The sequence below is a fragment of the Schistocerca serialis genome, chromosome 5 (genome assembly GCF_023864345.2).
Source record: "Schistocerca serialis cubense isolate TAMUIC-IGC-003099 chromosome 5, iqSchSeri2.2, whole genome shotgun sequence".
NCBI lineage: Eukaryota > Metazoa > Arthropoda > Insecta > Orthoptera > Acrididae > Schistocerca > Schistocerca serialis.
In genome coordinates, this window is record NC_064642.1 from 157,904,818 (window position 1) to 157,976,906 (window position 72,089).

The following is a 72,089-nucleotide window of genomic DNA, read 5'->3' on the forward strand; positions in this document are numbered from 1 at the left end:
GGACGTGCAGACCGCGTGAGACGACACTTCATCCAGTCCCAAACATGCTCAATGGGGAACAGATCCGGAGATCTTGCTGGCCAGGGTAGTTGACTTACACCTTCTAGAGCATGTTGGGTGGCACGCGATACATGCGGACGTGCATTGTCCTGTTGGAACAGCAAGTTCCCTTGCCGGTCTAGGAATGGTAGAACGATGGGTTCGATGACGGTTTGAATGTACCGTGCACTATTCAGTGTCCCCTCGACGATCACCAGTGGTGTACGGCCAGTGTAGGAGATCGCTCCCCACACCATGATGCCGGGTGTTGGCCCTGTGTGCCTCGGTCGTATGCAGTCCTGATTGTGGCGCTCACCTGCACTGCGCCAAACACGCATACGACCATCATTGGCACCAAGGCAGAAGCGACTCTCATCGCTGAAGACGACACGTCTCCATTCGTCCCTCCATTCACGCCTGTCGCGACACCACTGGAGGCGGGCTGCACGATGTTGGGGCGTGAGCGGAAGACGGCCTAATGGTGTGTGGGACCGTAGCCCAGCTTCATGGAGACGGTTGCGAATGGTCCTCGCCGATACCCCAGGAGCAACAGTGTCCCTAATTTGCTGAGAAGTGGCGGTGCGGTCCCCTACGGCACTGTGTAGGATCCTACAGTCTTGGCGTGCATCCGTGCGTCGCTGCGGTCCGGTCCCAGGTCGACGGGCACGTGCACCTTCCGCCGACCACTGGCGACAACATCGATGTGCTGTGGAGACCTCACGCCCCACGTGTTGAGCAATTCGGCGGTACGTCCACCCGGCCTCCCGCATGCCCACTATACGCCCTTGCTCAAAGTCCGTCAACTGCACATACGGTTCACGTCCACACTGTCGCGGCATGCTACCAGTGTTAAAGACTGCGATGTAGCTCCGTATGCCACGGCAAACTGGCTGACACTGACGGCGGCGGTGCACAAATGCTGTGCAGCTAGCGCCATTCGACGGCCAACACCGCGGTTCCTGGTGTGTCCGCTGTGCCGTGCATGTGATGATTGCTTGTACAGCCCTCTCGCAGTGTCCGGAGCAAGTATGGTGGGTCTGACACACCGGTGTCAATGTGTTCTTTTTTCCATTTCCAGGAGTGTATATGGTAAATGTTCAGGCAATTTCATTAAGCAAATGCGGAAGAGTTATGAGGGGCTGTATGGGTTTGAAAGATACTGATTCTTATTCAACATGTCTTCAAAATTTTTCATAAGACTGGAAAATTCAGATTGTTCAAAACGTTACATCATTATGATGCTATGTTTTACTCGGTCTTGTGTAGCTTGAGACCAATACGCTGAGAGGAAGGCATGATAAAATTCTTCTTCACTGTGACAATCGTGAATGACCGATCACATTCTTACAGTTGGTTCATTCTCCAAGTAGCCACACATAAATTCTAACCTGTGCTCCAATGACCAGTTGGGAGAAAAAAAAAAGAGAATTGATGTAGCCACGCTTGTGGATGAATATCGTTGGCAGGATTCTTCAATGTTTTGAATTTAAGTGTAGTAATGAACAGCTTATAGTCAAAATCATCATGTCGGCGAGTCGCATGTCGGTCATTGTTACGTCGTTTCGGCGGTTCCATCTCAAAATTCGGTGTACCTTGCCGGTTTCTTTCATAATTTCCGAAGTGCCTTGTGTTATTAATTGATGGCTCTTCCGTATTTCTATGTCCCTCTTCCCGTATTGGAGCGCGAGTGTCCTCTGAAATACGTAATTCTTGTATTACCTGTGTCAGCTGATCTGGTACTTCCCGGATTTCTCTTTTGTACTGTGTATTGATTTGATTTTGATTTTGTTTGAAATTTCTAATTTGTTCATACTCTTCAGTGTCAGTGAAGGCTACAGGTCTTGTGTCATTCAGCTCATCATCTACCTTTGTAGATAAATTATTTAGCTGATCTGAAAGTTCGACTACTTTCTCTGATAATGAACTAATTTCCTCCATGTGTCTTTCTGAACCAATTTTCAGAGTATGTACTGTGTCATTTAAGTTTTCATGAGTTTTTGCAAGTTGCGTAACCGAATCGGTAGATGCAACTGAGTCAATTTTAGCCCACATGGTATCATGACTTTCATGAACAATAGTTTGCAGTTCTTTTATGGCTGCTTCATGATTCTGTAATGCATTTTCATGCCGCGAAAAAATAGGTTGGAAATGCTCACAAATTTGTGTTTATACGTCATTACAGACTTTTTGACATTTCGATTCAATGTTATGTAACTCAGTAGTTGAATCTTCACGTGTTTGTTCAAGCGTGGTGTCTAACTTCCGAAGGTTTTCTTCCATTGTGTCTAACTTTTGAAGCTTTTGACCCATTTGCTGCATTAACTGTAATAACAATGCACTAGTGTCTGAAACATGTTCCTCAGTGCTATTCGGTAGTGCATTTGAACCGACAATATTCGCATTTTGAAAAGCAGAAAATGTGTCTTGACTTAATTGAGAAAACGGTGAGGACGCAAAACCTGAATCTACAGTATTTGCAAGATTGAGTCCTGTCATTTCGGATTCCTGAGGCGAGCTGTTGCCGACCGATCGATCGATAATGCTTCCCTGTTCACTAATTGTATCACTGCTACATAATTATTTGCTGCCTGCTCCATTTCCCTATGCACAATTACCAAATTACTACTTTGAACATTAGTTAATTCATTACCCGGCGGCGCTAACACACTGCTTTCGTCTTCGCTGTCATTTCTCAGTTTACTTTGGAGCCTAGTATTACGTTTTTCACACGCCATTATTGTCACAATATTTCACACGACAACACAGAAAAGCACAATCTGAAGAGCAAAAAAGAAAACACATTAACATCGCATTGAAAATGATATCGCTTTAATTGCTAGTGCAGCTGCGAAATACTTGCTGCAAATCTACCTACATGCCACAACTGTTTTACTGTACAACAGTGAAAGACTGCTACTACAAAGGAGATTCTATCTACAATTACGCACTAGCAGTAAACAGAAGCTACACTAATTACACAAACTACAAGAAAAAATCAGAAGATTCCAGTGAGGTATCTTCGCCTAAGGGTCGACATATGAAACGTCCCCTTTGAGCATTTATACATAACTGTCCTTAAACTGACACACAATATTTGTAGCGTAACGCAATCTGACTTTCAATAATCCCTACAAGAGAATGGCCCTGACTAAATTAACCTATACGTTTCACAAATCACTTACCTCGCAACAATCTTCGTTACTCGAACTACTGCAATACAGCGAGTGCCAATACTGCCAGCTAAATAAAAGATTCAAACTACTGAAGGCACAAACTACTGATAGGCATACTTAGCAAATGAAAGATTTTGATAGAGAACAAACAATGTATTTACCTTAATAGTGTTCAAAAGTCATAATATATATATCAGTCCATGATATCCAATATTACAAATTTACTCTTTCTCATGGACACACGTCCAGATCGGCCGCTCTCAAAATTCCGCCATCTCTCTCCCCACATCCACCACTGCTGGCGGCTCACCTCCAACTGCGCAACACTACGCGCTGTTCACATCCAGCTGCCGCTGCCCAACACTACAATGGTAGGCAACACTGCAAACTAGCCACAGACTGCACACAGCACAGCCAGTGATTTTCATACAGAGCGCTACGTAACGTTGCCAATAAGAAAACATAAACAGCTTACTTACAACACCACCGCCGCCGAAATTTACTGTTGGCACTATACATGCTGGCAGATGACGTTCACAGAGATTTCGCCGTACCCATATCCTGCCACCGGATCGGCACATTGTGTACCGTGATTCTTCACTCCACCCAACGTTTTTCCACTGTTCAATCGTCCAATGTTTACGCTCCTTACACCAAGCTAGGCGTCGTTTGGCATTTTCCGGCTCGACCATGAAATTCAAGTTTTCTGTACTCCCGCCTACCTGTCGTAGTACTCGTAGTGGGTCCTGATGCAATCTGGAATTCCTGTGTGATGGTCTGGATAGATGTGTGCCTATTACACAATATGACCCTCTTCAACTGTTGGCTGTCTTTCTCAGTTACCAGACAAGGTCATCCTGTACGCTTTTTTACTATACGAGTCCCTTCACGTTTCCTCTTCAGTATCACATCGGAAACAGTGGACCTAGGGATGTTTAGGAGTGTGGAAATCTCGCGTACAGACGTAAGATACAAGTGACGTCCAATCACGTGACCACGTTCGAAGACCGTGAGTTCCGCGGAGCGCCGCATTCTGCTCTCTCGCGATGTCTAATGACTACTGAGGTCGCTGATATATAGTAGCTGGCAGTACGTGGCAGCTCAATACACCTAATACGAAAAAATATATTTTTGGGGTCGTCCGGATGCTTTTGATCATATAGTGTAGTTCTCAGAGGGATGGGTCTAAAAAGGGAGCATAGATTACGACGCGCAAAGTGCAGTCTTTGAGAACAAGAGCACTTCGTGACCTTTACACTTAATTTCAAACCTTTACAAGACTTTCTCGTTGACATCACCACAAAATGATGAAACGAGAAATTTATCTGGATTACTACATTTTCTCTGTTCATACAGTAACACTGCCGCATCAGGCATGACCTTTAACATGATTACTTCTGTTGCTAACCTTTTGGGACACATTTTGTACATACTGTAGTATTCAGGTATATCATTAAATGCACCTACAAGAATTTATAACTACGATACGTAGTTCAGGAGATGTCAGACAGTGAGTTGCTCAAAAAAGAAAATGCAGCGTGAAATTCACTAGGGGTACTGCTGAAGTACGTCTGAAATATAATTACGTGTGCGATTGCGAGTAAAGCCACTTTTAAAATGATTCTCCTAAACTCTGGGTCTTGGTACACATCACTATCTGGAAAGAAATAGTGTAAGAGTATGGGCCAGCAACCTCCTATTGGGGTGGGGGTGATAACGTGGAGAGAGATGGAACACGAGGTAATGGGCGGAGAGTGGGAAGGACGAGATGGACAAAGAGGGAAAAGGATGAGATGGACAGAGTTATGACGGAGAGGATGAACTAATAAAAGATTTGAATAAACTCATTCTCTGTGAACCCGAAATACTCAGCTAATATCTCTACTCGAATTATAATAGACAGACATTGCATTAAGCCATTGTTTTGATGCCCTTTACTATCTTGAAATTTATCTACTGAAACATTAGCCACTTTCACGTAACTCGTGCGTCCATTATAAAAGAATCTAACCGCATTAATGTAGGGTTTGAAGTTAATTTGGTATCTTAATTGCGTAGGCTTCCGCGGCCAGTGTCAGTCAACATAAGAGTTTTTATGTTGACTAATTTGGTATCTGTTAATTATTGTACGGGGAAAAATTTAATTGGTTAAGTTACGAGCATCGAAATCATGCCTTTCCTATCCACTTACACTGTCTGTCTTTTACTATCTACAAAATATTTTCTTAACGAGAGCCCACACTCCTCTCTGCGCCACACTGGCTTCTGAAACTGCACAACGTCTGGAAAATATGTGTCGCACCGACAAGACATGGCCCGATGTCACTTTAGCTTCGTACTCGTGCACGACATCGTCGTGTGCGTACATAATTTGAGCCGCCATTCTGCATGTTATTGTTCAGTGGGATTACCATGTTTCTAGGATAAAATGGGGCGGGGGGGGGGGGGGGGGGGGAACAGCATTAAATGTTATCACTGAAGGAGAAAGATGCCACGTACTTACATGAGAGTGTTATCAGCAACTGAAAGGGGCCTCGTTTGGGATCTTCGTCTGGCAGGGTCGTCGAATCGTGCAAAGCAGTTTGTGGAGCATTCGGACATGACAGTGAATGTCCTGGTCGACTACGTCTGAGCACGACAAGTAAGGGTCGCCGTGTTACGGACAAAGCTCACCGTAGCCCCTTTACATCCGCGCCTGCCTTCCGACAAGTAAAGGATCCCTTGCAACATTCCGTTTTATCCCGGATCGTTGCTCCAAGACTAGCAGCAGCCGGTGTAGAAAATTACTCCCGTTACCACCACGCCGTACACTGTGTTTGCAGTGGGACCGTGACGGTTAAGGAGTGTACAACTGTTGAGTGACGTCCTACTGAGTTCAGTGATGAGTTGTGGCTGTGCACTGCTGCAGGTAGCCATCGCCGGCGACCTGGGGGAGAGATACCAGTGTTCCGACGTTTTCGAGAGTTACGGCTGTGTTACACATGACGTTATGGAGTGATGAGCTATCGGGTATGATAACGTCACTTTCGCTAGGGACTGACTGAACTGACGGCAAAACGGTATGTCTCAACATTCTGCGGGCTCATTTGTTACCTGTCATGCAACAGTTTTGTGTTTTATTGTTCAACAGGATGCTGATCGTCCACAAATGGCACGTGTCTAAATTAACTGTATATGTGATGTTGAGGCATTTCCGTGGCCTCCAGTGTCATATCTTTCGCCGGCAGAACACGTGTGGGACCAGCTCGGAAGTCTGCTTCGTCCTAGTGCGAGTATCCAAAATATCGTGGACCAGTTACAACGACTTGCCTCTGAAGAGGATGTAACGGCTCTATGACGTTCCTTTAAACATCATCTGTGAGTTCATCCAGGCCAGACACACTCGAAGGAGTTCGTTGTACATTTGTCTACTCCATAATCACTGTGATAACATCAAATACAGTCTCAACCGGTTTGGTCTGGTTTGGTTTGGTTTGGGCACTTCGGCCGAGTGATGAGCACTTCTGAGTGCCGCGCAAGGGGCCCGGGTTCGATTTCCAGCTGTGTAGAATATTTTATCTGCTCGGGGACTCCTTACGCCACTGTAATCGTTTCATCATCAGAATAATTGACTTGCAAGTCGCTCATTGTGGCGTCAACTGAAAAGACAACTTGGTGGCCCAACATTCATAGGTGGAACCTCCGAGCCATTAATGCCGTACTTTCCATTTCGTTTCATTGTCAGGCTGCGTATTTATGAACGTTACTGTTTTACTCTTCCAACTCGTCAGAAACGACAGTGACATCTATAAATGTAATACCATCGCGGCACAGGAAGAAGTGAAGTTTTCAGTCATAAAAAATGTTTGTCCATCTCTACAGTTACAGGAATATTGTAACAAAATAAAATTGCCATTAAACCTAACTCATATCTGATTGGTAACTGCTTCCACTTCATAGAAATTTCTGAATGTGGAATAATTCCCCAACGAACCATGGACTTTGCCGTTGGTGGGGACGCTTGATTGCCTCAGCGATACAGATAGGCGTACCGTAGGTGCCACCACAACGGAGGGGTATCTGTTGCGATTCCAGACAAATATGTGGTTCCTGAAGAGCGCAGCAGGCTTTTTAGTAGTTGCAGGGTCAACAATCTGGATGATTGACTAATCTGGCCTTGTGACATTAACCAAAACGGCCTTGCTGTGCTGGTACTGAGAACGGTTGAGAGCAAGGAGAAACTACAGCCGTAATTTTTCCCGAAGGCATGCAGCTTTACTGCATTGTTAAAGGAAGACGGCGTCCTCTTGGGTAAAATATTTCGGAGGTAAACTAGTCCTCCTTCGGATCTCCTTGCGGGACTACTCAGGACGACATCATCAGGATAAACGAAACTGGCGTTTTACAGATGAGAGCGTGAAATGTCAGACCCCTTAATCGGACAGGTAGGTTAGAAAATTTAGAAAGGGAAATGGATAGGTTAGAGTTGTAGTAGGAATTAGTGAAGTTCCGTGGCAGGGGGAATAAGGGTTTTGGACAGGTGAATACAGGATCGTAAATATAAAATTAAATAGGGGTAATGCAGGAGTTTATCCATAATGACTAAAAAAAAAAAAAAAAAAAAAAGAACTGCGATAAGCTAATATGAACAGCATTGAGAACCCATTGTTGTAGCCAAGACGGACACGAAGGCCACGCCTACCACAGTAGTATAAGTTTACATGCCAACTAGGTCCACAGATGAAGAAATTGAAATGTATGATCAAAGAAATTATACAGGTACGGAGGAGAGACGAAAATTTAATAGGCATGAGGGTACTGGAATTCGAAAGTAGCGAGAGGAAGAGAAGGAAAAGTAGTTGGTGAATACGGAATTGGGGTAAGAGGAAGACCCCTGGTAGAATTTTGCACAGAGCATCACTTAATCGAAGCTAACACGTTTAAGAATCATGAAAGAAGGTTGTATACATGGAAGAGGCCTGGAGACACTGGAAGCTTTCAGATTATGTAACGGTAAGACACAGCTTTAGGAATCAGGTTTTAAATTTTAAGGTATTTCCAGGGGCAGATGTGGATTGCCCACAATCTGTTGGTTATGAACTGTACATTAAAACTGAAGAAGTTGGAGAAAGGTGAGAATTTAAGGACACGGGACCTGGATAAACTGAAAGAACCAGAGTTTGTATATAGTTCCAGAGAGAACATCTGGGAACGATAGACAAGAACGGGGGAAAGAAAAACAGTAAAAAAATAATGGGTAGCTTTGAGTGATGAAAGAGCGACAGGAAGTGCAAAATGGCTAAGCAGGCATGGCTAGAGGACAAATGCAATATAGAGGTATTTATCAGGACGGTAAGTTAGATACTGCCTACAGGAAAATTAAAAGAGACCTTTGGAGAAAAAGAGTACCATCTGTATGAATATCAAGAGCTCAGATGGGGAAGTAGTCCTAAGCACAGAAGGGAAAGCAGAAAGGTGGAAGTAGTATACAGCGGGTCTATACAAGGGCGATGTACTTGAGGGCAATATTATGGAAACTGAGGAGGACGTATATGAAAATGAAATTTGAGATACGATAATGCGTCAAGAATGTGACAGCACTGAAAGACCTAAGTCGAAAAAAGGTTCTGGGAGTAGCGAACATTCCATTAGAACGGCTGATGGCCTTGGGAGAGCCACCCGGTGACAAAACTACCATCTGGTGAGCAAGATATATGAAACAGGTGAAATCCTCAAAATTCAAGAAAAATCTATTACTTCCAATCCCAAAGAAATCGAATGCTGATAGGTATGAAAGTTACCTATCAGTTTAGCAAGTCACGGCTGCAAAATAGTAACACTAATCCTTTACAGAAGAATGAAAAAACCGGTAAAGCCGACCTCGGGGAAAATCAGTTTGGATTCCCTAGAAATGTTGGAACACGTGAAGCAATACTGACCCTACGACTTACCTTAGAAGATAGGTTAAGGAAAGGCGAACCTGTGTTTCTATCATTTGTAGACTTAGAGAAAAACTTTTGACAATGTTGAAGGGAATACGCCCTTTCAGAGGGAAATTTCCTACAATATGTACGAAAACCAGATAGCAGTTACAAGTGTTGAGTGGCATGAAAGGGAAGCAGTAAAGGAAACTAAAGAAAAATTTGAAATAGGAATTACAAACCCATGGAGAAGAAATAAATACTTTGCTTTTTGCGGGTGACATTGTAATTCTGTCAGACAGGAAAGGTCCAGGAAGAGGAGTTTAACGGAATGGACGGTATCTTTCGAGGAGGGTACAAGATGAACCTCAACAAAAGCAAAACGAGTATAATGGAATGTAGTCGAACTACGTTGGGTGATGCTGATGCAATTAGATTAGGAAATGAGGGATAGTGGAGACGTTTTGCTATTTGGGGGAGGAAAGTAACTGATGATCGAAGTGTATATAAAATGTGGACTGGCTATGGCAAGGAAAGTGTTTCTGAAGAAGAGGAATTCGTTAACATCGAGTATAGATTGAAGTGTCAGGAAGTCGTTTCTGAAAGTATTTGCATGGAGTGTAGCCATGTATGAAAGTGAAACGTAGACCATAAATAGCTTAGACAAGAAGAGAAGCTTTTGAAATGATGTGCTACAGAAGAATGCTGAAGATTAGATGGGTAGATCACATGACTAATGAGGAGGTACTGAATAGAATTGGGGAGAAGAGAAATTTATGGCACAACTTTACTAGAAGAAGGGATGGCTTCGTGGGACATTCTGAGGCACCAAGAGATGAATATACTAAGCAGATTCAGAAGGATGTAGGTTGCAGTAGTTACTTTTAGATGAAGCTTGCACAGGATAGAGTAGCATGGAGAGCTGCATCAAACCAGTTTCTGGACTGAATATTAGAACGAAGGAGAGTAATTCTAAAAAATGCTTAACACATGCCAGTGGAATATTCTGTGATGTCATTTTCCCTGAGCGAGTATTGTAACCTTAAAACATTCCTTCCATACATCATACTGAGATACAGCAATTATGATATCGTGCAACCAAATAACTGATCCATTCAACACTGTGGCTAAAAAAGAACATCGTGACCATTTTAGCAATAATACAGTATTTATTTCAAATAATAGTAACATTTACAAAAGGAATAAATACATAGAACATTATGACTTATAAACATACAGTACGACTTAGGAATCAGCACACGTAGATGGTACGTGAATAGTACCAGTGGCTCGCAGCCACGAGCCCTGTGAGTGTATCGCAGCGTGGCCGGAGATGATTCAGCACGCAGCCCTCTCGGAGCGGAAATGGGTCCCCGCCCTCGACGTGACAGGCATAAACGAGACCGCAGGCTCGGTGCGGCCCGCCGTTACGCCATTGATTGGCCGATGTAGGCGTTACAGTTGGGGCAGAAGTGGTCGACTGCGTACGCACACTCGGCACAGTAGGGCACGCACACGCACGGCCACAGCCTGCAACACCCAAGTGAGGTCAACTGCTGTCGTACAGGCATTTACACAACAGAACACGGCGCAGGTTTCATTTCCCTGTTGTAGACGCTTAAACGGACAGGAGCTTCCAGTCAATGATGTTTGTACTGAAGGCAAGCAGACGCACAGTGAATTTGTAGAATCATCTAGTGTTCGATCCAATGAAACCCTGCCCTGCATGTCTTTGTGAATATTAAAATATTTAAATAGCGAGTGGTTTTGTCGGCATATTGTGTTTCATGCGAAAGTCACGCAAATATTCAATATCTCTCTATCTACAGGTAGTGTAAGAAAGAAAATGAATAGCGAATGAGGAAGTAGGGATTGTAGGCTTCTTCGACCAGCATCAGTTTCTCAGTGGCTGAGTTGTACGTGACAAATACCAATTTTTGGGTACTGAAATGACTGAAAATCTAAGAACTTTCAGCATTGCTGTTCGTCAGCAATTTTAAGTATAAAAGTAACTAAGAAAAATCCGCCTCGATTGCACAAACTACCTGGTGTTTACCTAGGTTTCAGCGTGGGTAACCACGCCTTCAGAACAATTATGAAACAGCTTGCCTAAATAGGCATAGCCAAAGGCTAAAATCAACACCTACAGCGGTAAGACCCCATTCAATTTTTTTTATAAATACACGTTACATACGTACCAAGTCAATAATATTACTTATCCCAACCCTGTGTGTGCTGCCTCGCCCCCCAGCTAATGTACGATGGTCACAGGCTCTCCACCGAACTAGGTAAACTAGGTAGCTTGTGCAATGGAGGCTGATTTTTCGTAATTATTTGACTGAAAATCGTTTCTTTCTTTTCCTGTTACATTGTGGGTGCTACGCAGGAAGAAAATGTGCCACTGATTTTCTGATTCACTAGTCATGATCACTATGATAGGTCGAAGACAGAGTGAGCAGTATTTCTGTTTGCTTGCAGTGGAAGGAGACTCATAACGTAAAAAATTCTCTCGGCAATGCCCAACACTTACTAATGAAAACTTTCTGAGCATCCTGTGACCCTGCCGCGCTAAATGAACAACCCAGCGTCCACACGTGGAGCTCTTCTGCAATTTCCTCCGATTCCTCCTTTATACAAACTTTGAGAGGGTCCCTGGCTGACGATTTGATAGATAGCTGCTTTTGTAAGCATTATCCTCTTTGGGTAAAGTATAATTCCTTCGGATTATTCTGATTAATCTGTCTTACTACGTAATTTCCCCGTGCTCTCTTTACGTTCATACTGGTCAAACTTAACCTGACGCTTTCAAAAAGGAGTCTGCTTACTGTAACAGAAAATGTTCGTGGACTGCCATATTTAGGATGATCGTGAGGAAAATTGACTAACTAGAAAAAAAGAAGAAAGATGGCGTAAGTTTCATATCGCATTAACGTTTAGGTAATCATAAATTGATGAAACAGAAAACTGGAAGAAACATGTGAAAATAACTATGCATACTGATCTGAGAACTTTTTTGACATGACATTGCTCCTCGGATATTGGAGTGAATTTCGTTACGATGGGTATACACTGACTACAATATGACGCTGCATATTTACAAACAAGTTCGTATGGACACTGTGTGCACCCCACCATTACTTGGTGAGAGCTTATTCGAGAAGTATAATTACAGGAGTAAGTGTTTTGAATATGAAGGAAATTAAAGAAAAACAAGCTACGCCGGACGGTAAGAAGATAAACATGTTATGGATAGTGAATCTAGTCCTGGTATTAACTTTAATTTCGGCAAGCGAGGTAAAGCAGAAATTTGAGCTCCAGAAATGAATTCAGTATACAGCAAAGAGTGGCTAACCATTAATTACGTACATCCTGTGTAAGGACAATCGCGAGGACTCTTTTAGTACTACAACGTGTGTGAGGATAAATGATTTCGTAACAGGGTAGCTTTCCACAGCTTCGAAACGTTTGAATGTAAGAATAATCCCTTAGTAAGAAGACTAATCACTGTTTCGTGTCTCATCTCTTACCATGTTACACTGCACACGTTGGTACGACGTACCAATAAATGTGCAGTGTCTGCAAACAATGAATTGTAAGACTGGTATTCACCAGCGTACGTGTTTAATCTTATTGGTAAGGTCGACATCACGGGCGTGTTACTGATCTAGGTGTGTGTGCCACAGAACGCTTGAAGATGTCCCAAGATAACCACAATTACTCACCCGAATATGCACAGCAGCAGCGCTAGCAAGTGCGTGTTTGTGGATGGCTTCGACGACGTCCTGGTCACTATGGTAGCTCGACACGCGGGACACTCAGTTGTACAAGGGTCTGTGCCCAGCATCAGAGGCGCCACCACTGCAGCGGTAAAGACAAGGCATCAGTTTCAGCCATAAGCCGAAATTTGAACAAAGAACTAGGTAACAATGTTTTAGTACTCTAAATTTAGCTAGGTAACCATATGTTTACGGTGGTTTTTGCACCTGCTTTGCGTCAGGCAATGTGTGGTTATACGAGTCACAGTTTCATTGCATTTTCTTATCATCCAAAAAATATTGTCTTTTGCAAGAACAAATATACCTGCATGTTTACTTCAGTCGTTTTGAAGCTAAGTCAATAAAAAGAATAGCAGTAGCAGTAATTCTCACTTCAGATAAGGGCTGTTCTTTATAGTCTGTTTTATGGTTTATAATTTTTAACTTTTCGCGTTTTAACAATGATAAATTTAGCCATGTAATGGATGCATTTAGTCATTTTAACCGATGGCTTACGGTGGGTATTGCTCGCTGCGGAGATATTGAGAATATTGGTGGCCTTGAGAGTTAATAATCGTAACGTAATTACTTACCGTACATTAAGTGTAAGTTTTTAGTACGGGCATTGATACTTCGTATTATTCTACGATGCGTTTTGTATTGAGGACCCATGGACGTCTTAAGGTGGATCAAATTTAGCCATGTATGTGGTGCGAAGGATCCCTTGTATGTGAAAAACTACTTCGTGATTTGACTGTATACTATCATAAAGAACCCTGATTAAAAGAACACTACATATTGTCGTTGCCAAAAGCAGGGAGGCGATTCTTGCTGCTGTAGCTCTCAGTGGCACTCTGGGATTCAGTCTGAGGCACCCTTTTGAATCTCTGAGTCGCAGTTCAGTTGTATACCTCGGCTCTGAGCTAAATGTCTCTCGTGCTGTGGGACTTAAATTCTTCCCTGCGACTCATTTACGCCCAAGGAAACGTCCAAAAGAATTTAATTTTCGTATATATTTTGTCGATGTACGATACTGATTTAAGAATACCGCAATCGATATCCTTTCCACATAAATACCGAGCAGCAGGCGCCAACTAGTTATCTGTATCTTCTAGAACTTTGTGTTCTCCTGCCTTTTTCCGGCAGAGTGGACATTGTCTTTAAAGTAACTTAAAAATTAGTACAATCGAAGTGAAAAGTGCGATAAACAGGCATGTTATTTCATCGTTTGAAGACGAATGGATCAGTATCAGATGTTACCTTTCATTGCAGGTGACAGCCTATTTCATGATTAGCTAGCTAGTAAAGAATTCGTTATGCCAAGTACAATGTGGCTGCAGTTTTGTTTTTTATGCTATCGTGGCTGCAATAAGCTTCTCTCTCCATAATCGCATGCCAACCATTAGGAACACGGTCAGAAAGCTTAAAATTACGGGCCAAGAGCTAACACTGTACTAATTGTGTGTTGTACTTAAAAAGGAGCCAGTTGGCTATGTTTCGTCAATGAATGTTCTTGATTTGTATCATAAGCAGTTTCCGAAAATTATGCCCATATCCAGATCACCGTATTCATGTTTATTACCGGGAGACATAAAAGCGAGTACATGAACAGACGAAATTTATTGACATTGTCAAGAACTGTCACCGTGTGTACAGCAAACTATGAAGCTCGTCGCAAAAAATGGAGATAAAAGGTTAAAAATACTTCCTTGTACAGTACGACAGCAGAAGACATGGTTTTCAGGCAGAACATAATGTAGGAATCCTTATTGCTCTTATGTGTATTAGCATGGATAATTGAAATCTGTTGTAGCATAAACATAGACCATACGAAAGAGGCCAGGGAGAGGTAAGGCTGTCTCCATCTTGAATGTTGGTTTGACCACTCAGTGCTTTACTACGGATGGTTCTATTAAAGGTGGCATGACGCTTTCCAGAAACGTCTGAACGGCCTTACCTAGAAATTTTTAGGCGGATCTACATTCCAGGTTGCAGTCTGAACCACGACCGAAGTTTTAATTTTTCATATTACCAACTTTTTACTACAGCGAAAGAAGCGGTAATTCACAAAAATCTTACGTTTTACTAAGAATGAGGTTCGCTCACTCATGTGTGACCATTAGCTTCATACAGTTTTCTCAAAAGGGAGAAATACGTAATTACACAGTGTGAACACAGTGTAACTATCGTAACTACTTGTTTAATTAATTTGGAATTTGTCCCAAGCACGGACGAAGGCGTGAAAGATTGACGTAGCGCACTATTACTATTACTATTTTTATTTTACACGGAGAAATTTCATTGGAACTAATATGTTATGCGCTTTCACCTTCAAAACTTTGGCAGGAATTGGACTCAAAAGTGCCGATTGCTTTGTATCTATTCTTTAGTTTCCTTTGCAAGCATGTATTTCTGCTTAATGTTCGAAGGAAGTGATCTTTTGTGACCATAAGAAAAGTTTCAGTCACGTATATGCTTTCTGCTTCCGTGCCATTCGGAACTATGCTTAATTATGCACTGTTCGCCCAATGTGTTGAGAGGCATCGAGAGCCTCGAGCATGCGAGAATGACAGTTGAGATCAGTCTCTTGCGACATTATGAAAAATACATTACTTCAGTTCCTGCAGTATTCATGCGACCCTCGTCCACATCTCGAGGAACTCTGCCTGTCAAGGACACGTCAGCATGCGCAGCGCGCTGTCTTACTTTACGTAACCAGAAAAATTACTGCTTCACGGGCTTCTAAGCGATTAGTTGCTCTAAGGACGGAGGAAAATTACCAGCAGCTTCGTTGTCGTAATCAGCACAGGGGTACACATGGAATATACGTCGCTAACCAGTCTCAGACGATGAAAAATGGGTCTGTAGTGATACATACCTGTGATGTGTTGTTGGACGTATCCAGGTTGTGGTGGGGGCGGGCCGTAAGGTTGCGCCTGAGGTGTCGGTGTGTACGGTGGTGGCTGCGTGGGCGGCGGCTGGAACCCATATGGGGGTGGTTGGCTCTTGTTTGGCTCCATATTCTGTTGGGAAAACAGCAGGAATTTGGAATTAACATCTTATGACCGGAGTTTACAACAAAAAAGGCAATGTAAAGTATTGCTTAAGGAAGGAGACTGCACGTCCTCTGGCAGACTATTTATTACATATTTCAGTTGTAATAATTATCTGGCTGTTTCACCTATCACCTCGTCCGATGTCTACAAGGAATGGTAGCACATGCATCGGCAGAAATGCTTGCACTGTATTTCTCAAATCTAAGCACATTACTAACTTAAAATTTAACCATAAGAACTGGAAACATACAGGATGAACCGTAACTCTACCGACAAACTTCCAGAGATTTCATAAAGAACTAAAATAAGAAAAATGAACATGAGATGTGGGCACTTTTCCAGTAGAATAAATGTGTTTCTTTAGCTGAAAATGACCAACTGCACATAGTTCTTTATGTATCCATTTTAGAGACCATGTTTAATTTACTTTTGTCTTGTTGTGGTCCATATTGCCACCTGTGAGCGTTTGGTCGGTTCGTCAGCAGAGTTCTCGTTCACCCCACATACGAACAACGTACTTAAAGGAAGAATAAATGTTAACTAGATAATCTTTATCTAAGCGTGTACTCCAGGACATAGGATTCAAACTAAACAAAATTTCTAAAAAGCATTAGTTAATATACTTTGTGCATGCACCTTCTGCATTTTATTTGAGCTCAATATTTTCCATTGATTGGGCAAGTTGTCAGATTCACTCCTAAAATTTGCTAAAGCAGTTCTTTTAATAGTGTCTTATGGCTGCGTTGAACATCTTCAGGTGCCTGTTGAGATCATCCCACAAATCTGTGAGCTTAATACCTGATGGTTGTACAGCAGCAACCGAAGATAGGTAGTTTCTACAGAACCCTTCAGATTGTCTCCTAGTAGGCATGCACTGTTTTTTTTTTTTTTTTTTGTTTGTGGTTTTAGGGCGCAAAACTTCTATGGTCATTAGCGCCCAGCCCGTGACATAGAAAACAGGAAAAAAACGAAATTTAAAATCAGCAGCAATGGAAACAAAGTCAGAAAATTTGAGAAACTAAAGGCAGAAGGAATGCTTAAAAGTCCACTATCGAAAGGGGTTGGTTGTCCCCCAAAAAAAAACTTCAAATGACTGACGTCATTTCACTGTCACTAATAAACTGTAGAACGCGGTCAGCTGAGCGCGTGTCATCTGCTAAAATCGACGATAGATCAGGCGATAGCTGTAGACGGGAGCGTAACGGATTAAAATAGGGGCATTCAATTAAAAGGTGTCTGACCGTCCACAGCTGAGAGCAGTGGGGACAGAGTGGGGGAGGATCACCGCTTAAAAGATGTCGATGACTAAAAAGACAGTGCCCTATCCGGAGTCGAGCTAAAATTACCTCCTCCCGACGACGTGTTCGGGAGGAAGAGGTCCAAGCGCAAGGAAGGGCTTTCACTTCCCGCAATTTATTGTGGGGAAGTGTTGACCAATGCGCATGCCATAAATGAGTGACTTGGCGACATAAACCGCTCCGTAGATCGGTAAACGGAAGAGACTGAAGAGCTGGCCGAGGAAGAGAGACTGCAGCCTTGGCCGCTATATCGGCCGCCTCATTTCCACAGATACCAGCGTGTCCTGGGAGCCAGAGGAACGCCACTGAGACGCCCCCCAGGTGGAGCAAGCGCAGACAGTCCTGAATCCGGTGGACCAGAGGGTGCACAGGGTAAAGAGCTTGGAGACTTAGGAGAGAGCTGAGAGAATCGGAGCAGATTACGTACTGTATCCGCTGATGGCGGCGGATGTAGTGGACAGCCTGGAGAACAGCGTAAAGCTCCGCAGTATAAACCGAACACTGGTCGGGAAGCCGAAAGTGATTTGGGGTGTCGCCAACAATATAGGCACTCCCTACACCTAACGATGTTTTCGAGCCATCGGTGTAAATAAATGTGGCTTCCGTCATTTGTGCACATAGAGCAGCAAATGCCCGACGGTAAACAAGTGTAGGGGTACCATCCTTGGGAAATTGACATAGGTCTCTGAGCAAGTCAATCTGGGGACGGTGCCAAGGCGGTGCTGTACCCCAAGTTGTCAAGAAGGTTTTAGGAAAGCGGAAGGAAAGAGAATGGAGCAGTTGACGGAAGCGGACTCCCGGGGGTAGTAGGGAGGAGGAGCGGCCTGAATACCAGACATCAAAGGAGGCGTCGAAAAAAAGGTTATGGGCTGGATTAGCAGGCATGGAAGACAGATGGCTAGCATAACGACTCAGAAGGACTGCCCGCCGATTGGACAGCGGAGGTTCAGCAGTCTCAGCATAAAGGCTTTCCACAGGGCTGGTGTAAAAAGCTCCAGACACTAAACGTAATCCACGGTGGTGGATAGAGTCGAGTCGCCGAAGAATAGACGGCCGAGCAGAGGAGTAGACTATGCTTCCATAATCCAATTTCGAGCGCACTAAGGCGCGATAGAGGCGGAGAAGGACCGCTCGGTCCGCTCCCCAAGAGGTACCATTCAGGACACGGAGGGTGTTAAGGGAACGCAGACAGCGAGCCGAAAGATAGGAAACGTGGGAGGACCAGCACAGTTTTCTGTCAAACATAAGACCCAAGAATTTAGCGACGTCGGAAAACGGAAGGTTGACAGGGCCTAGATGTAAGGAGGGCGGAAGAAACTCCTTACGTCGCCAAAAATTAACACAAACGGTCTTACTGGGTGAGAAACGGAAGCCGGTTTCGATGCTCCACGAGTGGAGGCGATCGAGACATCCTTGAAGACGTCTTTCAAGAAGGCTGGTCCGTTGAGAGCTGTAGTACATCGCAAAATCGTCCACAAAGAGGGAGCCCGAGACATCAGGAAGGAGACACTCCATAATTGGATTAATGGCGATGGCAAACAGTACAACACTCAGCACGGAGCCCTGGGGTACCCCGTTTTCTTGGGAGAAAGTACGGGAGAGAGTAGTGTTCACCCGCACCCTAAATGTGCGCTCTGCCATAAATTCGCGAAGAAAAAGGGGCAGCCGGCCTCTAAAGCCCCAAGAGAACAGTGTACGGAGGATGCCTGTCCTCCAACAGGTATCGTACGCTCTCTCCAGATCAAAAAATATTTCTACCGTTTGGCGTTTCCGGAGAAAATTGTTCATGATATAAGTGGAGAGAGCAACAAGATGGTCAACAGCAGAACGATGCTTTCGGAATCCGCATTGGGCAGGTGTTAAAAGACTGCGGGACTCCAGCCACCAAGCTAAACGGTAATTCACCATACGCTCCAAAACCTTACAGACACTACTCGTGAGAGAAATGGGGCGATAGCTAGAGGGGAGATGTTTGTCCTTTCCAGGTTTCGGAACGGGAACGACAATAGCTTCCCGCCATCGCCTGGGAAAGGTACTGTCGGTCCAAATTCGATTATAAAGGCGAAGGAGGTTACGCAGGCTATGGGTTGATAAATGCAGCAACATTTGGACATGGATACCATCCGGTCCTGGGGCGGAGGAGCGAGAAGAAGAGAGTGCATGTTGGAGTTCGCGCATGGAGAAAACAGTATTGTAGCTTTCGCGATTTTGAGAGGAGAAAGCAAGATGTCGCACTTCCGCTGCACGTTTCTTCGGGAGAAACGCCGGCGGGTAATTTGAAGAGCTCGAAATCTCAGCAAAGTGCTGACCCAATGAGTTAGAAATTGCGACGGGGTCCACTAAGGTATCATGCGCGACAGTGAGCCCAGAGACCGGGGAGAAACTAGGCGCGCCTGAGAACCGTCGAAGCCGACTCCAAACTTCCGAGGAGGGAGTGAAGTTGTTAAATGAGCTAGTAAAGAATTTCCAGCTTGCCTTCTTGCTATCGCGGATGACGCGACGGCATCGCGCACGGAGCTGCTTATATCGGATACAGTTGGACAAAGTTGGATGGTGACGGAAAATGCGAAGAGCACGTCGCCGCTCACGTATTGCGTCACGGCATGCCTCGTTCCACCAAGGGACTGGAGGGCGCCGGGGCAATTCGGAGGTGCGTGGTATTGAACGTTCCGCAGCTGTGAGAATAACGTCGGTAAAATGTGTGACCTCATCGTCGACGCTGGGAAAGCGACGGTCATCGAATGTCGCTAGAGACGAAAAAAGTGTCCAATCGGCTTGGGCAAACTTCCAGCGTCGCGAGCGCATATATGGCAGTTGAGGCTGCAGTCGAAGAACACATGGAAAGTGGTCACTCGAGTGTGTATCATCAAGGGCGAACCATTCGAAGCGCCGAGCTAGCGGAACAGTACCGACCGCAAGGTCCAAATGGGATAAATTTGCCGTGGAGGCAGACAAAAATGTGGGGACCCCAGTGTTGAGGCAGACTAAATCCGCTTGGTGGAAGACGTCTAGCAATAGTGAGCCACGTGGACAAGGATGTGGAGATCCCCAAAGCGGGTGGTGGGCATTGAAGTCCCCAACCAGCAAATAGGGGGGTGGAAGCTGATCAAGAAGATGAAGGAGATCAGCTCGTGTCATTGGTGTAGACGATGGAATGTATACCGTACAAAGAGAGAACGTGTATCCAGAAAGGGAAAGACGGACGGCGACAGCTTGGAAGGAAGTGTTTAAGGGGATTGGGTGATAATGGAGAGTATCATGGAGCAGAATCATGAGTCCTCCATGGGCTGGAGAGCCTTCAACAGAGGGGAGGTCATATCGGACGGACTGAAAATGAGGGAAAACAAAGCGGTCATGGGGACGCAGCTTTGTTTCCTGAAGACAGAAGATGACCGGCGAGTAGGATCGTAAGAGGATCGACAATTCCTCCCGATTGGCGCGAATTCCGCGGATATTCCAGTGGATAATGGACATAGGGTGAACAGAAAATGGAGGAACGTGACCAAGGGTGCTGTCAACTCAACGACTGCTCAGAGCTTGCGACCGACAGCATGGAATGGCATTCAGTCGAAGGCAGAAGATCCTGATCCATAGGTTGGTCAGGAGCAGCTCCTGCCACCAACGATCGGCCAGTTGACCGGCCACCAACAGTGCGCCTCGGCGACACAGAAGATGGCCGAGGGCGATTTCCGCCAGGTGGTGCTGTAGATGGGACACGCCTTGGCGGAGAAGGAGAGGAACTGTGTTTCTTCATAGCCTTCTTGGAGGTATGTTTAGATGATTGAGGAACCGATGGTTGTGAAGTTGCAGTACGTAAAAATTCTTCACGAGAATGTTCTTTTTTTGAAGACTTGGCTTCTGACTTTTGGGCTCGAGATTTAGCAGAACCCGACGAAGGGTGAGCCATAGAGTGGGCAGGCGAAAGAGGTGAGGTTGAACGGGCGATCTTTGCGCTGGCCGATCTGACGACCGTGGTACTAAATGTGAGGTCGCAAGTCTGCGTGGCCGCCTCCTTTGTTGGCCGAGGAGAAGCAAGGACAGTGCTGTATTTTCCTTTCTGAGGCACGGTGGGCTGTCGACTGGCGAGTAACTTTCGAGCAGCAAAGGTCGACACCTTTTCCTTCACTCTTATTTCCTGGATCAGCTTTTCGTCCTTAAAAACGGGGCAATCTCGAGAGGAAGCAGCGTGGTCACCCATACAGTTGATGCAGCGAGGGGATGGAGGTGGACAAGCACCCTCATGGGCATCCCTGCCACACGTAACACATTTGGCCTGATTGGAACAGGACTGGCTGGTGTGGTTGAACCGCTGACATCGATAGCAACGCGTAGGGTTTGGGACATAAGGGCGAACGGAAATTATCTCATAGCCTGCTTTGATTTTTGATGGGAGTTGAACTTTGTCAAATGTCAAGAAGACAGTGCGGGTTGGAATGATGTTCGAGTCAACCCTTTTCATAACCCGATGAACAGCCGTGACGCCTTGGTCAGACAGATAGTGCTGAATTTCTTCGTCAGACAATCCATCGAGGGAGCGCGTATAAACGACTCCACGCGAGGAATTTAAGGTACGGTGCGGTTCCACCCGGACAGGGAAGGTGTGGAGCAGAGAAGTACGCAGCAATTTTTGAGCCTGGAGGGCACTGTGTGTTTCTAACAACAGGGTGCCATTCCGTAATCTGGAACAAGACTTTACAGGACCCGCAATTGCGTCGACACCTTTCTGAATAATGAAAGGGTTGACCGTGGAAAAGTCGTGACCTTCGTCAGACCGAGAAACAACAAGAAACTGTGGCAACGATGGAAGAACCGTCTGTGGCTGAGACTCAGTGAACTTACGTTTGTGAGCAGACATAGTGGAAGGTGAGGAAACCATTGCGGAAGAATCCCCCATGATTACCGGCGTCTCCGATGGCGCGCTCCTCCCTTGTGGGGGCCCTCACCGAGGGCACACCCGCCTTAGGTGATTGTTCACACCTCAGGTCACACCTCCCGACAAACGGACGGAGGGACCAATCGGCACTTTCGGAAGGTATCAGCTCGGGTAATCACCCCTCCCTGGGCCTGGCCTTTACCAGGGGGTACGTACGTGTCCTACCTGTCTACCCGGGGCGGGGAATTACGCGTTACCCCGTCACCGGCTACGCATGGAAGTGCGTGGGTCGGCCTTCAGACACGCACAGGGAGGAAGAAAGAGACAGGGAAAGGAAAGAAGAGAGGTCTCAAACGCCGCAGCGGAGAAAAGGGTAAAGAGAAGAGGTAAAGAGAAGAGGTAAGGAATAGAGAAGGACGAAGAAAGATGAAGACATACAAGCAAGGAAGGCGAAGAGTGCGGTACATTTACAAGCGTCCGTCTCCGGACGTAGGCACAAACCATACTCCCCAGAGGGGGAGAAAGGGAAGGAAAGAGCCAGAGGTGAGGGGGGGGGCGAAGATGGGGGATGGGGAAGGATACGGAAAGGGAAGGTATGCAGCCCGGAAAGGAAGGAAGGCCACATTAGCTCGGGGTCCCGTGCTCGCTACACACGTATCCACAAAAGAGTTGTGGATCCCCTGGGGGGAGGCATGCACTGTATCATCGAAAGTAACTGAACACAGAATTACGAGGAACAGCCCCACAATACTATCTCCTCCGTACTTAGTTGTTTGCGTTGCGTTTGACAGAAGTTTAACTAATGAGGAGGCATTGAAAAGAATTGGGAAGAAGAGGAGTTTGTGGCACAACTTGACTCTAAGAAGGGATCGGTTGGTAGGACATGTTCTGAGGCATAAAGGGATCACCAATTTAGTACTGGAGGGCAGCGTGGAGGGTAAAAATCGTAGAGGGAGACCAAGATATGAGTACACTAAGATTCAGAAGGATGTAGGCTGCAGTAGGTACTGGAGATGAAGCTTGCACAGGATAGAGTAGCATGGAGAGCTGCATCAAACCAGTCTCAGGACTCAGGACTGAAGACTACAGCTACAGCTACAACCTTCTTCACACACTGGCAATGCTAAATACTGCCATCGGATTAACGCAGTGTATTTGCAATATTGATCACTCTAAATGAAGCATTCTCAGTCATCCATTGTCCGGTGGCGTCGCTCTTTACACTACCTGTAGCGTAGCTTACCACTAACTACAGAAGTATATAGCTGGTCATTATACCCAATTCTAAATCCCTACGCACAGTAAGTGTTAATTGGACTGATGACAGTACTTTGGAACCCTCTAACGGTTCTTTCCGCTGATTTCATGCGGTTTTTAGCTGTAGTTGTTCCTTCGTTTTTACACAATCACACCACCAACCTCCAATTTGGCTAGCTTTAGAAGGGTTGAAACATTTCTGATCGATGTATTATACAGGTGACGTCCAATGATTGGTCCATGTTTGTTTGTTTGTATGTTTGTTTGGGGGAGTGCAACAAACAGCAAGGTCATCAGTCCCATGACCCATGGTAGCAGAAATCAAGGGAGGGCAGCAAGCACAGTCCAGTCAAGGGGAGGGGGTTAAGCGCAGACAGAGAGGTTAAAATGGTCGTTAGGGCAGTAGGAAGAGGAAATAACAGGAGGGGTTGAGTGGAAATAGGGAGAGCAGGGGTGTCCCGGAACCGGTACTTGTTGTGGGGCACCAGATCGCCAGAGACCCGTCCCGACACCCACACCGTATATCGTGATCACGATACAACGGGTACACCGGGGAAATAAGACAAGCGAAGGGGAAACAAAACAGCGCAACAGACCAGACAAAATGTAGTGAAAGGCTGGGAGAACCTGGGCGGCGCGGAGGCCTACGCTACCTGAAGTATTCCTATTCGGAAGGAAAATTCAAGGACATACTGAGAATACAAGCCACTTTCATGACGAAAATCGAAGACAGACGTAACCATGCTACCGTCATCGTCCCGTCGTCCGCCAACACACAAGTAAGGTGGAAAGGCATTTAGTCCAACGACCCGGAAGATGGGGTAGTCCTTGTTCAGTGTCAAGGAACTCTCCTGATGGACTAATTGTACTGTTATTGCTTCTTTATACTGGCGGTAAGCCTCTCCTGACATCTAAACGTCATTTCCAATTTACATAGGAATGTCCGGATACTTTTGACCATACAGTGTACGTCTGAAATTTCTAGGTCTGCGACACTTTTTAGTGTCTGAGTATCTTCTAATACTGAAAATTCTTGGTTCAGATGGCTCTGAGCACTATGGGACTTAACATCTATGGTCATCAGTCCCCTAGAACTTAGAACTACTTAAACCTAACTAACCTAAGGACATCACACACATCCATGCCCGAGGCAGGATTCGAACCTGCGACCGTAGCGGTCACGCGGTTCCAGACTGAAGCGCCTAGAACCGCACGGCCACACCGGCCGGCTGAAAATTCTTCATTGCATCTACTACGAAGGCACGTGTTCAGTTACTTGCACCTACTTGATGCTTGGACCACCACATACTGTCCCTGTCCATATTTGAAAAAATTCATCTTGTTTGGAATGCTCATGATAGTCAACCCATTTTTGTTTTCTTCCCTCCCTCGTAAAACTGTTGTACTTAAAAACGCACTAGAAGGTCTTTAACTTGCTGCACACGTATCGGACAACGTGTCATACAAACTTGTGCCGTCATGGAATGCGTTGTTGCATTTTACTAGACTTAGCGAGTCTTCTTTGTTATTTAACTGAAAAAGTTATGATTTATGGTTCTACGTTTTATTTTGATTTGAAAATGGTATATTAGTGTCAGTCTGGAAGATCACTGGTGGGATCGACGTTTGAGAAAATCGCTATGGATGCAGAGCGGAGAAATTAAGTGCGTCATCACACTTTTTTTCCAACGCACCACGTAAACGAAATGAGCTACTAGACAGGCACAACTTTAAAGCATGCCATAGCTCGTCAAATGAGTGGTGTGCATAGAATGATCAAGGGAGTACTTTCTGACTAACGGCTACACTTTTTTTTAAAAGAGACAGGCTGAGGGAGATGCTGCCCGAAAAGAACGTAAAATGAAATAAATATTGTCAGAAACAAATTGTTTGATTTCCAAGACCTGTGTCAATGCGAACGAAATCATTTTGGGCATCAGGTCATTATCAAACAATGTAACAGAACTGTATGTTCCCTCAGACATTGCAGCGGTCTCTTCATAGAGTGGAGGACCGCTGTAGAGTCGTTCGAAACTTCGACAGTTTAGTTGTTCCGTCACATACTGGCGTCGCTAATATTCAAAATTATTTCATTAGAATATTGAGATGTTTTATGAGAGTCAATGGATGGAGTACAAGCGAATTGGGGCAGTTATGCTCCCTGTGAATCGAACCATCCCGGCATTTGCCTTGAGTGATTTAGGGTAACCAAAGGTAACTGAAAACTATGTCCGGAGCCTCCCTTCTGAGTCCCCAGTATCTTGACCTCGCTGAACTCCATGAACCGGAGTGATAACGACAAGAGCATTCAAATTACGCTGTTTGACAAAATAGAAGAAAATTAAGGCTTGGTTAATTTACAGCAACGGAAAGTGTAAGCGCACCGGATCAGAAGATCGCCTCACATTCCTCCCCTTGTCCTCCTCCTCCTCACCATCACTAATACCACGAAACGTCACCCATTGCCCTGATAATTACGTCAATTTGTATATGAAAAGAATCCATGAGTTTCTTCACGCATGCCACCTTCAGGAGAAGTCACTCATTAACAATTAGGTGCCGCACAACTACAAATCGGCTGTGATGCTGACAGTTACGCCTCACCGGCTGTTCTCATTGTTCCAGGTATTATGTATGGGTGTAAGATCTGATGATCTAGCAGTCCATTTGTGGTGCCCGATTGTCCATAAAACCTGGAACGTGAACGCTGCTGTCAGTTATGACCGGAATGTCCACCGCATACTAATTATGAAGGGCGCCGACAGCGGTCAAATAATCGCCGTACTTAATTTTCATGGTAACCTGAGTAGTACGAAAATCATCCACAAAACAGAAACAATGTTTGGCCCTGACCTGTACTACATCCACCACTGAAGAAAACGTCTTATGGAGCGGTAGGCGTTGTCGAAGCTTCTTATCATTTGGAAGGAAGCAAAAATCGCGACTCCTCAGACCACATTACAAACCTCCATTGCCTAGTTTCTGTGTTTGGCTCTTTGAAGACATGCTCTTTGATTTGCGGCCGTGAGCGGCGGCCTTTTGCAAAATGCCCTGCCCCTAATGGCAATTTCATGCAGTAACCTTCGCAATGTCCGCTCGGAAACCACCTGAGAGACAACTGCATTTCCTGAGAAGAGCGTTTCTCTTCTGGTTTGAAACAATTTATCACTGACAAGGTGCGGATTTGGTCAACGGTCCCCGTCAGAAGCATTCTATGACTATTTTTCTTACGTAGTATATGGCTGCGAGTGGTTATAGTGTTGTCGTAAGCATGGTGGATGCTTCGCGTTGATACATTCATGTTTAGGGCAGCTTTATCGATGATACAGTCATGGACTCTTCGGAACGTAATAGCATTAGGTCTCGTCTCCACATCGACCTACCGTAATGCGCATACACTATACAACTGTCTGGCTACTATAGAACACTTGACATATGAGCTGTATAATCACTAACAGTTTGACACCATTTACAGGCCTCCAAAACAGCAGGGCGCACTTTCAACAGAGTGATGTTTTGTGCAGTTATGTTACTATAAATGAACATTGCTTGAGGAGTTATGACGGTCACTTTATCCAAGGAAAATGTTGGCTACTAATAATTCGATATCGCTTCATCGTACAACGACCTACACTTACTGCTGTTCAGTGTGAAAGTGTTTCTTACGCACTGTAATTCAAAGAATTAGGGAAGTCTGACAGGGACCAGCAGAGTCGTCTCCAGGCTGACTGAAGACATTGTGGAAGGTTCAGGAGAGCGACGCAGTGCGGTGGCGGGCGCCGTTCGATACCAACACCGCCCACAGACACTTGTTGCTACACGACACCCGCCAACATCCTTGCGCAGGCGTCCTCAGAATCACTGAGATTAAGCTTCAGTGGAAACCGGTATCAGGCGGTTGGACGAGCACGTCATCGTCTCGTTTTTTCCTGCGGAGACCTTTCTCCGATTCCTTGATATTTCACCACGACGCAGACGGCCACAGAAGTCATCAGGAAGGTGGGGGAGTGTGGGAATCTACTTGTGCTATTTAGACGCACACTGATATAGTTGTGTAGCCAACTTATACTGACAAAAAAGCGATGATAAGCAGTTTTTCACTACTTTAATTCGAGACAATACGTTCGATTGCCAATTTTGCAATTTTTAAATGATACCTACACAGACCTTTTTGGAGTTCGGCTTTATAAATTGTAGCCACGTAATCTGATTTTCTAGAAGTTACTGTACTGACTTCGCTAATTCTCTGGGAGTTTTGGGTAAGAAAAATGTTCTTTTAACATTGAAGAGTTCCATCAGCTGACAAAACCTAAAGTTTCAACAAGTTCCTCACGGATTGTGGCAATGTAAAGAGGTTTGATGACGTATTCGCCGGCTCAGATGTCATTCCACATTGAGTAAGAATAGTTCAATTTTAAGTTTCAGTTGCTGTCTACTTCACCGCACCCCCCTCCCAATCAAAATTTACAATATAATATCGGCATAAAAATATTGTTAAGCTAGAAATTAAAAAATGTACTTTAAATCTGTTTGTATCATTTTCAAGCAAGTTTCCGTGTGATTCACTCATGCTCTAGCTTCTTCCGTGTCGACATAGTTAATACCGTTACGGTGCTACAGACTGTTAGATGTTGCCTTCACCTCTCAAGAGAGAAAGAAAACCCTCTCTTTGAGTAGATTCACAGAGCTATTAAGAAGAACATTATGTTTTTAAATACCGCACAAATTCCAAGTGGCTCGTTATATGTCAAGCCCATCATCGTGAAGCCGTTCTGTTGCACGAGTAACTATTATCGAGGTTCTGATCAGGAACGCTACAATTTCTTTCCAACTGTTACGCAACTTTTAATAATTTCTCTCTAACAATCAAACTCTCAGATTATTTAAATCTTATGATTTATGATACGAATTTCACCTTAACCTTCCATCCACCCCCCCCCCCCCCTCCCGACCGGTATGTCCAACAACGCACAAATTTGACGTCAGTATAGCCTGTGTTATTATTTATGGCTTCACCTTATTTGCGCAACGTGTTTGAGCAAATAAGAAATCCGATACTACGTATGACTTTGCTGGGAGAAAGGTGGCTGTTTTTAAGCCCACATCACGGAAAAACAAGAAGGTAACATTTACAGCTAGTAAGGACAGCACACACACGTCATCGAAGCCCCCACACCCCACAGAATGGAAAATTTCGTGCCGTAACGGTAGAGACGGGAAACCTTGTCGCCACAAACCACAGTTACAAACAAGCTTATTTGTAGGCCTGAAGAAAACAAACGCAACGTCTGTGTCGATCTTAAGAACAGCTGTTTCTCTGTTTGAGTGTTTGGCACAATATCGTTGCCAATACGCTGAACATTGGAATTGCTGTACACCCAAAGGTATTATGGTTAGTGTAAACTGCTAACAAACCATGTCAAAGGTATAGCTTCGAGAAAGTTCTTCGCTGACTACTTTGAGGACGTAGTAATTAACATTATTCGTTGACCTAGTTTCACAATATTAGGAAACCAGCTGACAATTACTTTACACATGACGGTGTATAACACAAATTTTGCTTTCAGTAACTACTGATAAAGCGCGACTCTTTACTATTGGTGGGCGACACTGAAAGGGGAAATCGTAAATAAGCAACCGCACTAGACTTGCGTTTCAAAACTGTCAGACACTAAATTACTGTAACGACGACATTGAGAGCTGGTACGCTGGGCAGCAACAAATAGACAGGGGGCGTGGGGGCTTGCGAAAGAAACGTCTATGAATACGTGGCCGACTGCGTGGCGGATTGGACCAGGTCCGAGCGGCGTGCAGAGTTCACTCACCTGGTCGCTGGTCCTTAGAGCCGGGAGAATAGCAGGCGAAGTGACAATTAGGCGGGCGTAGTTGGCAGCGCAACGGAACTCGGAGTACTGGCCGAGCGTCGCCGGAGGCCCGTGATAAGTACGGCGGCGTGGCGTGGCGCGGCGCGGCGTCACGTTATCGCTGACGTCACGCGGGGCGCCCGCTACTGGGAAGCGAAGCGGCCCTGGCGACGCGCCAGCAGGCACACTCAGCGTCACGTGTTGCGAGGTTTCGCCAGCCGCCGCTTTCGTTGCAGCCGGCGCGACGGTTTTCGCCTGGCTATTGTCCTGCAGCGATTCCCAACTTATCGAGCGCTATCAACACCGACTCAAAGGAACGTCTCAGCGCTTGTTGGTTATGTCACGTCAGCTAGGCTCGGCGAACGCTATGTCTGTTGCAGGCATATTCATAATGGTGGTGTCTCCCTTTCTGACACAGGAAAATGTGAAACTATTGGCCGTAGTTGACCAACACTCATTGTTCTGAGAGATTTCTGCAATCAATTAATTATGAAATTCATTACACTTCTTAACAAATAGTGTACTCCTGAACTTCAATTTCAACCTGTTTTAAGAATTGACATACGAAAACAACATCATGGTCCAGCAGCAACAGAATTCGTGCTTCTTTACCTTATTTGTAAATCTGAGGAAGTTACGTTTGTACTGGGTTGCTTTTAGATGAAACTACGAACATATTGGTGCTCTTCTTTAGGTATCTTCGTTGACTATGTGGTGGGGAGCACTGAATGTTAATGAAATATCTTGCGACTGTACAAGTTTGGGGAGGGGGTGGGGGACAGAAGAAGCGGCAAAAGAGAGATAATTCTTTCATCAAATAAATTTTTTTTATCTTGTAAAGTTTCTCCTTTCAGTTGCAAGAGGGGAATATTTATCTTTTCTAATGTGCATGTTTAAAAAAGTTTAAGCTCAGCAGTATTTTCAATGTATGAAGCTATTTTGTTTCCTGTTTAGAATTCCTTTCGTTGAAAACGACTTTAACCTAATGACTGGCAACAGTTGGACGTTTGCACATGTAAATTAGTTCACATTTCCAGTGACGATGTCAAACGAAAATAAATAAATAAAAGAAACGAGTTGATTGTAAGTGGGTTGGGGTAAGTTTCGATAGCAAAATGGATCATGTAAATATAGTTACTTGAATGTAAAATTTCCGAAGCTTGAAATGATATTTCTACGTTTGTTTCGACAGGATTCAGTCATACAGAACTATGATCTTCATTTGTAGCTTTACGATAGTAAGAAAATCTTTCATCTAAATAAAACTGCAGAATCTAAAACAATACCAAACGTTTTGTCCAGAAATAAGAGATTTATAGTGATAAGCACGCCCAGGCGTTTCTGCCTGCAACAGACCTGGCGTTCGCCGTGCCTAGCTGACGTGACGTCACCAACAAGCGCCGAGGCCTTCCTTTGACTCGGTGTTGGCGCTACCCGCCTTTCTCCCCACCCCCATCCCCTCCTCCAAAGGGGCCATGATAATACTAATTGCGGGAGGGTTGGGGGGGGCTAGCTTGCCAAAACAAAGACATGTGAATTCAACTTTTGATTAATTTACTGCAAGAAAATCAAGGTATAATGCAGTTTTGACATAATAAAAAATTTTAATTTACCTTTACACTAGCAATAAAAAATTTTAATTTACCTTTACACTGGCAATAAAAAATTTTAATCCCCGTTTACACTGCTGCTATGCACTTATGAATTGGACTGTGCCACCACCTCAGAATACTCTTGATTGTTAACTTTTCATGTTGGTCTTTAGTCCGGAAATTGGTTTGATGCAGCTCTCCATGCTACTCTAACCTGTGCAAGCTTCTTCGTCTCCCAGTACTAACTGCAACCTACACCCTTCGGAATCTACTTAGTGTATTAATTTCTTGGTCTCCCTCTACCATTTTTACCCTCCACGCTGCCCTCCAATACTTAATTGGTGATCCCTTAATGCCTCAGAACATGTCCTACCAACCGATCCCTTCTTCTGGTCAAGTTGTGCACACAAATTTCTTTTCTCCCCAATTCTATTCAACATCACCTCATTAGTTATATAATCTACCCATCTAATCTTCAGCATTCTTTGTAGCAACATAAAGCTGCATGCCTTCGGGAAAAAATACGGCTGTACTTTCCCCTTACTTTCAGCTGTTCGCAGTACCAGCACAGCAAGGTTGTTTTGGTTAGTGTTACAACGCCAGATCAGTCAATAATCCAGACTGCAGCCCCTGCAACTACTGAAAAGGCTGCTGCCCCTCTTCAGGAACCACACATTTGTCTGGCCTCTCAACAGATCCCCCTCCGTTGTGGTTGCACCTACGGTACAGCCGGCAGGAGTGGCCGAGCGGTTCTAGGCGCTACAGTCTGGAACTGTGCGACCGCTACGGTCGCAGGTTCGAATCCTGCCTCGGGCATGGATATGTGTGATGTCCTAAGGTTAGTTAGGTTTAAGTAGTTCTAAGTTCTAGGGTACTGATGACCTCAGAAGTTAAGTTCCATAGTGCTCAGAGCCATTTGAAACTTTGTTTTTTATTTTTATTTTTTCACTTACGGTACGGCTATTTGTACCGATGAAGCACGCAAGCCTCCCCACGAACGGCAAGTTTTTTAATTACTAGCGGCTCCGTAGGATCCAGGCTGCAGAGTAAAGTTTTCCAAGGAGAATTCAATGAAATAAATGGGAACAATGAGTTCTTTTTCTATGTTAAGCCAACGTCTATATTTTGTCTTCTACGAAGCCAATGCAGAATATTCGATTTCGCAAAGTAGGATGTTGAAAATGATAATAGTATAACAAATGTTCTTCTTTTCAGCGCAGGAATTCGAAGAGTGTTTTACTAGTAAATTCCTTTTTGATTTTGCTGTGAAGTCTAAGAAGAATTCTTCTTCGCAGTTGAGAGAACTGTGGTAGTACAGTTTTCTCTCGCTATCTGTAAGACAGAAAGCAATAGATGGCCAATGATTCTGATTTTGTCAGTGTAATAGATCGATGTAGCGAAACCGCAATAAATTTAAATATCCTTAGTAATAGATTATGAGGAAGGGGAATACTCGAAGGCAAATTCTGTGTCAGAAGATGAAACGACTTCAATATATCATTTAGGGAAGCATACGAAGAACGGTAGGACTTTTATTGCTGAAATTCGAACAAAACACGGTACGATTCTCAGAACCCAGCAGGTTATCATGGACGAGATTTATCGCTATTAATGCGAGTTATATTCTGTACATCAAAGTAGTGATGCTTCCTTGGAAGAATTCGTTGACATCCTAGCCCCACAGCTGACAGAAGATGACAACGATAAAATTCTCGAGGTTGTCAGTGAAGAAGACGTGTATGAGACTCTGTGCGCTTCACCACCAAAAAAATCCCCAGGACCGGATGGTCTGCCAGCAGAGTTTTACATCCGTTACTGGCCAGTAGTAGGTGCGAAAATTACGGACATTGTAAATGAGGTTATTCAAGGTAAAATGATTCCGACTGAGTTTAAGGAGAGTAAAATTGTTGTGGCGACAAAAAATAAGGGAAAAAAAGATTTAAATAATTTTCGTCCAATTTCACTGCTGAATTCTGGATATAAATTAACAGCTAGAATAATAAACTAGAGAATTTCATGCCTTACAGATAAAATTATTAGTCAACATCAGAACTGCGCTCAAGGCAGAACCATTTCTTCAAAATCTAGCAGAATTCAGGGATATCACTGCAACAACTTCTGTAACAAACATAAAGTGTGCTTTATTGTTTTTAGATTTTTATAAAGCGTTTGATATAGTAAATCATGAATATATTCTACAGACATTGAATAAAATAGGTTTCAACGATAGGGTCATGCAGTTAATTAAGAACATAGCAACTGGAATAAATGCAAAAATAGCGGTGAATTGTCAACAATCCAGGCCGATGCAAATACAACGAGGTTCTCCTCCTGAAGGAAGTCCTTTGTCCATGTCGCTCTTTGCCATTTCGCTGGAATCTTTCCTCCGACATGTCCATGCTAGATAAAAGGCTTAACATTATCAGGAAGTAAAACAGTTATAACAGCCTATGCTGACGATATAGAGGTCATTATAACGAATAATGACGAGGTAACCATGCTTACAACAGTGATTGATTCGTACCGTAGAGCATCTGAAGTCAATGCAAACGAAAGAAAAAGTAAGATCTTAAATCTCAGAGGTTTTGGTAACATCAACGTCGATTGGACAAAATTAGTCCGACAACATAAAACACTTGGGATCACCCTGACAGCATTCCCTATGAAAATGACGGCTTTAAATTGGTAATTCGCAGCAGATAAAGTGCAAGGAGCCATTATAGAGAATTTAACTCGGTATATCAACCAAGTTCAAAGAACACAGTATATCAACTCATGCATCCTTGCTAAAGCTTATTATACTGCCCAGCTGTTTCCAATAACGAGAATGATAGCGAGGAGAATAATGTCCAAGATCACCAACTTTTTGTGGAGAGGTGAAGTGTTCAGACTACCTGCTAAAGTAGCCACCTTACATTCTAAAAATGGTGGACTAGGATTAACTTATATAACGGATAAAGCCTTTGCACTTTTTATAAAAGGCAAGTTAATTTAATAAGAAACTCACGAGAAAGCATAACCAGCCAACTTTTCGAGATCATTAAACCTCGAAGGCTACTTCCCCCGATTGACGTGCAGAATATCAACAGTCGCTTACAGCATGTGGGGATTTTCTACGTTGAGTTTAGTTATGTCAGTGTCGAACTCAGGCAGTCACGCCACTTAACGTCGAGAGCCATAATGTGGGAACGAAAGAAAAGCGAAGGAAGGAACAAAATAGAACGACAGCTTCCAAACATTGAGTGGACTGAGATTTGGAAAAACATTAATTCTAATGTGCTCATGTCTAATATAAAAACGTCATGGTACAAGACAGTTAACAACATAGTTAGCACCAATGAAAGACTGCATCCAACCGGACACTGTGAAACAAATTTATGTCACCAATGCCATTTAGTTGACACAATAATTCATAGATATACTTGCAGTGATTACATGAATAATTGGAAGTGGATCCGGGAGTAAATAGCTCTGATTACAAGAACATTACACTATATATCGCTGTCATTGATACACAGGCCTGAAGCACGCTATTTCCCAGAAGCAAAAAATAATGCTGTGTACTGGTTGCTGGGAAATTTTGTTAATTACATCCTTAACAAATTAGGATCCGATAGCATCATAGAGTTCAAGGTAAACATGCTGTGTGAATTCCACAAAATTAGAAGGTTTTAGAATCATAAGAAACAGTTCGGTAATACGTTAAAAATTGTATTTGAAAGAATGGACATTGGTTAATACAAAAAAGACGACTGTGTTGACGTGATGTATTGCAGTTACCTTAAGAATATTATTTAAACTTTTATAGTATATTTTTGGTGTGTGCTTTTTCTACTTCAGAGAGTGGTTTTTGGAATTTATAAGCTAATATACAGAACTTATGTGACAGTGAGATTGTGTGTCTGATAGCGTCAAAACACAAAACATTAAAGGTGCATTATTGACATATATTAGAAATCTGGAAATAGACAGTTTTTATGGAAACGTTCTTACCGATTGGTTAAAACCATAAGATTCTACCTGATAATGAAATATTCAATGGCTGGTACATTGCCCTGTTCATTTTTGCACTGTAATGTGTAAGTCAGTTTGACAGTGAAAGACTTATTATATAGGTCTGATCACTTCAGATACTTAACATTCAATTAATGTCCAGGAAGTGTAGTTGGAAGGTTAGTCAACTTTATTATATATCTCCTTTCCGCCATGCTCAAGCATTTCAGAAATTGTCTAATATGATTATTAAATTGTTTCATTTTTAAAATTATCCCACCAACTTGCTGATATCCATCATAAAGAATCATTTATGCTTCTGTAAAGTTAGGTTTAAGTAGTTCTAAGTTCTAGGGGACTGATGACCTAAGAAGTTAAGTTCCATCGTGCTGAGAGCCATTTGAACCTTTGTTTTTTATTTTTATTTTTTATTTTATTGTATTATTTTTATTATTGTTATTTTTTTTTCATTGCTAAATGAAAAACAAGTTTTTTAATTACTAGCGGCTCCCAAGGGTCCGGGCTGCAGAGTAAAGTTTACCAAGGAGAATTTAATGAAATAAATGGGAACAATGAGTTCTTTTTCTATGTTAAGCCAACGTCTATACTTTGTCTTCTAAGAAGCCTATGCAGAAAACTCGATTTCGCTAAGGTAGGGTGTTGAAAATGATGACAATATAACAAATGTTCTTCATTTCAGCGCAGGAAACCCATCGATACAGCCCTGGCCAGAATTCGAAGAATGTTTTACTACTAAATTGCCTTTTGATTTTGCTGTGAAGTCTAAGAAGACTCATTCTTCGCAGTTAAGAGAACTGTGGGAGTACAGTTTTCGCGCGCTATCTGTAAGACAGAAAGCAATAGATGGCCATTGATTCTGGTTTTGTCAGTATGATAGATCGCTGTAGCGAAACCACAATAAATTTCCATATCATTAGTAATAGATTATGAGGAAATGGAGAGGGCGATGAGAATTATGATTAAAAATTTAGTCGTGAATACTGAAAGGTTGCAAAAAGTTGCTCTTGGGGAAGATTGCTTTCTCTTACGCCAGCTACAATTAGACCAAAGTTCAGGGTCCATTAGTTTATCTGTGATTTAGTACTTTGTTAGTTGAGAAGGAATTTTGTCTGGGAGCATGACATTTGGCTTTAATTTCTCTAGTGAGGAGATATACAGTATCAGCAACAAAATTCGATAGTTTCACCATCCGTAGAGACGTGTGTTTATTCTCGTATACACAACTAACAAACCCAATTTCAGAAAAAGAAAATCGTATTCTCCAAAAAATATAATTTAAAACATATATTTTCCTAAACAACATAATAAAATTACACTTTATTCAGCAAGTTCCTCATTGAAACACTATTCTGTGTTTAATATTTGCTCACTGCATAACTGAACGCAGAATAATGTTTGAACCTCATGAGATATCCCGTCTGCCGGGCAACTGCTTTCAAACTCTCTTCTATATTATCATATATTTTTATTTTTGCGTTGAATTCAAACTCAGTTACACTGCATTCTTCCATCAGCTTCATTTTCGAATGTTTCTAATTGATTGTAGTTTTCCTGTTATCTTATACCAAGTTCTGACCCATTAATTCTTTACAGAGTTAAGATGGGACTAATACCCGATTACTTTTAGCACCGTTGTAAGCAAGAAATTCTTTTGCAAGGTTGTTCTATCTTTCAGATCATGATTTACATTGTTGTGCTTTTCAGTTTGATGACTGGTTTGACTCAGCTCTCCAGCTAGTCTATCCTGTGGAGGCTCATCATCTCTGGAATAGTACAGAAACCCTCCACCATTTGATTCTGTTTACTACATTCACATCTTGGTCTCCATTTACAACGCTGTAGACAGAAAAACATAGGAAAGTCTTATCCAAAGTTCTTTAGTCGCCATAAGCGTGCTCAGTGCCCAAGACGCGACGCCATTTCTGTTTCTTGCAACATGAAAGTCATATGCACCCAGAGTGCATAGAAAAGTTGCGTGGACAGCAAACTTCCAAACAACATGCAACTAAACTAGCTCAGATCATTAATGTTGTCACGGCACAGCCAGTCACGGAACAGTGCAACCCGGCGGCTGTACTAAATGCTGTGGGAGGTCGTCGAAGTACAAAAATTAGCGAACACCAGTCGTGTTTTGAGTGTTCCAAACTAGTCACGCAGACGCAAACACAGGTCCACTACTAAATCTTTACCCAGTTCACCTGTCATACATTGTAGCAGCTCATAGCAATAGCGAGAAAGAGATAGTTCTCTCTTAGATGTGGAAGGCTGTTGGGTCTAGATGCTTGTTACTTTGACAGTAGCTAAGAAAGATGTCAAATCGCAACTGGACACTGGTGTTTCGGTTGCATTTCTGAACCAACCTACTTATAAAGGGTTAGGCTCACCAAGACTGAGTCCATCTACGCAATTTTTATCAGGTTGAAACGGACAGGGCCGTCTGCTCAGATGTTAAGTCTCATAGTGCTTAGAGCCATTTTTGAAACGGACAGGAAACTCGCGTTTTGGAAACTTTTAGTATGACAGTTACTTTTCCAGCTAACGAAGACGGTTGAATTCACAGTGCATTCTGCCAAATCTTCCCAGAATATTTTTGGCTTAGATTCTTTTGACATTTTCGGATTGCCAATTCACATGTCAGTGTTGCAAACTTCGACACATATGTTTGCCGCCTCAAGCTTCAAGCTTTGTGTGACAAATTTAGTGAAATTTCTAGCGACAGTCTCGGATGTGTGAACAGTTTTTTAGATGTATCACTCAAAGACAATGCACAACCAACGTTATGTCGAGCTAGGCAAGTGCCCATTACCATTAGTGAACAGGTAGCTGAAAAGTCACGGCAATGGCAAGCTGATGTGGTCATCAAGCCAGTCGGTGCAAGTCCGTGGTTTTCGCAAACCTTCAAGATGTCTTCAACTACGAACTCTCAGACATTGATAGATACGTACCCTTTGCCCCGCTCAGAGGAATTGATGGACGGATTAGTCGAGGGTCGTTATTTTTCCAGGATAGACCTGGCAGGTGCTTACGTCTAGTTGCCTTTGGATGACTTCTCAAAGTAATCCTCTCGAGTTATTTGAATTTCAACGTCTTCCCTTCGGTAGTGCATCAGCACCGGCGATCTTTCAACGCTTTTTAGTGCAAGTGACTGCCATGGAGCCTTTTGACTCAAATTATCTGGATGACATTGTCGTGTCTAGACGTGCTGCAAAAGTGCATTCAGCCAGTCTCAGGTGCTTTTTTCAAGTACTGTTATCGAGAGGCCTCAAGTATGTACTCTTTTTTCCTACGGAAGTAAAATACGTGGGACATGTTAGTGTGCAGGGTATTCACCCCAGCCAGACTTATATGCGAGCCGTCAAAGTTTTTCCGGCTTCCAGCGATCTAAAGGAACTGCAAGCAGTATTAAGGAAACTGAACTGCTACTTCAAATTCATGCCTCGAGCTTCTCAGATTGTAGCTCCACTTTACAAGCTGTGGTGTAATGATATTGGACCAGAAACTTCGGTTGCCTCTTGATCAAATTACGATGATGGGGTTCCACACTCCGAGGAGCGTAGGGGACGATGCGGGAGACCCGCACCGCCGAGTAGGCGAGGTCCTAACGGAGGTAGTTTGCCATTGCCGTCCTCCGACCGTAATGGGGATGAATGATGATGAAGACGACACAACAACACCCAGTCATCTCGAGGCAGGGAAAAATCCCTGCCCCGTCGGGAATCGAACCCGGGACCCCCGTGCGCGGGAAGCGAAAACGCGACCGCAAGACAACGAGCTGCGGACTTGATCAAATAAAACGGGCGCTGTTTAGTAACACGTGCCTCATACGTTTTGATCTGGTGTCAGTGGTTGATGGTTTTTCTATTGGCCGGGGCGCTATTCTGTCGCATCGAGTTTGATAAACAGATTGTCCAAAAATATTTGCCTCCAAACTTCTGAGTAAAACTCAGACAATTACAGTCAGATTGGAAAAGAACCGTCGGCGAAACGAGTTTCGTTATTACCTCTGTGGAAGGAAGTTCCACTTGGTCACAGATCATAATCGACTCATTTCACTCTTCCACTTAACCAAGCCTGTTCTGCCATACATGGCTCAGAAACTGTAACAATGGGCTTCATTGTTGTCGAACTGCAACTATGAAATCCTGTACCGCCCTATGGCTCAACATTCCAACGACGATGTGTTTTCGAGGTTACCGGTGGACAAGGATGATCAGTTCGACTCCTCTGAAGCATCGTGTTGTCAGACGATGCTCTTGACGCTTCCTCAGTTTCCATGCACTTTCGTCGCATAGCGCAAAAGATACCTTTGATGCAGATTTTAATATTGTGCTTGATTACATGTGCATAACGTGGCCAAGGGATTGAAAGACATTGTGCCACCGGAAGTACATCGATACTTCACTCACTGTCAAGCCTTGTTATTACAGCTTAGTGTTTTACTGTTACATACTGTGAGTGAACAGGACCGGGTCATTATCCCAAGCACCCTTCAGCAAGATGTTTAAAGTGTGTAGCATGAGGGACACTGGGGTATTGTGAGGAGAAACGTCTTGCTCGAGGCCATCGTTCTTGACCAGGGGTGGACGCACAGACTGAAGACATGAGGCCGCTTGCATGGAGCAACAGGCGGCTTGCCTTCAACCCTTTTCTGACTTGCAACGCCCCAAAGGTTCGTGGAAACGCATCCACACCGATTTTGCTGGACCTTTGTGGAACATACGATGGCTTATTGTAGTGGGTGCTTTCAGCCATTTTTCCGTTGCGGTTCTGATAAACCCTACGACGCCAGCAAGTATTATTAGCACACTTACTTCAGTTTTTTGCATCGAGTTCTTGCTGTTAGTGTCTGATAATGAACTGCATGTGATCACAGCGCCGTTCAACCCGCAATCAAATGATAAAGCTCAAATTTTTGTGCGAACATTCAAGGCGCAGATGAGTAAATTCCACGGAAGTCGATCACGGGAGCAGGCCTTGCAACTGTTTCTGACTGCCTGCCATGCGATGCCTCGAAATGGATGTTGCCCAGCCAAATTCCCGCATGGAGGCTGACATCGCAGTCTGCTTCATCAGCTGCATCCATCAATGAGAAATACCAGTCAGTACAAAGATCCTCATTTTCAGATCCAGGACGCAGTACTCTTCAGAACCTTCCAGCCTGGACAGCGATGACAACAGGTGCCATTTTGGGTGTCCTTGGACACAACATGTTCTTGGTTTCTTTCCCTCACATGCTCACTGCTCAGGACACCAGAACCACTTCGCCCTCTGGCACTCCGTTATACTGTCACTGGGTTTCGTGTTACAGGTTCCGTACGCAGCCAGGAGCCAGGTTCGCGGCCGTCCATTGCGGACCAGGCCGCTTCTCAGCTCGAGCCGCTTCCCATCGAGGTGCCCTCATCACAGCAGTCGCCTGCTCCTCCAAGGGAGGACCGAAGCGTTCGAGAATCTGGCCCTGGATGTAAGCGTGCATCCTCCCTGCAGTTTGCCTGGCGTTCCTGTGAGGGCACAGGGCGCATGCTGGGTAGCGGGCGGGTCGGGAACCTGTTGCTGGCTTCAGTCCTGATTCCCGTCCCATCTGCTGCGTCTGCACCCAGACCTCCCCCTCGCCGTCGGTTCGCACCGCAACCATATGTGGCCACAGCCAGGAGATTTCGGGGGGTGGAGTGAGGTGTCACAGGTACAACACGCACCACTAGGCAGCATCACAGGCGTCGGTCGGTAGACAACTGACATCAGAGACGGCGCATAGGCCAAGAATTGCCGTACCAAGAAGTCGCAGCGGCTTCGCCGCCAGAGAAGTAACAGACGTCGGCGCCATAGCAGGGCTGGCAGTTCCAAGTCAGCTTGACTACAAGGAATACCACCTTCAACTTGTATACTTAGCGCCGCATCGTCTGATCGTCTGTTTCTAACGAGTCCACACCAGCCTGTCTTCAGTGAACGTTCTAGTTGGAACAGAACTGTTTACTACACAGCCTTAACTTCCAGCATAGTAGCTGAATTTCAGGATCAGCTGCCTAAGCCGATTTGCACAGTGCTGAGTATTCGACAACAAATGTATGTGTTCTTATCACTAATCATTACCAGTAGTTCAGTGTTCTCCTCGTACTCCTCTCACAGTGTTTCCCTCAGCGCACTATAAATAGCAAAATCTCATGTTGTGGTTGCATCAATAGTATAATACAATGCAACTACTGCTTCCTTTTCACGTCCTCAACTTGAAACTTCCCCTTTGAACAATTTATACATGACTGTGCTTAAACTGACACACAATGTTTTTAGCGCAACGCAATCTGACTTTCAAAATTCCCTACTAAAGAATGGCCCTGACTAACATTAAACTATACCTTTCACAAATCACTTACCTCACAAAAATCTTCGCTGCTCAAGCTACTGCAATACAGCGAGCGCCACTACTGCCAGCTAAATAAAAGATTCAAACTACTGAAGGCACTAACTACTGATAGGGATAGTTAGCAAATGAAAGATATTAATAGAGAACAAACAATGTATTTACCTTGATATCATCATATATAAATATAGCAGTTCATGACAAATTTCAAAACTCCGCAATCTCTCTCCCCACATCCACCACTGCTGGCGGCTCACCTCCAACTGCGCAACGCCACGCGCTGTTCACATCCAGCTGCCGCTGCCCAACACTACAATGGCAGACAACAATGCAAACTAGCCACAGACTGCACACAGCACAGCCAGTGATTTTCATACAGAGGTGGCGTTACCAATAAAAAAACCTAAACAGCCTACTTACAAACTCAACTGCAGTTTGGTTTCTCTACAGCCTGTATAAAATATTTCTCTTCCTGTATCTTATCCCTTCTATCTTCAGAATTTCGAAGAATATGTTCGTGTCAGTCCGCAGCTCGTGGCCTTGCGGTAGCGTTCTCGCTTCCCGCGCAAAGGGTCCCGGTTTCGATTCCCGGCGGGGTCAGGGATTTTTCCCTGCCTCCAGATGACTGGGTGTTGTGTCGTCTTCATCATCATCATTTATCCCCATTCAGGTCGAAGGAAGGCAATTTATACCACCTCCGCTAGGACCTTGCCTAGTACAGCGGTGCGGGTCTCCCGCATCGTTCCCTACGCTCCTCGGTGTATGGGACCTCATCATCGTCATCATATCCGAGTCAACATTGTCGAAAGCTTTCTATAAGTCTGCAGGTACTATAAATTAGATTTACCTTTCTGTAGCTATATTATAATATACGTTGTAGGGTCAGTATTGCCGTGTGTGCAAATTTTTCTTCAACATATGACGATATCGCTCATTCCTTCCTTCCTTCCTTTCACCCTGCCTGCCTTTACGTGTTGTAAATGGAAGTAATCTCTCACAGACCAGATCATGAAATAGAGCCCTACTACCAAAACAGTCTTAACTTCAAGTTTTTGGTTGCCTGCAGATAGTTAGCCCGAACATCGTCATTTGTCTCTTGTCACTCTGCCATCTGTTGAACTGACGCTGAATATGTTCACTCAGCAAAAATACTACCGTTTCCTCGCCCTGGTCCTTTCTTAACGCGGTCTTTTGTGAGCTGAAGCCTTTTGCCTCCGGACAGTTGATTCACTTGCTTGCGTACAATAATCTTGTAGGCGCTAGACTGAAATTTTAGGAGCTTATAATTGACTATTACGCTTACTCTTTCCTATGATCCGTCACCATTCTCTTTCATTCAGTTTCCGTACCCTCCACGTATTAGCGAATAGTTTTACCCGTTCGTCTTCTTCAAATCGGTTTACAACTTCCTCAATGCTACATCTACGAGGTGCATTCAAGTTCTAAGGCCTCCGATTTTTTTTCTAATTAACTACTCACCCGAAATCGATGAAACTGGCGTTACTTCTCGACGTAATCGCCCTGCAGACGTACACATTTTTCACAACGTTGACGCCATAATTCCATGGCAGCCGCGAAGGCTTCTTTAGGAGTCTGTTTTGACCACTGGAAAATCGCTGAGGCAATAGCAGCACGGCTGGTGAATGTGCGGCCACAGAGAGTGTCTTTCATTGTTGGAAAAAGCCAAAAGTCACTAGGAGCCAGGTCAGGTGAGTAGGGAGCATGAGGAATCACTTCAAAGTTGTTATCACGAAGAAACTGTTGCGTAACGTTAGCTCGATGTGCGGGTGCGTTGGCTTGGTGAAACAGCACACACGCAGCCCTTCCCGGACGTTTTTGTTGCAGTGCAGGAAGGAATTTGTTCTTCAAAACATTTTCGTAGGATGCACCTGTTACGGTAGTGCCCTTTAGAACGCAATGGGTAAGGATTACGCCCTCGCTGTCCCAGAACATGGACACCATCATTTTTTCAGCACTGGCGGTTACCCGAAAGTTTTTTGGTGGCGGTGAATCTGTGTGCTTCCATTGAGCTGACTGGTGCTTTGTTTCTGGATTGAAAAATGGCATCCACGTCTCATCCATTGTCACAACCGACGAAAAGAAAGTCCCATTCATGCTGTCGTTGCGCGTCAACATTGCTTGGCAATATGCCACACGGGCAGCCATGTGGTCGTCCGTCAGCATTTGTGGCACCCACCTGGATGACACTTTTGGCATTTGCAGGTCGTCATGCAGGATTGTGTGCACAGAACCCACAGAAATGCCACTCTGGAGGCGATCTGTTCAACAGTCATTCAGCGATCCCCCAAAACAAGTCCCTCCACTTTCTCGATCATGTCGTCAGACCGACTTGTGCGAGCCTGAGGTTGTTTCGGTTTGTTGTCACACGATGTTCTGCCTTCATTAAACTGTCGCACCCACGAATGCCCTTTTGACATATCCATCACCACATGTCTCGTTCAACTGTCGATGAATTTCAATTGGTTACATACCACGCAAATTCAGAAAACGAATGATTACACGCTGTTCCAGTAAGGAAAATGTCGCCATTTTAAGTATTTAAAACAGTTCTCATTCTCGTATCTGGCGGTAAAATTCCATCTGCTGTACGTTGCTGCCATCTCTGGGACGTATTGACAACGAACGCGGCCTCATTTTAAAATAATGCGCATGTTTCTATCTCTTTTCAGTACGGAGAAAAAAAATCGGAGGCCTTAGAACTTGAATGCACCTCGTAGCTAGATACAGAAAACTGGAAGTATCTCTGTGACTACGACACATCGAGTGATGAAAATTGACAAGCCTTAGCTGTTATAACGTCATATTAGTTCCATTGTGCCCAACTTCGACCTTATGGACGTCGCGCCTGGACGGAAAAAAAGTTAGCAGTGAGGGAGAAACAGGTCATGTCGTAGCACGCACACTGAGCGCTTTTATAAGTGTTCACAGGTCATGCTTTTACGTGACAGAAAGTTAAAGATTCATTCCTTCAGGATCAATCGAAATTACTTATTGAATCAAATAAATTTATTATCACTGTGCAGTCATTTAGCGACACTTTCTTATTTAATAGGTACCTCTCGACAGGTCTGAAGAATTTTTCTGTACTTAATCACGAAAATGACATCGAAATTATTAAGAGCAGTCCCTGATGAATGTTAACAACAGCCTCCGTACATTTAGGAGACAGGTGTAACTGCAATATCTGACAACAACGTCTCAGTCGGAGGACTAAGAATAAGAACAGTTATAAACACAACAAGCAAGAAATGAATTAGAAATGAATAAGCGCGGTCTACAGCACAGAGTGCTCACCGCTCTTCACACAAATGAAGTAGGGAGCGCCTCGACAAGTCCTACCTCAATCATATAATTCGTGACTCACTGTTTAGTTTATGGGCGAGTATACATCCTCCACCTCGTTCTTATCAGAAACAAATAATTCAAAAATAGGAGCAGTGCTAACCAGTAAGATTTTCCTGTATAATTCATAGGTATGGAATACATCAGTTTCACTTTGCCAATAGAACGATAGTTTTAAGTAAGAGAACATTAGCAGCTCGTACAGTCTAACGCACCGCGCGGTAGCTTGCGAGAGAGGGAAGTGAGACAGGCCAGGATCGAATCTTCGCGGTAGATTAACGACTGTGGGCTGGTGCACCGGACAGTCTGTGTGGTTTTTCTGCGGTTCCCCAACTACTCGATTATGAAAAAAAGCTGGGCGATTCGGCAAGTTCTGCCACGTAGAGTACAATACACAAACTATTAAAATACAGTTATATAGCGGACAAGATTTACACGATTCTACATCTACATCGCTATCTAAATCTGTACTCCGCAAGCCACCTTGCAATTTATGGCGGGGGGTAGTTCGTCGACCACTGTCACTCTCCCCCCTCCCCCCCCCCCCCCGCCCCCTCCCATTTGCTGTTCCAGTGGCGAGCAGTTCGCGGGAAGAACGATTTCCGGTAGACCTCCAGACCTCCATGCGGACTCGAATCACTTATCTTCAAGGTCTTTCCGCGAGATACACGTAGAAAGAAGCAAAATATTTGCTGGATCTTCTAGGAACGCACACTCTTGCAACATCAAAAGTAAACTATACAGTGATGCGGATCGCCTCTTCTGCAGCGTCTGCCACCGGAGCTGATTGAGGATCATCTCTGTGATGCTTTCGTGCTTACTAAATGAAACGGGTTGCTCTTCTTTGGATCTTCTGTATGTCCTCTGTCAGTACTTAATATTGCTCGTCAGTATGGGATCCTTATCAGAGCTACCTGGTACAGATCCTATGCTGGTGAGCAATGTTCAACTATTGATCGAATTAGTGTTTTGTAAGCTACAGTGGAACCTCGCTTAGCGAGTAACTCCCACAACGCGCAATTCGCATAACGAGCAAATCAAATTATAAACAAAATGACTCGCTTAACGATGTTTTACATAACGAGTGACGACGATTTACTGTGACGTCGCCGCTGTTGGCGTGCGGCGGGGGGAAACATTCAGTAACATGAACACCTTTTATTGTTGGCAAGTGACGTGAACAATGTGTTTAGTACGTCTGCAGTCTGGGTTTAGAGCTCTTTCTTCTACCATCTTAGTTCAGCTCTTGATCACACATTTTTCTAAACTTGTGTTCACGCAGTGTTTTCGTGTGTGCAAATTTTAACCTTCGTAGAAATGTCTCCGAAGATAAAACCACATGAAGATGACCATAAGAGAAAGAAAATGACCTTCGAAATAAAGCGTTAAATCCTTGAGAAACGTGAACGTGGTGTGAACGTTGCTGATTTAGGACGCACTTACAATCAGTCTACATTAACTATTTGCACAATCCTCAAGAACAAGGACAAGATTAAGGAGATGGATGCTTCAAAGGAGTGGAAAGAGTGTCTAAACAGCGGGTTGGTGTCCTGGACGATGTCGAAAGGTTGCTCCTTGTATGGATAAATGAAAAGCAATTGCAAGGCGGCACTATTAACGGGAACATCATTTGTGAGAAGGCGAGAATGAGTTTCGCCAACCTCGTTAAGAAGGCGCCAGGATTATCAGCGGCGGACGAAGCGTTTGAGGGAAGCCGTGGGTTGTTCGAGAAATGTAAGAGAAGAACCGGCACCCACAGAATTGTGAAGTACGGCTAAGCAGTCAGCTCCGACACAAAGGCAGCAGGGAACGTTATCAGCAACTTCAAGATGCTCGTAGATTCTGAGGTTTTTAATTCTTGCGAACCGGGTTTATTCTGCAAAAAATAGCGAGGCGTACCTTTATAACAGCAGACAGAAGCGCATTGGTCGGTCACAACAATGATAGACCGTCTCAGACTGCTATTCTGCGCCAATGCAAGCGGCGATTTGAAAATCAAACCGCTTCTTGTTTACCATTCAGAAACTCCACGAACTTTCCAACAGTGTAAAGTCCAGAAGAGCAGGTTAGATGTGATGTGGAGCTCCAACAACAAGGTTTGGGGTGACACGTGATATTTTCATGACTTCGGCGGAAAAATATTTGCTTGAGATGAATCTGTTGCTGACAACGCTCCTGCCCATTCTACAGGCCTGCAAGACCACCTCCTTGAAGAATTTCAATGCATCAGATTCCTGTTTCTGCCTCTCAACACCACTGCGCTGCTCCAGCCTATGGACCAGCAGATTACTTGTAACTTCAAGAAGCTCTACACTAAAGCACTCTTCGAGCATTGCTTTATGCTGACTCAAGCTACTAATCTCACTATAAGAGAGCTTTGGAAATACCACTTCAACATCGTTGCCTTCGTCGAGACGATCGAAAACGGTAGGGAAAGGGTTACCAAGAGAACTCTCACTTATGCTAGGAAGAAACTTGGGCTAGAGTGCGTTGTCGAATGTGACTCTGGGACATTTGAGTCAGTACCAGTGGAGCCCATATTCGCCGAGTTTGTGTCTTTGGCCAAGAGTATGGGACTAGAAGTGGATAACAATGATATCGATGAGCTTGTGAAAGATCAGCAGCCAAGAAATGACCACCGAGGAGCTTATGGAATTGTATTGTGTTTCACAGCAGTAGTGGAAAGGAGTTCTTCAGAGGAGGAGGAGATGGAGGTGGTAACAGCAAAGCAGAAATCTTCTGGCGTAATAAGAGAAATGCTGAAAGCATGGGAATCGGTTGCATCGTGCACTGAAAATCATCACCCCAATAATGCAGTGGGTACGTGCGCTAAAAATCTATGTGACGTTAATTCAGTGTCGCATTTTCGCCAAGTGTTGAAGCGCTGGCTGAAACAAATGACTACAGTTAGCTTACTACTAAAAAATAATAAGTTATGTCACGTGAATAATAAAATTCATAAAGCTGTAGGTAAAATTTTCTTTGAATAAGTGGCATGGAAAAGATAAAACTTTATTTTCCTGCGTGGACTTAATTATCGTATTTTACGTTAATTTCAGTGGGATAAAATGTTTCGCTCAACGAGTGTTTCACACCACGAGTGAGATTCTGGAACGAATGATCATCGCTATGTGAGGCTCAACTGCACTTCCTTAGTTAATTCCTACATTTCCTGTGGTTTATTCCAGTGAACCTCTCTGGCATCTGCCATAATCGCAATTAATTTTTTGTGATCCTTCCAGCTGAAGTCGCTTCGTATGCATACTCCTAGATTTTTATGGAATTGATTGTTTTGGAATCGTGTATTCATACAATGGCGTGTCTTTCTGTCTATGTATTTGTAATACGGTATATTTGCTTATGTTGAGGGTCAAGTGCTTCTCTTTGCACCAAGCGTCGACTCTATGCCAGTTGCGACAGTGCGGGACTTTTCGTGTGCATGTTGCAAATTACAATTCATGTACCTCAGAACGGCGACTACACGATGTCCCTTCACTCGGCAACATAGATACTTACAAGATGATGTAAAACCACTGTTGATAAAAAAAAACACCATCTAATATCTACAATTACTGAGGCCATGCAACTCTAGTAATGAAATAAAGTTCTGTAGAAAAACTGTTATTAAAACAATTTATCGGGCTGTGAGATAATGGATTGCCTTCTGGAAAACAATGTCCGAAATTTCCAAGGGAAAAATGTTTGTTTGTTCTTATAGCCAAAGAAACGGTACTATTCCGTCCACATTTAAACTGTTGGTTATTTTTGTCAAGTTCACATTTCATACATTCATTTCACACGCACAGCAGCCAGAAATCTGTCCTAACCCGATCTGAGTTAAACAACATTTTCATAGTCTTTAATTTCACCACTAATTTGAGGTAATACCTTAGGTCCTTCTTATAGATTTCTAAAAAAAGAAAACTGCTCGCCACAAATGCTCACTGGTTGAATACTGAAACTTGCCATGTGGATACTATGAAGGCCAAATTTCACACGCGAATATTTATCAATTAAACAGTTCTAGAACTTCCAAACTTCACAAAACTGTCCGTATCTACATCAGAATTACTCACGACACGTGTCAAACAAGAGGAACTCAATATTATTTCATTTTACACATAATGAGAAACATCATATTTAACATGTCCTTCCGCGACCGAAACTGGCGAGCAACTCCCTTCTTGTTCCTCACTCCCAGTACAACTACCAGATAATGAGCGGGAACCGTCTCAATTTTTATTGGCTAACCATATTCGCTGCCGATCAGAATACCCGCTCATGATCATACTCGCGCCAAAACTGGCCTGCACCAATCCTTACATACAGACTCATCTACATCATTCTGATATACAAATATTAAAGTAATGTTTAATAAATGAAAAGGCAATAAATCTGGAAATATCCTTTAGATACAGATAATACCCCAGCTGACTTTCTGGCTGCTTTGTTGCAATAGCAATTACGCCTAGACATATATCATCAGCGAAGTGGGTAATTCCCTATAAACATTTTCCCACGACAGGCTTGCGTAACTCTTGCAGGTTAATTAAGATGGTATATAACGCGACATTACAATCTGACTAATGTCCCACATACACACTCTCATTCACTCACATTTATTCCCACAAAAATATTAGACACAAATAATGATTCTGTCAGATTTTTATATTACTAAAACGAAAAATAATTAAAGTTTTAATATAAAATCTCAATTAATTAATTCTGCACACTGAGAGTTCTGTTTACGTTTTTTGATAATACGAAAAGATAAACTATCATATTTCCTAATTGAATTTAGTTTCCTAAGTGTCGGTTTTAGATATAGCATTTTTTTCTACACTCCTGGAAATGGAAAAAAGAACACATTGACACCGGTGTTTCAGACCCACCATACTTGCTCCGGACACTGCGAGAGGGCTGTACAAGCAATGATCACACGCACGGCACAGCGGACACACCAGGAACCGCGGTGTTGGCCGTCGAATGGCGCTAGCTGCGCAGCATTTGTGCACCGCCGCCGTCAGTGTCAGCCAGTTTGCCGTGGCATACGGAGCTCCATCGCAGTCTTTAACACTGGTAGCATGCCGCGACAGCGTGGACGTGAACCGTATGTGCAGTTGACGGACTTTGAGCGAGGGCGTATAGTGGGCATGCGGGAGGCCGGGTGGACGTACCGCCGAATTGCTCAACACGTGGGGCGTGAGGTCTCCACAGTACATCGATGTTGTCGCCAGTGGTCGGCGGAAGGTGCACGTGCCCGTCGACCTGGGACCGGACAGTAGCGACGCACGGATGCACGCCAAGACCGTAGGATCCTACGCAGTGCCGTAGGGGACCGCACCGCCACTTCCCAGCAAATTAGGGACACTGTTGCTCCTGGGGTATCGGCGAGGACCATTCGCAACCGTCTCCATGAAGCTGGGCTACGGTCCCGCACACCGTTAGGCCGTCTTCCGCTCACGCCCCAACATCATGCAGCCCGCCTCCAGTGGTGTCGCGACAGGCGTGAATGGAGGGACGAATGGAGACGTGTCGTCTTCAGCGATGAGAGTCGCTTCTGCCTTGGTGCCAATGATGGTCGTATGCGTATTTGGCGCCGTGCAGGTGAGCGCCACAATCAGGACTGCATACGACCGAGGCACACAGGGCCAACACCCGGCATCATGGTGTGGGGAGCGATCTCCTACACTGGCTGTACACCACTGGTGATCGTCGAGGGGACACTGAATAGTGCACGGTACATCCAAACCGTCATCGAACCCATCGTTCTACCATTCCGAGACCGGCAAGGGAACTTGCTGTTCGAACAGGACAATGCACGTCCGCATGTATCCCGTGCCACCCAACGTGCTCTAGAAGGTGTAAGTCAACTACCCTGGCCAGCAAGATCTCCGGATCTGTCCCCCATTGAGCATGTTTGGGACTGGATGAAGCGTCGTCTCACGCGGTCTGCACGTCCAGCACGAACGCTGGTCCAACTGAGGCGCCAGGTGGAAATGGCATGGCAAGCCGTTCCACAGGACTACATCCAGCATCTCTACGATCGTCTCCATGGGAGAATAGCAGCCTGCATTGCTGCGAAAGGTGGATATACACTGTACTAGTGCCGACATTGTGCATGCTCTGTTGCCTGTGTCTATGTGCCTGTGGTTCTGTCAGTGTGATCATGTGATGTATCTGACCCCAGGAATGTGTCAATAAAGTTTCCCCTTCCTGGCACAATGAATTCACGGTGTTCTTATTTCAATTTCTAGGAGTGTATATCTGGAAGTATGATAGTTTTACAGCTGAAATTTGGAATCGATCTTCTCCTGAATGCCAAAAGATAGTGTACCGATTTTGAAAATGATTGAATAATATGTAATACCATTTATTTGGTTTCTTATAGGTGGTGACTGCACGGTCGCTAAGAAGTGACACAGGAGCCGTTCTCACGCTGCCGTAGTATCAGGTGTACATGACTCCTTGGTTAAGACACAAGTGGCGGTTTCTTTTACAGCCTGCGGCTCCAATACTGCGGGCTGTATAGCAATGAATGTTATCGCGCATTAATTCACAACGTTACACGGTCTTCCTGCATGTCGGTTCAATTTTCTAGCGTGGTGACTTCTCTGCATATTACTGCTTCATTTACGGAAAGCCTCTGGAATTTCTGACTTTACCTTCGAGGCCATTTACATATATACTACTGGCTTTTAAAATTGCTACACCAAGAAGAAATACAGATGATAAACGGGTATTCATTATACAAATATATTATACTACAACTGACATGTGATTACGTGTTCACGCAATTTGGGTGCATAGATCCTGAGAAATCAGTACCCAGAACAACCACCTATGGCCGTAATAACGGCCTTGATACGCCTGGGCATTGAGTCAAACAGAGCTTGGATGGCATGTACAGGTACAGCTGCCCATGCAGCTTCAACACGATACCACAGTTCATCCAGAGTAGTGACTGGCGTATTGTGACGAGCCAGTTGCTCGGCCACCATTGACCAGACGTTTTCAATTGGTGAGAGATCTGGAGAATGTGCTGGCCAGGGCAGCAGTCGAATATTTTCTGTATCCAGACAGGCCCGTAGAGGACCTGCAACATGCGGTCGAGCATTATCCTGCTGAAATGTAGGGTTTCGCAAGGATCGAATGAAGGGTCAAGCCACGGGTCGTAACACGTATGAAATGTAAAGTCCGCTGTTCAAAGTGCCGTGAATGCGAACAAGAGGTGACCGAGACAATGGCACCCCATACCATCACGCCGCATAATACGCCAGTATGGCGATGACGAATACACGGTCACAGGTTCGAATCCTGCCTCGGGCATGGATGTGTGTGATGTCCTTAGATTAGTTAGGTTTAAGTACTTCCACGTTCTAGGGGGCTGATGACCTCAGAAGTTAAGTCCCATCGTGCTCAGAGCCATTTGAACCAGCCTTAAGGTCCCTTGCCTCTATTGAGCGACTTCAGCTCCGTTTCTATTCCATCGTCACTTATTTCGATATCAGTCAGTTTGTTGTTCGTGTGATGATTTAAATTGAGCACTACAGTGCGATTTTCCTCTCTGAAACAGTTTCGGAAGAAGACGCTTCGTATTTCGGCCTTTTCTTTGTCGTCCTTTGTTTCAGTGCCAGTACCATCGCAGAGTGTCTGTACAGATTTCTTTGATACGTTTACTGCATTAACGTAAGATCGAAACTTCTTCAGATTTTCTGTCAAGTCGGTAGACAGAATATTACTTTCGAATTCGATGAAAGCTTTAGGAGAGGATCTCCTTATTCTACCTTTGGCTTCATTTAACTTTTGTTTGTCTTTGAGGCTTGGCCACGTTTAAATTTACGGAGAAACTAATTCTACTTTCGTAGCAGTTTTCTAACATGGCTGTTGAGCCACAGCGGGTCTTTTCCATCCATCATATTTTTGCTCGGCGCATACCTGTCTATAGCGTATTGCACTATGCTCCTGAACTTTGTCCATAGATACTCAACGTTGTTAGTGCTGGAGAGGATACCTTCCTGCTGACCGCTTAGGTAGTTTGAAATTTGTTTCTTGTCACTCATGCTAAGCAGAAATATCTTCCTGCATTTCTTTATGCTAATATTTACAGCCGTATTCAGTAATGTTGTAACGGCCTAATGACCACTGATTCTCTGTTCTACAGTACATGAATCAAAATGTCTGGATCTGTTTCTCACCAGCCGGTCTAAGATGTTATCTCCAAGATTCGGTGGTCTGATTAACTGATAACGATAATTTTCGGATAAACCAATTAGAATAATTTCACATGATTCTCTATCCCTACTCCCCGCCCTTATCACTTGAGTCTTTCAGTTTGTAGCTAGTACATATCACCTCGTAAAACTGTAACAGGACCAGGTAATGTACGCAAATATTTTCCAGGTTTCCTCTCAATTATTCAGCCACTACTGCTGCCGAGGCAAGCGGTCTGTAAAAACATCCGACGACCATGTTTAATCCATCTTTAACACTTCTCTCTACGCAGATTACTTCCATCCGTAATCTGTACTAGTTCACTATGTATTATCTTATTTTTATGGCAATAAACACCCCTCCATCACCAGCGGTCAACATGTCTTTATGGTATACATTCCATTCTGAATTTAGAGTTTCATTGCTACCGGCACCTGGTTTCAGCCAGCTTTCTGTCATTAGTAGCGTGTGGGCATTATTACTGTTAGCAGTCAAGATAAGTCCCAGGATCTTTCCGTAGAAGTTTCTGCGGTTAGTTAATACTATATTAACATTTTCTTCTCTGATCTGCTGTGACGAATACTACTTTGTCTGGACTCATCTTATCGGCTCTGCGGGGCGTACCTCTAGCCTAAAACACCCACATGTGCACGCCACATGACCCCCGCAACACTAGAAGTCACTTCCTGGATGTTGTACATACCTTACTCATTGAGAGAAACCCGACAATTCTGCACCCAAATTAGTCTAGTTTAGATCAGTCTAGTTTAGACCTTCCACTCTGCTCCAAACCAGAGGACATGATCATTTCTGGGAACGATGCTGCATGTGATAGCTCTGCTTCCATCACACTGGCCAGGCTAGCTATCTTCACCAACTCAGCTAGCTGCCTGTAGGAACCGAGGATGGCCTCTGAACCCAGGTGGCAGGAGCCATTCTTGCTTACGTGTGCCACTACTTGCAGTCAGGTGCACCCACTGTACTCAACTGCTGCCAGCCGAGCCTCCTCCATATCTCAGACGAGACACCCTGGCCTTCTTTTCCGACTGGCGCGCTATTTTCCTGAGGCGCTCCATCCCCCACCTAACACTGGAGCTTGTAAAGAGAAGCTGTGCTAACTTCTGAACTTGTCCAGACATCTCAGGATGTTCGGTGACAGTCCCAACTAGTGGGGTGACCCGTGCTGGCTGAGATGCAGTACCTCAAGCCTTGTTTTTAAAGCGTAGGGGGACAGTCGTGCATTCAGTACCCACTTTCGCCTTTCCAGGTTCGAATCCTGCCTCGGGCATGGATGTGTGTGATGTTCATACGTTAGTTAGGTTTAAGTAGTTCTAAGTTCTAGGGGACTGATGACCACAGATGTTAAGTCCCATAGTGCTCAGAGCCATTTGAACAATTTTTGATAGCGGTATTATCTACAAATAAAATAACTGAGTCCCAAAACGACATTACCTCGAGAAAAGTACACTGGATAAAAAACATAACAGAGATATGTGTGGCTTGCGAGGCAGTCTTCTGCAGCTTTCTCTGAGTAGCTGTTTGGAAAGGTTCGATGATTAGTTATTTTATTTGATCACACTATATGTATACCATCTCACATTTCTTAAGTATATTCCTTATTAATTATAATGGTCACGTTTTTTGTATTTCCCTCCATCAGGAAATTTATGGCATTGATTTTCAGAAGCGAGTGACATTTTTCCAGTGCTCACTTCATCAAATACAGAGTGATATCAATTTTTTTGTATAGTAGTCTATCTGTTATTGATGAGTGACTTTCGCGAACCATAGTATGATAATTTAACATGCATTAGTGAAATTTGGAAAACCCATATTTTTTATGCCAAGTTGGACGTAAGCATCTGTGGAATGCTAACTTTTGGTGTGGAATAACTGGTGACAAACTCACTGGTTCATTCTTTATCGATGATACCTTAAATGGTGATGATATTTTGTTTGTGGGGATAACAAGGCCTACACCAAAGCTTGCCAGTTGATTTCATTTCAGCCATTTCTCATTTGTATAGAATCATTCCATGTGCAGATAAATAAGTGCATCTAATTGTGCAGAAATCTTTTTGAGCGCGTACTGTGAAACAGTTCTTACAAAGAAGCACATTGTTGCTGAGAGACTAGAGGACACACTTCAAATGAGTATCCCATTGGTGAGATGTAAGAGTTTTGAATTAAACAAGTTTTTTCACAATTACTGAACGTGGCCCTTTTTCTTTTTTTATCAAATGCATTTTTCTGGAAATAATACCGAGTTATTTATCGATTACAGTGCCATCTATCAAGTAGCGACAAAAGTGTTACATGCAAAAGTTATGTATTTTTTCCAATAGAATCCGATTACACAATAAAAACTGGATGTTCTTATTTAAGATTTCAAAGTTGTCCAGCACCCCATCACCTGGTAGTGGGGCAGTGGTTAACATTGGCATCCCCATACGGCATGCTGGTATCACCTAATAGCATAATGAACACATACCTTTCTGTCTTTGAATGCAATGTGTAGTTTTTGAATATTTCGTTGTTTGAAGACAAAAAGACCCTGCAAAGGCAAAATTTAATTAATAAATATATACAACAATATCTATGTCAAGCTGAATTTGAATGTGGAGTGATGAGCCAAAAATTCAAGTCAGATTGTAAGCTGAATCAGTGAACAATCCAAGAGCACTGTGAGCCAGAGCAGTTGGTGAGCCAAGAACTCATAGAGGAGGATGACTCCTGAGATGAACTGTGCTATGCTGCACATGGAGTCTGGAGTAGTGAATGGCTACCAGGAGCCGAATCAGTGAGCCAAGGGCACAGTTCCTTATGAATCAGCTGTGATCCGCTCCATACTGAGTCAGGTGTGGTAGGACAGCCAAGTGCTTCTGCTTCCCAGAGCATCGTCTCTTGCACTGAAGTGACAAATACGCTGACATGGCAGCACTTTACAATTTGTCTCTGTAATTAAAATTATAAATAAAAGTCGAGAGTGTCTCCTGTGTTAATTAAGTGATGTAAGGAAATGTCCTTTTTTTGCATCCCATTCTGCTGATGGCTGACAAAAGCTGTTCGTAACGGTAAGGTATACAAACTATTACATAACACATTGAATATAGCGTATTTTTAAGCATATACTCTGTCATAGTGACTAATTCAGAGTACTGGGAGGGACGCTATTGTGACAAGCGGTCCTGGAATCTTCGTTCTGCAGACTGATGTCACTGTAGAGACTTTCTGGATTGGAAGAGCTACCGCTTTTTTCTCTGAGTTACCAATCGCTCGCTCAGTCAAATGATTTAGTTCTCTAAGTCAGTTCAATAACAGATCACACACCTCTAGATCTACACTACTGGCCATTTAAATTGCTTCACCAAGAAGAAATGCAGATGATAAATGGGTATTCATTGGACAAATATATTATACTAGAACTGACATGTGATTACATTTTCACGTAATACAGGTGTATAAATCCTGAGAAATCAGTACCCAGAACAATCACCTCTGGCCGTAATAATGGCCTTCATACACCTGGGCATTGAGTCAAACAGAGCTTGGATGGCGTGTACAGGTACAGCTGCCCATGCAGCTTCAACACAATACCACAGTTCATCAAGAGTAGTGACTGGCGTATTGTGATGAGTTAGTTGCTCGGCCACCATTGACCAGACGTTTTCAGTTGGTGAGAGATCTGGAGAATGTGCTGGCCAGGGCAGCAGTCGAACATTTTCTGTATCCAGAAAGGCCCGTACAGGACCTGCAACATGCGGTCGTGCATTATCCTGCTGAAATTTACGGTTTCGCAGGGATCGAATGAAGGATAGAGCCACGGGTCGTAACACATCTGAAATGCAATGTCTACTGTTCGGAGTGCCGTGAATGCGAACAAGAGGTGACCGAGACGTGTAACCAAGGGCACCCCATAACATCACGCCGGGTGATACGCTAGTATGGCGATGCCGAATACACGCTTCCAATGTGCGTTCACCGCGATGTCACCAAACACGGATGCGACCATCATGATGCTGTAAACAGAACTTGGATTCCTCCGAAAAAATGACGTTGGCCATTCGTGCACCCAGGTTCGTCGTTGAGTAAACCATCGCAGGCGCTCCTGCCTGTGATGCAGCGTCAAGGGTAACCGCAGCCATGGTCTCCGAGCTGATAGTCCATGCTGCTGCAAACGTCGTCAAACTGTTTGTGCAGATGGTTGTTGTCTTGCAAACGTCCCCATCTGTTGACTCAGGGATCGAGACGTGGCTTTGCGATCCGATACAGCCATGAGGATAAGATGTCTGTCATCTCGACTGCTAGTGATATCGAGCCGTTGGGATCCAGCACGGCGTTCCATATTACACCCCTGAACCCACCGATTCTATATTCTGCTAACAGTCATAGGATCTAGACCAACGCGAGCAGCAATGACGCGAAACGATAAACCGCAATCGCCATAGGCTACAATCCGACCTTTATCAAAGTCGGAAGCGTGATGGTACGCATTTCTCCTGCTTACACGAGGCATCACAACAACGTTTCACCAGGCAACGCCGGTCAACTGCTGTTTGTGTATGAGAAATCGGTTGGAAACTTTCCTCATGTCAGCACGCTCTAGGTGTCGCCACCGGCGCCAACCTTGTGTGACAGCTCTGAAAAGCTAATCATTTGCATATCACAGCATCTTCTTCCTGTCGGTTAAATTTCGCGTCTATAGCACGTCATCGTCGTGGTATAGCAATTTTAATGGCCAGTAGTGTACATACTTGGCCTGGCCCATTAATCTGTACTGTTTACGATTTGGACGTACTAATAGGAACCCAGCCTAGTAAACGAAGTTCATCTCACTTTATTTTAGCCTCACGTGATTAGCCGATAGGTCTCAGGCGCTGCAGTCACGGACTGTGCGACTGGTCCTGGCGGAGGTTCGAGTCCTCCCTCGGGCATGGGTGTGTGTGCATGTCCTTAGGATAATTTAGGTTAAGTAGTATGTAAGCTCTGGGACTGATGACTTTAGCAGTTAAGTCCCATAAGATTTCACACACATTTAAACCTTTTTCACCTTACTTCTGAGCCTCATTCGCTTGCTCTCTGTTGTAGTAATCTAACCACCAACTACTTGGCATCCAACTCTAGATGACCAGACACCTGGCAAAAAGAAAAAAATAGGTGTGTTTACTGCTGGGTTCTACTTCTCTTCAATAAAGAACCTAAGCAACATCGTTTTGTTGGTTTCTTGCTTCCCACCAAGAACATTATTTTTCTTGTTCTTGACTTCCATGTTCCTACAGGTGGTTTTACCACGTGTATGTTTCGCAGAACTGTCGACCTTTTCCTTGATCGCTCGCCATATGCTTCTGTGTAATAACGCTATTGGGTCTGCTTCAGAACATGCGCCGTGCAGTGTTTCTTACACTATTCTGGAGGTTGGTATATATAGTTATTTCAACTGACACTTTTTTCCAACACAGCTTTGTAGTTGGGGTCTGTTTTTGTACAGTTTTTTTTTCGCGTGTTTGATGACGGCCAATGCCTTTCAAGAGCTATTGTTAACTCAGATTATCTAGTTACTAGGGTAGCAGATGCAACAGCTTTAGAATCCATAAACAGGCTACAAGCAACGCGAGTAACTACTGCGGCGTCGGCCCAAGCAACCACAGTGCTGCCAGAGCCAGCAGAGCCTGTTCCAGTACGAATTTGATTCTCAACCAGAGAAATGTTTTGAATATCACACTCAGCTCGACTCGCCCTTCCCCATGCATCAGGTTGAAGGTAGGTGCAGGCAACCATATTTTCCTGCAAAAATTCGTGTTTCAGTGCACCGGCTTGCGTGCAAACTTTTCCCAGCTCCCATACTGAAAATATTGCTTACAATGAACTATATGCTACCCTAGATAATGACTATGTGGAACAGAGATTAATGTCCCAGCTGCAGATTACAAATTGTTTCACTTTCCTAGGTTACAAAATCAGATAAACTGAAACATTGTCAACAATCAGGATATCTGCCCTTCGCAGTTGCATTAAGCTGCCACCTGAGGCCTTTCAGACACTGCAGATTCGAGTGTGACTGTGGTCGTTACTACAGTGATGCTATGGTTAGGGACACCATTACTGCTCAAAATGAATCAGATCCTCGCAAACGCGAACAGATTCTTAAGAGTCCTGATCCTAACTAGAAACAGATTCTGGAGCTGGTGGGGCATCAGGACTCGTATGATAGTGTAGAGGTGGACTTTGACTCCGCTCCTGTTTGTGCCGTTGAGAGTACTAGTAAATGGGTTGAGCCCTTTGTTCGCGCGCCGCGGCACGCAAAGTCTCAGCCAGGGCAGCGTCGTACAAAACACCAGGTTGCTAGGCAGCAGGCTAGCGGTGTTAAATACTGCCTTGTGATGCTTAATGTTATCACTGTGGCAAGTACGGACACGTTCAGTCTATCAGTCTGTAGAAACCCAAGTCTAGGAAGCACTCTGCACGTTCTCCAGTTTTATCAGTCGATGAATGTGAACGCAATATTTTCAGTGCGAAGAAATAATTTTTTATTGCTCAGGGGAAGTGAAATGCAACAATGAAAATGGCACAAACTTCTTCCATCCAGCGTCATGCTAATAAATTATTTTAACTAATAAATTATTTAAACACTCTCCAGGTACTAAACCACAATTTCGTATGCAACTGGACACTGGTGCGTCTATGACTCTTTTGAGTACAACCTCATATCAACTGTTAGGCAGGCCAAGCTACATAAGTCACGGACAACTCTTTCTGCTTACGATGAACATGCAACGAATTTGCAACCAACCTGCCACCTTCATAAAGTTACAAAAACAGTCTCTTTCACATTTTTGTGTGCATGAACATATTTTTGATATTGACTCTTTTGATCTCTTTGATCTGCACATCCAAGGAAATGTTCGCTCTGTGAACTCCGCTGTGCCTGTGGACAGTGTAACCGAACTTTGTACTGAATTTAGTGACATTTACTAAGATGACCTACCCAAAGCTGACAATTTTGAGTCCCTCCTTTGGTGATTATCAAGAAACCAGATGGCAAATTACGAATATATGCAGATTTTGAGGCAACAGTAACTCCACAGATTGTGCTTAACTCCTTTCCTTCTCCACGGCCTGTTGACCTTAGGGTTAAGCTCGATGCATATTGCTTCTGATGTGTCGACAGAAGTGCCGACACAGTGTTATTTTGAGGGGGCCGATAGGCACGCTATAAGCTCACGCAGAATATCTTGAAGTCTGAAACAGGACGCTCAATGAATTGCTATAAAGAAAAGTACGTTGCTTTGGGAATACTTAACTTTTAATCCGTCATTGGTTTACAACGTTCGTGTTGAGACATTTCATACGATAACTATCAAACTATGTAAGGCTAATGGCGCCTTGCTAGGTCGTAGCCATGGACTTAGCTGAAGGCTATTCTAACTATCTGCTCGGCTAATGGGCGATGCTTCGTCAGTGTAGTCGCTAGCAATGTCGTCCGTACAACTGGGGCGAGTGCTAGTCCGTATCTCGAGACCTGCCTTGTGGTGGCGCTCGGTCTGCGATCACCCAGTGGCGACACGCGGGTCCGACATGTACTAAATGGACCGCGGCCGATTTAGAGCTACCACCTAGCAAGTGTGGTGTGTGGCGGTGACACCACAGCTTCCTTTACAAGACTAATCTTAGGACCTCTTATTGGCAGCTTCCATTAGATGAACTGTTCTGATGCGTTTTTGTGGTCAACACACATATGGGGCTATTTAAGGTTTTGCTGTTTCCCTTTGACAGTGCTACTGAACAAACTATTTTGCAAAGTTACTTACAATACTTAACTGCTGCTGTTTATTATTCTGCAAACTATTTGGACGACATCGAAGTTTTGGGTGTTACGCGCAAAAAACATCTCAGTAATTTGTTTCAGGTAATCTCAGATGATAGGTTACGGTGTAATAAAGCCAACTGCTTCTTCTTTCAGGCTGAGATTCAGTATTTGAGATACATTATCAACAATCAGGGTATCCACACTTCGCAGTCAAGCTGAACTGCCATGCGGGACCTTCCAGTTCCACAGAATGCCGGTGAATTCCAGGCTGGGTTGGATAAACTCTCTCACTACATTTGGTTCATTCCACGTGTCTCACAGATTGCAGCTCCACTGGAGCGTCATCGATTAACAAATGTTCCATTTGAGTCGACAATGGAATGTCATATTGCAGTTCAGAAACTAAAGGATACTTTGTTGAACGATCGCAGTTTGGTACATTTTGATCCCATTAAACTGGTCATGCTAGTGGTTGATGTATCCTCTTACACGACTGGCACTGTCCTCTCCCACAGGACTGCATCATTGGACAGGCTAACTGCCCTTGCACCTTAAAAAAAAAAAAAAAGAAGCATATTGAAACTACTTGCAGACTGAGCAGAAAGGTCTTGCTATCGTTAGGGCCATGACCAAATTCCTCCAATACTTGTATGGCAGGAAGTTCTACTTGGTGTGGACAACAGGCATCTTACATCAGTGCTTAGCTCTCCGAAGCTGCCTCAGATCCTCTCCAATTCTCAATATGAAATTTTGTATGGGCCAACTGCTTAGGATTCTAACGCAGACATTCTTTCTCACCTGTAGGTCAGGTCTGACTAGACGATTGAAGCGTCAGATGATTCTTCCTTTCATGCTGATGTCCAATACAATGAAGCACTTGATGATTTTTCCCATCAACCACCAACAGATTGCTGACGTTGCAGCTATCGACGCCAGTCTCAAGATTCTATAATAGTACCTCTGCACTGGTCACATACAATTAGGCAGTTTAGCGATACAGTTATATGCCATTATTTTGTGCTTCAGCACAGCTTATCGGTCCAACAGCGTGTCATTCTCTCATAGAAGGACAATAGTCAGTTCTGTGCAATTGTGCCATAGCTGCTTCCGAAGGAAATTCTCCATCTTTCCCATCGAGGCCATTGGGGCATTGTGCACCATTGCACATAACTCAGTATGGTTGCTCAAATAGAACACATAACTTCTCAATGTTTGGAATTTGTAGAACACTAGGCTGCTCCACCATAAAAGTTTTTCTGTTGGCTCAAACCAAGCGTCCCTTGGCTAACATTGCATATCCTTTGCGAGTCCCTACAGTCCTGTTGGCTTCTTGTTGTAAATGGCTTTATCTGATTTCTGTTCCTGGTGTCCATGCACTCCACCACAAGAGCTAGCTAGTACATTGAAACCCTGATAACTATCTTTTACATCAAAAGTTTAGCAAATGAGCTGTTTTTGGACAATGGACCACACTTCAACGCGTTACAACCACACCATTCCATCCACAATGCAGTGTGAAGTGAATACTTCGTCAGGTTTTTCAGTCAACAAACGAGCATGTGACGCACATCCCATACACGAAAGCAGGCTTTAGTGCTCTTTGGCTCATCTAGCCATTTCCATTCACGCAATGGCAAATTCCCAGTGGAGCCCTTGCATGGACACTGAAACAGGACGATGCTTCTGCTGCATCCCGCACAGGGGTTGGCTCTTCTTCTGGAGTGCTCTAATTTAATGTACTTGATCCCGTTCTTTTAAAAGTTTTTGGCAGACACAAATGCAAGGAATGGGGCTTTATCGCCGGAGTCCTAGGTCGCTCATTACAAGCTATAAAGGGTAGCACAAAGCTACAAAACTACCATCAAAATGAACTTTGTATTTGAGGACAGTGTGATCCTGCTGGACGTTTGTCATTGCAGAGTAGGTTCCTATGAGGACACTACAACCTTAGCCGACTTCACTTTCCTTAGGTACTACCCTACTGGAGCCAGATGTGGAGCCTGTGGAGCCTGTGGAGCTCGACATAGTGTCATCGCTGTCATCACAGCGCAAAACCACTTTGAGGAGGAAAGGATCTCTTCCGCCCTAGCGCCTCCAGTCAGTGATTCGCCTCCACAAATGGTGGAGTTGCTCCATCCCTGAGCGTGGGTGGGCCCACTGCATCTGGTTGTCTCAGCTGGTGTTCTCAACCGTTTGCAACACAAAAGCTGGGGTGAGGGCAAGATGTTATCAGCTGAAATTCTGGTTCCTGCCTCCTCAGTGGCACCTACATCCAGACCTGCTCCACTCCCCCTCCGCCATCGTTGCTGGCTGTGCCAGTACATGGCGATGGCGAGGAGGTTTGGTGGGGATATGGGGTGGAATTTGATTATAGTTCGCCATGAATACTGTGTCCAGCCAGTCATGGTTCCAAAGTTGGCAGCGACCAGATGTTTGCAGTGCCAGTCTACAGCCATTTCCAAGACACACCCTCATCAATCCACACTGCCAGGTCTGCTGTTCTGGAGCCAACTCAAAGACATCGCAAATCGCACCTCGCCAATCTAGCTTGAGATCCAATGGTGATGCCAAGACAGTAAGCCTCATCTACTACTGTGTACATACAGGGTGAATATTAATAAAACTGACAAACTGCAGGACGGATTCCTCACTGGAAATGGAGGAAAAAAAGTCCTATTAACATTTGTGGCATTTACGAATGAAAGTTCCTCTGACTGTGTGCCATGTGTTCCTTGTATGTTGTGTGCTGCATGCTGTGTGATTCACGAAGCGTATTGTAAGCAGGAGAACGGAGTATATTCAGGCATTCATGTTGGGAACAAGCAGAGATGGTATTTGTGTATTGTAGCGTTCTTTAAAATATATTTAGTGTAACGTCCTTCTTTGTGTTATCCATATTTACTGTGTGATGTGTTGTTGAGCAAATGGTGTGCTTAATCAGTTTTACTACAATCCAAAGTAAAATTAAACAACTTAATCTGGAAAACCAGTATGTAATGCCTGTAATGAAATCAATCGCTTTGAAATTTACTCAGTCCCGTGAGCACCTAGTTCTATGGCCCTGTGCAATAAACTGATAAAATTCCCTATGCATATAAACAATGAAATACATTTTCCTCATACTTGAATCGCAACGGATGTAATCTTGGTATTCTCTTCTATCCACAAGAGGCATACAAATTGTTCAATCTTGGCTCAACGAAGAGCAATGCTGGACGTAAAAATAGCTTCGTGCAAATAATGTCGATTAGTTGATAAATGGATAACCTTGCAAATGTTCATTGAAAATATTGGATATTGGCTCAGCGCTGTGCAATGCTGCCCGCATTAAAGCTGCCACAAACATTAATACTTTTCTGATTCAGGCAAATTAATAATTTTCTGACTCTGATTGAAAAATCATTTCTTACAAAATATTCTTTGGATTTAAACACGACATGGAAGAGAATGAGGTACTGATAACGGGATATGCTAAGACAGAATGCTTCAGTTCGAAAATTGTATTCAAAATAAAGTTTCTCATTCACAAAATCTAATATGAAACGTTTTACCTTAACTTCAAAATCAGTGAACTTCTTAACTGTTCTAGAGTTCTCACTTACTGACCTAATTAAAGAGACTTGGATTGTTACATGACAAAAAGTCTTACATCTTTTAACAAAATAAATTCCAAAATTTAACTTCTCTGTATCAAGATTAAAAAAACACACAAAATATTACAATTCGGGCATACCTATTCAACCTATACATTAAATCTGATGGCAAATACTTGGTTCCTTCATTCAAGGGTCAGCACTGTAGAATTAGCAAAAGCCACATTGCGCTGCTGCGCACTTAAAACTAAACATACAAAATTTCGTTACCTTACAAAACGGTATTATACTGCGTCCATAGGCCAACAGCTAGACTCTCACAGCTAGCCACTAGCTTTTAAGTCTTACATCCTACCCTTAACAGAGCTCAACGACAACTGCTACTGCTCTCTGCGTGATCTCTACTTACAATCGATTCTGCCACTCAGGCAACATCTTTGGTTCAGTGGTACCGAAGATTCAGTCTCTTCTACATGTGATAACCATTTCATGTTATTTTTGATGAAATATTTTACAAAATCGGGCTCCACGAACAAGTGTACCCCACACAGTATGACCAACCAAATGAAAACAGTGGAGAGGCAGCCCGGCTGTACGAAAACAAGTATCCTCATAGACACCAATCACATCACACATTTCAAGCCATTTTTAGGCGTTTGTGTGATCATGGGTACTTTCAGACAGACGAACGTGTATGGAGATGGCGGACTGTGCATACAACAGATATGGAGGACCGGATTGTGCAGAATATTGAGAGAGTACAAGCTCCAGGCAAGTGACCTGCCAACATAGAATAAACGAAAGTATGATTTTGTGTATCCAGCATGACAACCACTTCTATTCCTGTTACCTGCAACGATTGCAAGGATTACCAGCAGTGAATCTGTCTCTACAGAAAGGACTCTGTCGATGTTTTTTGCCCCCAGAATATCACAATGAAAACAGTCGAGAGGCAGCACGGCTATACGAAAACAAGTATCCTTATAGACACCAGCCACATCACACATTTGAAGCCCCAGTCCTCTTTCCAGATAAAGCAATCTTTGCCAAAACTAGTATCATGAATTGCGTAATCGTCATCTGTGGGCTACAGACAATCCTTGGGGAATGGTTGAGGCATCCCACCAGCAATGGTTTAGTATTAGTGTGAGAGTAGGGATTCTTGGCGACCACATACTTAGAACGGTTGTTATTCAACAACCCCTGGACCGAACATACCCGGATTTCCTGCGGAATAATCTGCCAGGGCTGCTTGAGAATGTGCCTTTAGCAATACGACAGGTTATGTTTTTTCTGCGTGGTGGAGCATCGTCCCACTTCCGCATTACATTTCGCCAGCATCTCAACAACGTCTTTCCCGAACGTTAGATAGGATGCAGATGCCCTGTAGCATGGCCTGATAGATCACTGGCCTCAAAACCCCTGGATTTTTACCTCTGCCGACACGTGAAAGCATGGTATATGCTTAACCTGTTTCTTAAGGGTAGGCTCTTAAACGGCGTGTTTACAAACCTGTAATGCTGTTTGGAGAGAGGACAGAACACGCAAAAGAGTGCAGAAATCCATGATGAAACATGTGAAATCGTGTACTGCATCCCATGGTGGCTACTTTGAACATCTGTTGAGATGTGGATATGATGCAACTCTGTACTGTGTTCCAGAACGATTGTAGTAGTTGCATGAACATTGTACATTTCTGGCCACATGTTCATAGGACCTCTTTTTCTCCATTTCCAATCAGTAATCCGCCACTGCAGTTTGTCAGTTCTATTAATATTCACCCTTTATACAGACTGTCTCAAAATTTTTTCGGTAACATTGAAGCAGATGATAGTTGTTCCACAACGATTATATTGAGGTAGGAAACCAATGCTTAGAAACACATATTTATTGTGATGTGGACATACACAGCATACATGACACAACAACAACGTAGTTCAAATGGTTCAAATGGCTCTGAGAACTATGGGACTTAACTTCTAAGGTCATCAGTCCCCTAGAACTTAGAACTTCTTAAACCTAACTAACCTAAGGACATCACACACATCCATGCCCGAGGCAGGATTCGAACCTGCGACCGTAGAGGTCGCGCGGTTTCAGACTGTAGCAACAACGTAGTTCATAGTAATTGTTCAAAGCGACGATTGACACCGTTAGTGCATGTATTGCAACAAGCATGAAGTTCTGCCATACTCTTGGAAAGACTCAGTGTTGTACACTGTACACTGTAGCAAGTAGTGGGTGATAAACAGCGTACACCCCTGACCACCAAACAGACATACTCTACTCAACTTACCTAGTAGTCCATGAGTGATGTGACGATCACTTTTTTAGCACTAGCGTATTAACTTGTGCTGCATTCACACCACTATCCTTGGTGTGAAGTTTTTCATTACATCAGACAGCTTGTGATGTTTCCATGGTGAGGTGTGTTACTGTATACAGTGTATGTGCATTGTCAATGATGGAATGTTACTCTTCACAATAGTTAGCAGACATGCAATTAATGTGCAATGCGGGAGGATGTAGTGCCCTTAAAGCAGCATGAATGTACAGAGAATGCTTTCCTAACGAGTGTCATTATAACTGGAAAAAGTTTATTTCTGCGGATACCAACTTACGAGAGATGGGGTTATTGATGCCACAGAGCGCCAGCCAGGGTTCTTGAACACAAGACGTTGAGAAGATGATGTAGGATCATGTGACCAATTACCCAGCAATAAACACGCATCAACTTGCCCCTAAAATGCTTATTTCTAAAAATACAGTGTGGAGAGTACTGGTGGAACAGGTATTACACCACTATTGTATGGAATGTGTGCATGCACTGTGACCAACGGATTTTGAGACCCACATTAATTTCTGTCAATATATTATCCATTGCAGAGCTGTAGCGCCGAACTTTGTATAGTTTATATTATTCACTGGTGAGGCCTCATTCATCTATGATCGTGAGCTAAATAGCCATGTCTGGAGTGAGGAGAATCTCCACACCACCCATATCAGTGGCCACCAGCAATGATTCTGTGTCAATGTAAGGGCGGGCATTGTTCGAGATCACGTAACAGGATTTGATTTGCTGTCTCCTCATTTGATATGTCTACGTTACCAGATTTTCCTGCGAGATCTACTGTCACAGCTCTTCAAGTCTGTACCCCTTATTGTCCATGAAAGGATGTAGTTTCAACACGACTATGCATCAATCCACTTTGACGTTAAAGTCCTCGAGATCCTGAACAATACGTACCCTCGTCCTTGGATTGGAAGGAAAGGTCCTATTGGATAGCCAGCGCTATCATCAGATCTCACATCTCTGGACTTTTTTTTCTCCCTCTGGGGTTACGTCAAGTCATTGGTGTATGAAACCTCCGTAGAGACGTATGAAGACTTGGTTGGTAGAGTCCAAGCTGCCTGTTTCCTGGTACAACAGAGGCCAGGGATCTTTGGGAGAGTACAGCAGAACTTCATGCGCCATTGCCACGCATGCACTGAGACTGGCGATCTTTGGTTTGAACAACTAATATGAGCTGCGTTGTTATTGTGCGGTGTACGCCGTGTATGTCCATAACGCTATAAAAATGCGTTTCCGATCATTACTTCTCTATCTCAATGCAATCGGTTGTGGACCCACTATCACCTATCTCAGTGTGAAACAAAAGGTTGCGGACACGCTGTATACGGACTTAACGTGGATTACAGTGTGTACTTTTTACTAATTTGGATTTGTTGGACTTCTCGTTGAAAACGGAATTGAGTAAACGATCAGACACTACCAGTGAGTCTCATTCGTTTGCTTTCTCTCCAAGATCACCTAATAGGAATCACCAACTCCGTGGCATCCACCACGGGACGATAGAACTTTACTTCCGTTTTGCTTTCTTTCATGAGTAAATGTTGGCCGTGCTAACAACGTTAAGTGAGGGCAACTCAAGGGGCCTTCAGGTTGTTGTTATGCAGCAACATTTCGTGTTATTCGGCCTTCAGGTTGTTGTTATGCAGCAACATTTCGTGTTATTCATGTTAAGTTAGAACGTAACTGGTAGAGTGCGAATTGGGGAAGCCAGGAGGTGTATGTTCTGAGGGAAATTTCTGAGCTACAGTTACTGAACACTTCAAATAATGACATCGGTTATATATCTTTCGCTACAAAGTTATTTTTATTGCTGTGACATATATTTAGAGAAACTTTCGGGTTACGACTGCTGGTTTTCTACATACATTGCCTGCTGACATCAAGATTTGACAGAATTACTTCAGCTCATTGCTAGAGACACGTCATCTTTATGATTTCCTCTCATTGGCTGCCTACAACGAGGAGCTGACACACAGACTCGCGATCCCATCACACGGTTCGCGCTGCCCACATTGCCCTTCAAAGCATTGTTATAAAGGCGTGGAAGCAACGCCACTGCCCTTTTGTAGACTCTCACCCTTTTTATGGTAGGGAGCAAAGAGGCAAGGTGTGTGCGGAATGGAGAGGACTAATCATGAACATGCCTTCGTTTCTGCTTTCTGTTTTGTTATTATCTTGGTACCTGGGTGAGATATGCGATTGGTGCAGATGTATGCTACATCGCCTATCTCTTCAGACGACCGACAGGATTTCGCCAACCAAGGTCGTCCTCTTCTAAATATTCAAATTTAACTTTCCGGACATCTCTATTTAATTTTCATAGTGGCTATACAGACAACGACCTTTGCAAAATTTCCTCGACGTCGTCTGTCGTGTGTATTTGACAGGTATTCGAAATATTGAAATAGTGCTGGGCCAAGTGTCCCACCAGCGTCTCATGTGCACTGTGGTTACCGTATGCACTGTGCTTCAGAAGAATCATCCTAAAATTGCTCTTCCTTTCACCTTATTTTCATGTGGTTTCATACGTTCACTTCATTTCATTACAATCTGTATTATATCCCATGCATGCGATGTGACTGACACCAGTACTCATTCGACACAGTCCGATTATTCTAGCTGTTACGGACACTCTGACGCATTCATTGACATTTATATCGTATATCCAGAAGAATTATTGTTCTATATTTTGTGCATCTGCTATTGTCCGCATTACCAACACCGTAGTTTTAACATTTGCTATCCTGAGTGAAAGTGAGTAAGACGTACATGATCTGCTGAATTGAATGAACAGTCTAATGAGTACACAATATGGACTGATCGTAAATCGAAGAAAGATGAAGGTAATCAAAATTAGTAGAAATGAGAACAGCGAGAAACTGAACATCAGGACTGATGGTCACGAAGTAGATGAAGTTAAGGAATTCTGCTACGTAGGCTGTCAAATAACCAGTGACGGACGCAACATAGAGGACATCAAAAGCAGATTAGCCATGGCGAAAAAGGCGTTCCTGGCCAAGAGAAGTCTACTATATCAAATATCGGCCTTCATTCGAGGAAGAAATTTATGAGAATGTACGTCTGGAGTACAGTATTGTATGGTAGTGAAACAAGGACTGTGGGAAAACCGGAACAGAAGAGAATCGAAGCATTTGAGATGTGGTGCTACAGACGAATGTGGAAAATTAGGTGGACTGATAAGGTAAGAAATGAGGAGGTTCTACGCAAAATCGGAGGGGAAAGGAATATGTGGAAAACACTGATAGAGAAGGGACAGGCTGACAGTACATCTGTTAAGACATGAGGGAATGACTTCCATGGAACTAGAGGGAGCTATAGAGGGCCAAAACTGTAGAGGAAGACAGAGATTGGAAAACATTCAGCAAATAATTGAGGACGTAGGTTGCAAGTTCTATTCTGAGATGAAGAGGTTAGCACAGGAGAGGAATTCGTGGAGGACCGCATAAAACCAGTCAGAAGATTGATGGCCAAAAATAAAAAGATATATGCAGCAGCAGCTGAAGCTGTCTTTTATGAGCAGCAGTGACTGGTAAAAAAGAGAAGAAAGAAAAACTGATTTGGCTAATAGGAATAAGGACTGAACGTGATTTTTGTTCTTCTCTGGCTATTAAAATTCCTTCAAAATATTTACTTTTGTCATCTGCAAACCAAACGATGTAAATGTAAATTTCATTGGCTAGTTAACACACCTCTTGATTTTTAAAAAGCACGATATTTGCGTGTCTAAATGTTTGGCATAGATAATCGTTACTACTCACGTTTTGCTGTGAATGATACTTCTTCATTTAGGTTCTAAGAACACTGCACACACACATATTAATATACTTTACGTAGTTTCTTTCTTTATAAACGCCGTGTTACTTCGAAAATTGCGGTTAACAATATGTTGCTGTGTTTCCCAAACCCGTCGGCGTACATTTATTCCCGAGAGAGTTTGGTGTCGAATTTGAATTTTGTTTACTTTTCCCTCTGTTCTTGTGTATATGTATGTGTGTGAGTGTATGTGTGAGCTCCTTTAGCTGTTTGTGTTGCATTTTCTGCATAGTTCCCTTAATGTGTTGAATAATGTGCCTTCACAGAGTGTAGTGTTTTCGTTCAGAACGTGTTTGAAATCTGCTATTGACTTCTGTATGTTGAAGTTGTCTGCTGTTGTTAGTTAGTGGTTTAGGCTATAGGTGGATTTCAGTATTTTTAAATCTGCTGCTATTGTAAATGGTTTATGGTTGTGGACTATTAGGTAATCAGCAAATGTGCTATAGGTGCTGTTACTTTTTAGTGCTCTGAGGTGTTCTGAGTTTCTTGTTTCAAAGTTCGTGCATGTTTGTTGGGTTTCTATTTATTGAAAACTGTAAAAAGTAAAATTATTGTAGGTTTTAACTGATTTAACAAGGTGAGGCCTAAAAGAAGATTAGGATCTTCACACACATAGTAAAATACAAAGTCATATGCATTTACTGTTACATCAATCACATAGAATACCTGATTTATGAACGACAAACAGATACAGCAGAGCTACATAAGGAAATAAACAACTTACACCTAAAAATTCACTTCACATAAGGAACAGAAATAGATAACACACAAAGTTTCCTGGACCTCACCAGATGAAAAAGAACCAACACTAATGATTTCACAATATTCTGGAAACCGACAACCACGAGCACTACCAGTCACACCACCCAGTGGCACACAAGGAAGCTAGCTTCAGATTCATGCTCCACAGATTGAACAGAACACCCGTAAGCAAACAGAATTACCCACAGGAGATAAACACATTAAAACAGATACCGGAGGAAAATAATTACGAATCTCACATGATAGAGAACTTAAACCAACAAATTTATAAACAGAAAAGGAACGAAAGCACAACACACACGCAAAACGTTACACAACATGGAACGACACAACATACAAACAATGACCACATTCAAGACACAACAGTACAACCACACACACCCAAAACAAATTGGCATATACCTACAACAACATTGTCCGCAGAATAGGCAAAATAGTGAAGAAACATTGACTTCAAATAGGATACAAGACAGACAACACAACATAGAAAAAACTCAAAACACGGGAGACACCTACAGATAAATCCAACAGACCAGGAATAGATAACTCACATGCAACATCTGTCAGTAAGTATCCAGAGGACAAACATGCAGGAACTTTGAAACAAGATACTCAGAACACCTCACAGCACTAAAAAGTAATAGCGCCCATAGCACATTTGCTGATCACCTAATACCCCTTAACAACCAACTATTTACAATAGCAACAGAATTAAAAACACTGAAATCCACCCGTAGTTTAAAGCAGAAACAGACAACAGCAGAGAACTTCCATATTCAAAAGTCAATAGCAGATTTCAAACAAGTTCTGAATGAAAGCACTACACTTTGTAAAGGCAAATTATTTAATACATTAAAGGAACTATACAGAAAATGCAACCCAAACAGCTAAAGGAGCTCACACATACACTCACATATATACATATACACAAGAACAGAGGGAAAAGTAAACAAAATTCAAATTCGACACCAAACTCTCTCGGGAACA

General features: G+C 43.7%; 1 protein-coding gene across 1 annotated transcript; it reads right to left on the bottom strand.

Moving 5' to 3' along the window:
• Nucleotides 1-10,261: 10,261 nt before the first annotated feature.
• LOC126481815 (lipopolysaccharide-induced tumor necrosis factor-alpha factor-like) lies at nucleotides 10,262-40,642 on the bottom strand. The gene is made up of 5 exons (XM_050105771.1): nucleotides 40,556-40,642; nucleotides 29,177-29,482; nucleotides 15,746-15,890; nucleotides 12,835-12,970; nucleotides 10,262-10,642 (listed from the first exon to the last, which is right to left on the bottom strand). Exons 1-5 carry the CDS (start codon nucleotides 40,640-40,642, stop codon nucleotides 10,540-10,542), a joined length of 777 nt encoding a protein of 258 aa, XP_049961728.1. The 3' UTR covers nucleotides 10,262-10,539.
• Between the last annotated feature and the right edge of the window lie 31,447 nt (nucleotides 40,643-72,089).

What these genes read in the sequence shown, in the direction of transcription:
- LOC126481815 (XM_050105771.1), bottom strand. Translation starts at nt 40,642, where the DNA reads ATGGCGCCGACGTCTGTTACTTCTCTGGCGGCGAAGCCGCTGCGACTT. An exon ending in CTCTAAGGACCAGCGACCAG is followed by an intron (nt 15,891 to 29,176) that starts GTGAGTGAACTC and finishes TTTTCCCAACAG; the next exon opens with AATATGGAGCCAAACAAGAG. An exon ending in CTGCTGCTGTGCATATTCGG is followed by an intron (nt 10,643 to 12,834) that starts GTGAGTAATTGT and finishes TGGGTGTTGCAG; the next exon opens with GCTGTGGCCGTGCGTGTGCG.